Below are 68,222 nucleotides of genomic sequence, written 5' to 3'. Positions count from 1 at the left end.
CTTTCCTCTGCTCTCTTTGTTTCCCTCATATCCCTGTGATTCCTCTCCCATTTGTCTTTTCCCCACACGCATCTACCTCTCTAAGTCCTGACTCTGCCCTGACCACTCACCCATTTTTGTCTCTCAGAAAGCAGCTGTGGTTAAGAGAGTGGCCATCAGAGCCAAAAACTGCCTGGGTTCAAATCCAGACTCTGCAATTCACTCTCTGGGGCATGTGGGACAAGTCACTTAACCTCTCTGGGCTTCTACCACTTCATCTTTAGAGTGTAGATGGAAAGGATAGGAGCCCTCACCGCAGGAAACTGTGAGGACAAATGAAATGATGCGTGAAGGGCTGGGTCCTGGCTCAGAGTCACAGGCAGTGACATTCTGTGAGTAGGGGCAGTTGAGAACTGAATAGCTGGTCTCACCTCATAGCTCTGGCTCTTGCACTGGCGCCGGGGCAGTCCCTGCCCACACAGACCCATGAGGGTGCCCATGGCCTTGGCTTCTGAAGTTCAGGGATCTGTCTGACCTGACCATGTGGCTGCCCACCCCCTTCCCTTCCTGCTCCCCAGCCTGGAGGCCCATTGTTCTGTGCATCTGGTCCAGCCTGAGTCCCTATCTAGGGGAATCCCCGGCCTCCTGCTCCCCTGCCTAGGAGGTTTTTATACTTTTCCTTTTCCTACGCCTTCCTCACCTTATCCCTTCCTTCCCCTGATTCTTCGCTCCCCACTGCTGTCTATGAGTCCCATGAACAGTTCTTGCTCCCCACCCCCCAACACTCCTAGAGATATGGATGTTTTTAGGTATGCCCTCCTCTCACTCACCTGCTCACGGAAGTGAGGCCCAGGATCACTTGGGTGGCATTTGAGGTGGCTTGTGGCTTCTCATTTCCCTCCTTACTTCCTGGACCAGTGCCCGTCTGGTCTTATACTCTGCCTCAGGCTGATTCTAGAGGTTTGTAAAACACTGGAAGTGATGGGAATTTAAGGCCAGCTTCCTTTAGGTGTGTGTTTGTAGCTGAGTCCTTGGGACATAGGGGACCCTCATCAGGGGTTGGCCTATAGGCCCGTGGCCTTAGAGCTATCTGTGCCCCTCCCTGCCCCATCTTTTCTTTCCCACACCCTATCCTTTTTTTAAAATTTTTAAAAAATTATTTATTTATTTATTTATTCATGAGAGAGAGAGAGGTAGAGACACAGGCAGAGGGAGAAGCAGGCTCCATGCAGGGAGCCGACATGGGACTTGATCCCTGGTCTCCAGGATCTGGACCTGGACTGAGGGTGGCGCTAAACCGCTGAGCCACCAGGGCTGCACCCCCCCGCCCCCCATCCTTCACTCCATGTTCCACTCCATGTCACTTGTTGAACCAGAGCAAGGGCCTGAAACCATGGAGCCTTCTCCTACAGCATGACACTAGAGACAGAACACCCAAAAGCCTGAAGACATTGCACAAGTCACTTAACCTCTCTGGGCCTCAGTTTCCTTCTCTGTAGAATGGCTGTCACCTATCTCATGAGATTATGGTAAGGATTCAATGAGATGATACCTATAAGGGCCCAGCACAGGGCCTGGTACAGAGAAAGCACCCACTCCATATTACTGCAGCTTGTATTGTTTTCTAGTTTTTATGCTTCTGATGCAAATGGTGAGGATGACCTTGCATTTGTCCCTTCACTGTTTACTCTGCTTCCTTGGCCAAGAAAACTCATTTTCCAGGGCTTCCTCAGCTCAGGCTTTGGCCAAGTGCTGCCTGTGCTTCAAGGGGAGCCAGCACAGGCCCCAGGCTCCTGCTGCTCAGAGATGTGCCTTGTACTCACTGCCCTTGGATGACAGCCTGCAAGGCAACCACACTCTCTGGCCCTCACTCGTCCTATCGTGCAAGGCAAATGGCAAGACAAAGTGACCAAGTGCCCTGTAGTGTAAGGAAGGGGCGGGGAAGAGGAAAGAAGGGAACCCAGTGGCTCTGTGTTCCGGCTTCGCTCAGGGGAGGCTCCTCATGGAGGGCATTGGGCCAAATCCTGAAGCCAGAGGAAGGTGGGTAAGCAAGGGAAAGGCAAACCGGGCAGAGGAAGCAGAGTGGACAAAGGCCAGAGGTGATTGAGCTGGCTTCTTATAGTACCTCAAGAGGGTCTGTGTGGAGAGTGGGAAGAGGTATGTTAGAAGGGGCCGCCAGACCCTAGACAGCCTGGGGTCCCCTGATAAGGATTTGGAACTTCTCCAGAAGGCCATGGGGAGCTTTTGAATGCCCCCAAGAAGGAAGATGAGGACAGCAGCTATATGCCAGGCCTTGTCCTGAGTGCTTTACCTGCACCCTCCTGTGCCACTCTCATGCCCGGGGCCATTGGGATAAAGAAGCTGAGCACAGAGGGTTAGATAACTTGCCCAAAATCATGCAGACTGGACCTCCAGAAAGCCCCTTGGGCTGCACCCTGGAGAATGGATTGGAAGAAAACAAGAGGGAGAGGGGGAGGGCAATTGGGAGTAATGCAGGGGAGCTTTGGTGCTGGAAACTCTGGTGCTGAGAATGTTTCCATAATGCCATCTGGTGGCCAAAGGCAGAGAAGAGAGAAAGGCACAGAGGCAGAGGGGTGCGCGCCTGGAGTTCACACAAATGAACAGCTCTAGACCTATACTCCACAGAAGGAGCTTACATACGGTGACAATCACTTCTCTTCACAAGAAACCTAATGAGACCCACTGCCCACTGAATGAATTATAAAATTCATGATTTTACCAGTGTTAACATTTATATTCTTGAAAGGACACTCTTGTATTTATGCTCTGTGTGTATGTGTTGCCTTAAATGTCCCATGGATGCAAAACATGGACTTACAGATCACAGGAAAGTTTTTGAATTTAGATTTCTCAGATGGTATTTATGGTTGTGGCTTGTTTTATTTGCCTTGAGGGCAGAATCCAAAGCCAGCAGACAAGATACCAGACTTTTTTTAAGGTCTGGGAATGAGGTCCTGGTTTACTATTTTTCTCTCTCCTTTCTGGCTGCAGGGGTCAGCTACATGTAAAAGGGTGAAAGGAGCTGTCACTGGAGTTTTTCTGGAAAGTCTTCATCACTCTGAGTTTTGAAAATAGGTTTGAAGTTGCACAGGTCCTTTGAAATAGGTTTGAAAAAGCTAAGGATGCCTCCCTCAAGTCTGAAATATTTTTTTAAAGAGGACAGGATCGGGGCAGGTATTTGGAAGTCTTTCTTGCTCACTGTCAACCTTGAGGTCATTCACATGTGGGCCCTTGGCTATGAGGAGGTGTTGGGGAATGAAGTAGGAGGGGTGGAGTCAAGATTTTTTCAAAATGCCTGGTGTCCTGAGGAATCTTGAGAGATTAGACCAGCAAGGTAGGACAGTGACCCTTTGGAGGACCCCCGGGTCAGCTGGATAAAGGCTAGGATCATGCCCCATGCTATCAACATGCTGCTCAGCTGGGTGCCCACCCTCTGGGCTCTTTGTGAATCTGCCCAGCAAATGCCACAGTCACCATCACCAATGCTGCTTGGTGAAGCTCGAAGCTGAAAGCTTGGAAGCTTAGTCCTCCTGGGGATTATTCCTGTTGGGAGGATGACAGGACCACCCAAGGTCAGCCTCTTTCTTTTAGCAAGACTTTGGTGAGATTAGAGCCAGTCTGCCAGGAATCTTGACTGGGAGACTCAGGTAGGTGTTCTGAGTCAACTGCTCCTGATGTGGCACTTGGTGGTCTTTGTTGGGACAGATGACAGATGTCCACTCCCACACAGTGGCACCTCTCTCTGGACCCAGTGCAGAAATAAAAAATGTACTTTGCAGGCAAAAATTTGCCAAGAGATAGAACCTTTAAGAAATGAAAAGGCTTTGTGTCTGGGTTGTCTTGCTTAAGAGTGGTAGCTCTCAAAGGGGGCCAGATACCAGAATTACTTTTCCAAATACCAGGGACAGGGCAAGACAATTCCTACACCGCCCCGGCCCCAAAGAGAATTTTATAACTACCAGCTCCACTCTCCTTCCCTCCCTTCGAAAAGGCTTCACCTTTCATTTGGGACAAAGTTGGAGACGGTGATTCGAAGTTTTTTCTGGAAAGAGAGACTTAAGTGATCTACATAATACAAGGCAAAGAGGAGAGCAGGGATTGATGAAGGCTGAAGAAATTATGGAGGGGGTTCACAAGAGAAAGAAGGGGCTGTGAAGGAAGTAACGTGAACATGAGGACTTACCAGGGAATCCTTGTGAGCCATGGATCTCCTTCATGATTTTCAAGAAAAATGCAAGAAAAGACTCAGAATTTATTTTGTGCTTTAGTAAGCATAACTGAACTACATAAATTCTGACTTAATAAGGGCTACATGTGTTTTGTCTCTCTTCCCAACCTCAGAGGGAAAGTGGGCTACTTCCAGTATGTAGATTTTAATTCTGATATACAGAACACTCTGAGGTGCATCTCCACCCCAATCTCACTGAGAACGACTGATATAGAACTTCTTAGAATGACTAGCAACTTTGTAAGGGTCAAACCTGTACAGCCATCAGGCCTTTCTTGCTGAGCATCCTCCTGGTCGCCACCTCTCCCTCATGCCTGTGTCAGTGCTCAGCAGAAGCTCTGTGCATAGCTGGTTGCCCCCTCATATTTTGCAGACTCTTCTGTTCGCTTCTCTGAAAGTTTTGGTTTTCCTTCCTTCTGATTCCCAGTTACAGGTGTGTCCCCAGATACTGTCTTCAACCCTCTTTCCTCCATGGGCTTATTAGCTCAGAAATAGGTTGTCAGATTTAGCAAATAAAAATATAAGGTGCCAGTTAAATTTGAATTTTAGGTAAATGACAGTTTTTTTTAAAGATTTTTAAAATTTATTTGACAGAGAAGAGAAAAAAATGCACAAGCAGGGGGAGCTTCAGGCAAAGGAAGAGAAGCAGAACCTCCCACATAGCAGGGAGCCTGATGCGGAGCTCAATCCCAGGACCCTGGGATCATGACCTGAGCCAAAGGCAGATGCTTAACCAACTGAGCCATCCAGGAGCCCCACAATGACAGGTTTTTTTAGTGTATTTTTACCTGGCAATCCTACTCAGAAGTAATATATACTCTCAACACAGTTTCTCTTCTGTTTTTCTGTTTTCTTTCCTCCTCTCCCTCCTCCACTTCCTCTTCTTTCGCTCCTTCTTCTCCTTCTCCTCCTTTTCCTTCTTTTTGATTTACACAGTGAATTTGAAAATCTATCAGTGAACACAAAAATCAAACATATTGACTGGGAGCATCATCTGTGCATGAATATTCAGAAGCTGACTGTGTTGATTGGCCTTGTTATGTATTCAGCATTTCTGGGTGACTCCAAGATTGAACGGTTCTCACACTGACAGAACCACCCCGGGGGAAGCCTGGATCACACTCATTCATTAACTTATTCGGTCAGCCAGTCACTCATTTATCTGGTGGAATTCAGCATGTTCTTCTCTATTTACAAGGTCAGTTTATTTGGCAAGGGAAGTAACTGACATTGATCCACATTTTCCTTTCCTCTAAACCATTGGTTTGGTTTTCTTTTTCACATAGAATCTAATCAGCCTAATTCTTGCCTTGCTTCAGAAAGGTTCTTGCAGGAAGGAAAATGAGTCTTCCCATCGTTACATAAATTCTCATGGGGCTTCCCTTTATAAGTTTATGACAGCCAGGAGTTGAGCCTGGAGCTCTGAGAGAAACAGCCACACACTGATTTATGATGGCAGCTGCTGCTAAATCTCACCCCTCTTTCCTTCTTACAGAACCATGTTACCTTGGGGTTACAAAACTCTTTTCACTGTTATTCAGGGGAATAATAATAAAATGCCAGGTTGCAAATATAAACATGATCATTCTGTGCCTATTATTGTAAATCAAATTTTACCTTGCATCAGAAGCACAGAAAACATTTTATACTGTCAGCCACCTCAAGCCTCTTTAGGAGTCTGTTTTTATGTAACCCTGGGATGACCTGAGGTGGTGGTTGAGCTGCCCTGACCAGAGAAGCCGGTCACACAGGTGATCTGACTGCTTCTCCTTACATACCCAACTGACCATTTTCCCTGAGCAAAGCACTAATTTGATCTAAGCATAGCATTGAGCTTAATGATATGGGCTCAGGGCTGCAGTTGCCTGGGTTCAAAGATTGGTTCCATGACATATCATCTGTGTGACAGTGAGAAGTCACTTAACTTCTCTGTTATCAGTTTCCTTAGTTTTAAAATAGGGATGATCATGACGGTAACTATGTTTTAAGGTTCTGTAAGGTTTAGCTTAGTCAATATACAGCATTTAGAGTAAGGCCTGGGATGTGGCTAGCACTTTAACGTTTATTTATAATTCTGCTTTTAGTGTAGTAGCTCCTAATTTGTTTTAGACACTAAAGCCCCCATTTGAAAGAAAAACCAATTTTTCAGATTCCCATGTGATGATTATAGACCTTTTAAAGATTTGCATGGTGAGCAAATACATAATGACAAGATGCTAGTGGGAATTCAGTGATTCTTCTATATTAGAGTGGGGCTCACCACTGTCCAGAACTACCTCAGAGTTGGGGCAGGGCTTTTCCTTCCACATTGCCACCCATCTGTGTGTCAAGGCTTGTTTCAGAGGTGCTCATGAATGGTGGCCATTGAAAAGGCGACTATTAACATCATGCAGGTGGGATGAGTTCAGCAAAGTCTCTGGACACCCACCGGATGCCCCAGTAATGCATGGGAACAAGGACTGTCACTGAGAGAAGCCTGCTGGTCCCTCCAGTAACCAGCATGTTCTGACTCATTCCTGCTTCTCTACTCAATGGTCTATCCACACGTGAGTCCTGACCTCTGTTCTAGGTCACACATCCCATTCTCTTCTGGCCTGAGGCTCCATCACCTACTGTGCTTGGGGATAGGCAAAGGAGGTAAGTTTTTTTCCCTCTACCATTATGTCATAAAATCTAATCCCGACTTCCTTAGGGTGTTCCCCTTTAATTCTGAAGGCAGGAACTATTTTATTCTCTCTGTATTTCTACTACAACAAACCTAATTCTCTTACAGAAGAGTGTAATCACTGATGAGGAACTGGTCCTAATCCTGCATGTCACCATTGTATGACACTGGTCAAATCACTTCACCCCTTGGTGCACCAATTTCCTCATCTGTAAAACTGGGAGACAAAATTGCCTCAGTTATGAGGTCCTGGGTATTTAAATGAGATCATGCATGGAGCAACTCGGTGGTTCAATCAGTTGAAGGTCCGACTCTTGATTTCAGCTCAGGCCATGATCTCATGGGTCATGAGATCCAGCCCCAAGTCAGGCTCTGCTCTCAGTGAGGAGTCTGCTTGAGGATTCTCTCCCTCTGCCCCTCTCCCCACTAGCATGCACCCTCTCTATCAAATAAATATATAAACATTTTTAAAACCCACTAAAATAAATAAATGACATAATGTATGTAAAGTACTTAGCACAATGGAAGGCTGGGCCCATGGGGTAAGCTCAACTTAAAAAACTAGACAGGCACATGAAACTGAAGACACAAAAGTCTATTGTTTTTCTTGAGTCTGAAACCAGAATTTTTTTTTAAAGATTTTATTTATTTATTCATGAGAGACAGAGAGAGAGAGAGAGAGAGAGAGAGGCAGAGACACAGGCAGAGGGAGAAGCAGGCTCCATGCAGGGAGCCTGATGTGGGACTCGATCCCGGGACAGCAGGATCACATCCTGAGCTAAAGGCGACGCTCAACCACTGAGCTATCCAGGCATCACTATGTTTAGAGGAACTGTCAAACTATGTTCCAAAGCAGCTACACCATTCCATGCAGGAAGCCTGATGTGAGACTCGATCCCAGGACTATGGGATCACGCCCTGAACCAAAGGCAGACGCTCAACCACTGAGCCACCCAAGCATCCCAACCTGTCTTTTTATTATAGCCATTCTAGTGCGTGTGGTTTCTCATGGTGGTTTTGATTTGCATTTCCCCAATGACTAATGATGTTGAGCATCTTTTCATATGCTTCTGAACCATTTGTATGTCTTCTTTGAAGAAATGTCTATTCAGATCCTTTGCCTATGCTACAAACATGGTTAAAACTTAAAAACGTTTTTTTTAAATGATAATTGACCATTTTATTTTTTCTTAATTTTTATGTATTTATGATAGTCACAGAGAGAGAGAGAGAGGCAGAGACACAGGCAGAGGGAGAAGCAGGCTCCATGCACCGGGAGCCCGACGTGGGATTCGATCCAGAGTCTCCAGGATCGCGACCTGGGTCAAAGGCAAGCGCTAAACCACTGCGCCACCCAGGGATCCCCTTAAAAACGTTTAAAACTGGATTGTCTCTTTTATTGTTGAGTTACAGAAATTCTTTTTATATCCTGAATATTAGATAAATGATTTGCAAATACTCCTATTCTGTAGGTTGTCTTCTCACTTTCTTGATAGTGTACTTTGAAGCATAAACATTTTTTATTGTGTTGAGTCCAATTTATCTATTTCTTTCTTTTGTTGCTTGTGCTTTTGGTTTCGTAACTAAAAAACTATTGCCTGACCCAAGTTCATGAAGACTTATTCTCACATTTTCTTTTAAGAGTTTTACAGTTTTAGCTCTTACATCTCGATCTATGATCAATTTTGAGTTACTTTATGCATATGGTGTGAGGTAGAGGGCATGTAATTTTAATTCCCTCTCAGCCTCTCAATAATCACCTACCATTTGGTAAATTCCCCGAACATCACACGGGGCAGCCCCGGTGGCGCAGCGGTTTAGCGCCGCCTGCAGTCCAGGGCGTGATCCTGGAGACTCCGGATCCAGTCCCACGTCGGGCTCTCTGCCTCTGCCCCTCTCTCTCTTCTCTCTCTCTCTCTCTCTCTCTCTCTCTCTCTCTCTCTGAATGAATAAATAAATAAATAAAAAATCTTAAAAAAATAAAATAAATTCCCGAACATCTCTACATTTCAATGTCCTCATTAATAAAATGGGAATGGGGATCCCTGGGTGGCGCAGCGGTTTGGCGCCTGCCTTTGGCCCAGGGCGCGATCCTGGAGACCCGGGATCGAATCCCACGTCGGGCTCCCGGTGCATGGAGCCTGCTTCTCCCTCTGCCTGTGTCTCTGCCTGTCTCTCTCATTCTGTGTGACTATCATAAATAAATAAAAATTTAAAAAAATAATAATAATAAAATGGGAATAATCATAAAGTTATGGCGAAGATAAAGAGAAAATGTATGTAAAGCACTTAGCAAAGTGCTTGAAGCGTCCTAACTGCAATAAGTGCGGTAATGACAGTGGGTGAATGCTCTCCTAGAGGAGGTACCACAAAAATGGGCAGCATTTCTGAGGAAGAAATTAGGATGGGGGAGGCCTGCTTAGTCGGCCCGGAGGAGCAGGTCTGTCGTGGATAGACCATGGCCTCCCTTCACCTCTAAGGGTTGGCAAAACTTCTAATTCCCGAGCGCATCCCGGAACTACTGTAAAGAAGGAGCCCCGGGGGCACAGAAGCTGCGCTTGTATCAACTTGCTCTGGCGCGTAGTTTCCAGAGCCGCGTGTGGGGCGCGGTGACGGGACCGCGCCGGCAGCGCCGCCTTTGGCCTGCAGGGGGCGACCGAGGGACCGGGTCGGCCACGGCGCCTGCGCGAAGCCCACTCCTCGCGGGGCCGCCCCAGCCGGATCCGCCCGGCTCAGCTGACAGCTCCCTACACGGAAGAGGCGGTGCCGAGCACTGGTTGAGCCGGGCGTCTCCAGGCCGGCCCGGCGGTGGCGGCGAGGGGACCAGGGCTAGGGCAGAGGGCGGAACTTTCTGGCTCGGCACGGCGGAGTGGCCGGAAGGTACGGTGTGGACCGCGCTCCGGGCGCGCGAGGCGGAGAAGAGCGGCCTGGCCGGGACTGCTCGGCGGGCCCGAGCCTCCCCCCCCCCCCCGGTTCCGGACAGGGCGTCCCCGGCCGGGCCCGGCCGAGATCCAGGGCAAGGTCCAGGCCCTGCTCGCTGGGGACGCCCGGGGCCGGCTCCCGGCCCCCTCGTTCGTACGGCGCTCTCGGCGCGCGGGCGCTGGGGCAGGTGGCGAGGCTGGGGCTCGCCCGCCGCCCCGCCTGCAGGTGAGTGGCGCCCACGACGACTCAGCACGCCGGGTCGTGCGCGGGGGCACAGCCGCGGCGGCGTGCTGACTCGGGAGCCGGGGCCGACCCCAGCTCTGCAGTTTGCACCGTGTGGCCTGGGAGGAGGAGGAGGAGGAGGATTTCCCGAGGCCGGAGGGAAACCCGGCGGCCGAGGGCTTGCGTCCCCCGGGTAGCCGCCTCCCGTGGGCCAAAGCCAGTATGAAACCCGATGTCTGCCTCTCGTCTCGTGGCGCCGGGGTTTGTTCTTGCTCCTGGGTTACAGGTGAAGAGACAGAGCGGTCTGAACCCAGATTTAGTTATATATTAGCGGTGTGACCTTGGGCCGGAAAGAGACTTAAACTGCCCTTTTTTCTCATCTGTGTAATGGAAACATTAAGAGGGACTTGCTGCATGGGGCTGTGGGAATTAAAGGGCTTAGCACAGTGCCTGAGTGTTACTTTTCTTCGTGTAACTGTGACTCCTGCTTCTAGTGGGTTGTGGCAGAGCAGTCCCTGAGCCTTACACTTCTGGTCCCCAACTCAGCACACTGCATCTCACGCCAATTCAGTTACGGTGTTTTGTTTTGTTTTTTAATCCAGTGTCAAACACTAGGCACTGGTAGATGCTGAGACCAACACACAGATGCAGAAGACTCGATCCTTGCCCTTACGGAGCTAATTAATGGAGTCTGATAGTGCAGGTTCTTCATAAACCGCTCAACTGCAAAGTGGGATGTGCTAATGCCCTAGGAAAGTTACAGTAACAACAACAACAACAAAAAGTTTGCTGGATTTTTGAAGACATCATCTCTAATTGAAAATTTCTACATAGAATAGGGGTTTGGGACATGAGCCTTAGAGGCTGAGTGGATAAAAATGAAAATGAAATGTAGGTCTGCCATGTGAATTAAGGGACTGGGACCTGATGGCAGGCAGCCTTAGAAGCTGGGGTGTGGTGGGGTAGGTATGAGGAGCTATTTAAGGGAAACACTGCTTGGATTAGAGCTTCTCAGTCCTAGGCACACTTAGGAATCAACTGGAGAGCTTGGAGAACTACTGATGGCTTGATTTAACTGCTCTAGGATATGGCCTAGGTATTGAGAGTTTGAAAAGCAGCTCCCCAGGTGATTCTAATGTGCAGACAAAATGGAGAACACTGACTAAAACCAGAATCATTATAAATTCATCTTTCACCCTGTTTATAAATGTTTAAACAGGAAGAAACAAAATTATATAGTCACCGGGCACTAGGTCTGGTAAAATTGTTTAAGATTAAGTAAAATAGTATAGAAGGACCTAATACAATATACAGTAGGTGCTCAATAAATGTGCATCGATTCCAAATTTCATTCTTAGTTTATTTGGGAGTCACACACATCTGAGAATCTGGTTTTAAAATTACTGTTTTGTATGACATTTTTGCATGTGACTTCATAGTGTTCTTAGGTTTCCCCATAACCCATCTATGGACCACCTTCCTTTTCCCCCTTATTCCTCGTTGAGAAGTCTGGCTCTAAAACTTTCAGAATACAACTAAAACTTGTTTTAAATATCTTTCTGTCATGGTTAAATTGACCTAACGTTGAATGTCCTTAGCAGGATTAATTTATTAGCAGGTAATTCATTAGTAAGAAATGAAGAAATAGAAGAAGCTGAAGAGGAAAGAAGAAACAGAAGCAGACCCAGGAAGATGTTTAGGTGTTTGTTACGGGACTTGATGTGCTCACTTCCCATATGACCTTGGTATTCCACCTCGGCTCCTCCCAGGGCTGAAGGCAGTCAGATAAGGCTTGTCATTGCTGATGACTTGCAAATACCCCTTTAACCACGTGGCTCAATTAGGCTTTCCTAAAGAAATACACAGCTGTAGATTGGCATTGACTATGTGTCAGGATGTATTTGACTTGAGTGGTAATAACAGAAATTCAGAATTTAAATTTGGAGATTGAGGGATCCCTGGGTGGCTCAGTGGTTTAGCGCCTGCCTTCTGCCCAGGGAGTGATCCTGGAGTCCCACATGGGCTCCCTGCGTGGGGCCTGCTTCTCCCTCTGCCTGTGTCTATGCCCCCCCCCCTCTCTCTGTCTCTCATGAATAAATAAATTTTTAAAAAATCTTTAAAAAAAATAAATAAATTTGGAGACTGTCCTAACACCATGTTTTTTTGTTTGTTTTTTGTTTGTTTTTTTTTAATTTTTCTGCAGATGGCAGGATTTCTATAGTATCTCTAGTATGAGTTCCAGATCTTGGCCTTGTATCCAACAGTATCAACAGTCTCAACACCACCTTCTGGAGAATAAATGGGATTTGCATGAATTCCAAATTTTGAACTGAAAAACAGACTGCAGTGTTAATATCCTTTTCTTCTGGTTGTTAATAACAGGTACTAACCTCAACGGAAATATGTCACTGTGTTCTATTTGGGATAGGGATGAAGCTTAAGCAAAACCATGATCATCTGTTGGCAAAAAAAAAAAAAAAAAAATTGAAAACAATCATTTTATATAAACTTGTTCAAATTTTATAGTGTCACCTTTAATAATGTCTTAACTTTTCAGTTGTATACATTTCAATTTAAAAAAATTTTTGAAGACATATTTGCAAATCCACTTAATAGTCCAGTATTTTTATTGACAGATCAGTAATTTTTTGTTTTAATGAATTTTTATAGATTCTCATTACATATTTTTCTGCATACACATTATCTGAAATTGTGGTGCATCTTTCAGTTGCTGCACTTAAAAAGCATCAATTTTACATTTTAATGGTAGTGTATTTTCATTCCTACTTTTGCCTAAAATAATGGTAAGTCTTAGAATTGTTTTGATGGACTCTGGTAGTATTTTTAAAAAATTAACGTTTCTTTGCTGCATCCTTAGTTATCTAACCCTCTCCTGTAGTATCTGCTCCTGAAATGTTCTCTAGAACAGGGTGCTCTCAACTGGGAGCAGTACCCCTTCTGCACCCCTGGTTGGGGAAGCACATTTGGCTATGTTGAGGGGGAGGCATGCTGTTGACATCTAGTGGGTTGAAGCCAGGGATTCTAGTACACATCCTGTAATGCACAGGACAGCCTCCCACCACAAAGAATTATTTGTTCCCGAGTGTCAAGAGTATTGAGGTTGAGAAAACTTGCCCTAGAGGTTTCTGTACATTTAAAAAACTCATTGATTTTTAGGAAGATATCACATATATTTTAGTCTTCTGTGAGCAAGGCACTTAGCTAGATTTGGTGGGCAAATCAAAATAATTTGTGATTTGTCCTTTTTTTTTTTTTTTAAGATTTATTCATTTATTAGAGAGTGCGCACAAGCAGGAGAGGGAGAGAGAAACTCAAGCCAACTCTACGTGGAGCATGGAGCCTGATGTGAGGCTTGATTCCACAACTCTGAGATCACTACCTGAGCTGAAATCAAGGGAGTCTGACGCTTAACTGACTATGCCACCCAGGGACCCCAATGATTTGTCCTTTTTTTTTTTTTTTTTAATTTAAAGATCTTATTTACTTATTCATAGACACAGAGAGAGAGAGGCAGAGACACAGGCAGAGGGAGAAGCAGGCTCCACACAGGGAGCCCAATGTGGGACTCGATCCCAGGTCTCCAGGATCACACCCCAGGCTGCAGGCGGCGCCAAACCGCTGCACCACCGGGGCTGCCCTGATTTGTCCTTTTTAAAAAAAATTTTTAAGGGCGCCTGAGTGGCTCAGTCAGTTGAAGCATATGCCTTCGGCTCAGGTCAATGATCCCGGGTCCTGGGATCCAACCTCATATTGGGCTCCCTGCTAGGTGGGGAGTGTGCTTCTTCCTCTGCCCTTTCCCTCTGCTCATGCTTTCTCTGGCTCTCTCCCTCTCTCTCTCAAATAAAAATATAAAATCTTAAAGTTTTTTTAAATCATGCTTTTTTTTTCTATAATTTTTTTTAAAGGTTTTATTTATTTATTCATGAGACACACAAAGAGAGAGGCAGAGACACAGGCAGAGGGAGAAGTAGGCTCCATGCAGGGAGCCTGACGTGGGACTCAATTCCGGGTCTCCAGGATCAGGCCCTGGGCTGCAGGCAGCGCTAAACCGCTGAGCCACCTGGGCTGCCCTAAATCATGCTTTTTTTTTTTTTTTTTTCTAAATCAGTGATATTTAACTGATGAAGGCAGCAGTTAGAAGCACCACAACTGTCATTTTTGAAAAAGTTACTGCTATTGCAACGCTACTGGAATATTAGATATGTCTATCATATCTAGTTTAGCAGAAAAGTGGAAATACAGAAATAGTGATTCTTTGCAGTTGTTTGTAAGGAACTTTACCTTTTTTTTTTTTTTTTTTTTTTTGGTGCCATTAGGCTTGTCCAAACTCTGTGCCTTTTCTGTTCTTAACTAATTTCAATGATTATCTTCAACTCTTCAGAAAATTAAATGTCGTCAGAAGATCGAGAAGCTCAGGAGGATGAATTGCTGGCCCTGGCGAGTATTTATGATGGAGATGAATTTAGAAAAGCAGAGTCTGTCCAAGGTGGAGAAACCAGGATCTATTTGGATTTGCCACAAAATTTCAAGATATTTGTGAGCGGTTAGTTAATAATATTCTCTTAAACAGATTTTTATAAATGTTATTCTCAATTTCTTAGTGTACCTCACACTTACTATCTTTTGTTTGTAGGCATTAGTGATGGTAGTACTACAGACTTAAGGCATGTTCCTGTTTTAATTGAAAATTGGACTGAGAGTAAATAGTTCTCAATTTGATTCGCCTTTTGACCACCAAATTGGGATATTATCCTGCATATTTCATGCATTCTAATTTTCTAACTAGCAGTTTATCAGCTATGAGTCATTGGCTGTTAAATAGGGATAATAAAAGAGAAAATGACATAATGTATGTAAAAATGCTTGGAAAGTTTTAAAGTCCCGTGGTGGTTGTTAATATTGTTTGGTTTCCAGAATCATTTCAACTACCATAAACCTGTGACATATGCTGTTATTCTGTGACCTTTTGCTTCAGAAAAAAAAAAAAAAACCAAACTACTTTTGATACAAATGTTCACAGAAGACTTTGATGCACACTTTCTCAAAATGTTTCTACCATAAAGGCATTGAGTAAAGAAAGTAAGTGTGATTTTTAAAATGAAACTTTGATTACGAGAATGTTGTGTGTTTTATCTTGCCCTCAAGCCTGAGATCATTGTGTTGGCACAAATTCTCCCAAGTATGATTCATGGGTAGTTGGCACATGCTGCTCTAAGTAGGTCATGGCTCTTTAATAGAAATAAACATCCTTTTCTCTAGATTGTGTCTGTAATCATCTACTGTAAAACAACAAAAGAAAACATTGTTTATTACTTGCTTATTAGCTAGTGTTAGGAATTGTACTCAAAAGTATACATGAGAATAAGTTATGTGTCTTCAGAAATATCACGGTGCTTAATAGATTTTTCAAGGACTTACAATTTTTTTTTTTTTTTTAAAGGTGGTGGCTATGAAGTTAAAGTAAGGAAATAGAAACTGCTTTGGGGGAGGGTTCTTCTCCCCTCAACTAAAGCATTAGTCCTTCTTGAGCACTGTTCAACAGTAATGGACACTCAAGTGTTGACCAGCTGATTCTTTCTAATCTTTGTTTTTGGTTCAGGCAATTCAAATGAGTGTCTCCAGAATGGTGGCTTTGAATACACCATTTGCTTTCTGCCTCCACTTGTGCTGAACTTTGAACTGCCACCAGATTATCCATCCTCCTCCCCACCTTCATTCACACTTAGTGGCAAATGGCTGTCACCAACTCAGGTTAGACCCGAAACTTAATTTCTCCTATCCGTTTTTAGAAACTTAAAAAAACATCTTTAATTGAAGACTATCTTGATGATCTTGAATTCATTGCATGAAGAACAAATGGCTTTGGTTTTGTAATTTTTTTTCCCCGTGCCTTCATGAATCCTAATGGTAATGAATTGAAAGTGTTTGGTGTTGTAGAAAGGAATGACATTAATTAGGATGACTAATCATTATGAATTGCAGTAGGAATAATTTTTAATCAGGTATATATATATATTTTTTTTTTCCTTATCTTGCTATTTTTCCACTTAATCTGCTTTGTAATAGAGATTATAAGGTCCTCCTAATATTCCTTAGATATTGGTATTACTTTTTTCCCTTAGTTTCTTACCATTCCTTAAATGAAGATTTAACTATAATTAGGAGGACTAAAATTGAGCTGATGTAGTTAGAATAAACACATTTCCTAAGTCAACATAATAAGCACTTTTATTTTTAGAGATCTGTGTATTAATAACAAATGTTGACTGGTCCCCCACAGATGTAAATGCACACAAATAGAAATGCATAGGATTCCTATATTTCCTATTTCACAAACTCTGTATTATGAAGCCTTCATTTCCTCTGGCTTACATATCCTTTTATAGTAACAGCCTCGGCTCTTGATTGAGACGTAAATATGACTTGAAGCTAATATAAAGTACTCTGGGATAGATAATGGATCAATAGCAGCTACTTCTCTAGAAGTCGTGATGAAGATTGATAGGCTGATGTATATTAAGACAAAAGCTGTCAGAGTTACTTGACCTCAAGGAACAGCTTGTCAGTTTTTCCCTTTTGATCATGGAGTTTTCATTCCACCCCACTGACCAGTCTAATCTTTCAGATGAGAGTGCTTTTGTAAAATTGAGCTTATGATTTAAAAACAAAATTAAATTTGAAGTTAGGATGATACATGTCTAATAAAAAAGGAATATTACCTAGCATTCTGATATCTGTGCCAGAGGCAATACATGTAATATAGTGAATTATTTGCCCAAGCATATCAAGACTGTTTGACATTTAGATCACTGAGAGTTGACTGAATTATTTAGATACTGATAATCTCATTTCTTCAGAGAGCTCTTGATACTTTATATCTGTACATGTGTGTACATGGATACACACAAGCACAAACAAGGACAGATTCACTGTGTGTGTGGTTGCAGTTTCAGATTCCAGCCAAGTAGCATGTACTTACTGCTGGCTTGTGGGAGTGTGGGAAAGGATAGTTGTTCATTATTTTATGTGTTACAGCTGAAATTACAGTAGGATTCTCTATCAGATGCATTCTTGTAATTGATGTTTTAATTGGCCTCCTATTCCTTCTTGGTTCAATTCTTGTTTGCTGGACCCTGATTCCTTGGCATTGTGAATCTCACTTCTTTGTTGGACTTGGTGGCTCAAATAGCACTCAGAGCTCTCCTTTTAGTATTTATTACATTTTACACATTTCAGCAAGTTTCTCAGAAGTATGATGATCTTATAAGCATATTCATGTCAGTGTGAAAAAGTATTTTGCATGGTATTTAATGTAGTAAGTTTTTAAGATCAGGAAGTGTTTAAGTTTGTCCCTGTGTAGGGTGTGGTAAATGGCACTACACAGAGCAAGGAACAGAAAATGTGGTCTTACCACTTGTTATGTAAATTTACAAAATTTGTCTGCATCTGGAAGGCTTATTTTTTCTGTTTAGCTAAAAAGAAAAGCTGCTTATAATTCCTGAGCTCTACTTACCAATATTTTACATTTCTAATGGAAAATCCTCTTATATTTGCCTTTCAAATTGAACAAACCACCTTTAAAGAGAAAAGTCAGAGTAGTCTAAACTTTGGTTGCTTAGCTTAGGAAGTGTAAGCTTTCCCTATGGCAGCAAAACCCTGTTGAGAGCTTATAATCAAATCCAGGTTCCATATCATTCTGTCCCTCTCCATTAACCAGGATCTGGCGTAAGCCCAGATTGCTTAGTTAACACTAGCTTGTAAATCTGACTAACAAGGATTCTGAGGTTGGATTCTGTTAGAATCTTTCACATGAGTTGGCTTTTTGTTAGGACTGAAAAAGTTAGAATTAAAAAGTTGGGTGATATTATTAAGCTGCTCTAATCATTATGCAGCATACCTATAGGACTAGGACTCCAAAGGATAGAAGTAGTTCATTTTAGGGTTGTCTGGGTGGCTCAGTGAGAAGGATCTGCCTTTGGCTCGGGTCGTGATCCTAGGGTCCTGGGATTGAGTCCCAAATCAAGCTCGCTCTCCACAGGGAGCCTGCTGCTCCCTCTGCCTCTCTCTCTCTCTCTCTCTCTCTCTTTGTCTCTGTCTCTCTCTTTCTCTCTTTGGTGCATTTTAGAGTCACATCTCTTTCTCCTACATGAGATATGTATCAATACTTAAACAACCAAGAATTGAAAAAAAATCCTCCATTTCAGCTGCTCATGTGTAGACCTATACTCTTAGAGCGTCCTGCCATTTCTCTTGTTTTCAGGATACTTTTTTTAGCTTCTGACTGTGTGTTCTGCTGTGACTCAGTGTTGGTGAATAGTGTAAGAAGTGCCCCAGTAAGAATATTGGTGCTTTTTACAGCACACTGTATCACAGCAGTAAAAAATAAATAAATAAATAAATGAATGAATTGTAAGGGCTTCACTTAGAAGTTAAAAAGATTGCAAGAGATTGCAAGAGAAATGAAGAGTTGACAGTATGATCATCTTTCCATGCTCACTAGCACCCTCCTGTGCTCTCTCCTAGCTGTCTGCTCTCTGCAAGCACTTAGACAACCTATGGGAAGAACACCGTGGCAACGTGGTCCTGTTTGCTTGGATGCAATTTCTTAAGGAAGAGACTTTAGCATACCTGAATATTGTCTCTCCTTTTGAGCTCAAGATGGGTTCTCAGAAAAAGGTGCAGAGAAGGACGGCTCAACCCTCTCCCAACACAGAGCTAGATTTTGGAGGAGCTGCTGGATCGGATGCAGATCAAGAGGAGGTTGTGGATGAGAGAGCTGTACAGGATGTGGAATCGTTGTCAAGTCTGATTCAAGAAATCTTGGACTTTGATCAAGCTCAGCAGATAAAATGCTTTAACAGTAAATTGTTCATGTGCAATATCTGTTTTTGTGAGAAGCTGGGCAGTGAATGCATGTACTTCTTGGAGTGCAGACATGTGTACTGTAAAGCCTGTCTAAAGGACTACTTTGAAATCCAGATCAGAGATGGCCAAGTTCAGTGCCTCAACTGCCCAGAACCCAAGTGCCCTTCAGTGGCCACCCCTGGTCAGGTAATCCTCTACTCTGCTGATAGCTGCCTCCTGATTCTCTTTCATAAAGGGAGGCATCTTCTCAGCAATTTCCTTGATGGGGCTCATCAGGGTAGGGTGAGGCCTTGAAGCCTGCCCACCCGCAGGTAGTTTCAATATGTCCATCAAGAATGCCTTGGTCTTCCTCAATGGTTGAAGCAAATGTAAATACTTCCTTTGCCGGCCTGGGCATGAGCAGTTCTTGGCAGGGATGAGTGTCAGAAAAATTACTGTAAAGTGTTCTGTTGAGTTACTTGCTTATCTGCTGGATTCCATCAACCCTGGAGAATCAGTAACTGCCTTTATGTGAGGTTGGGATCTGAATGGTTAACAGAATCAGGGACAGCGTATTTAGTTTGACTTTTCCAGTCAACTTTATTAAGCCCATTAAATGTACCCATTTAAAGTGGACAGTTTGCTTAGCTTTGACACATATGTAGGCCCATGTAGCCACCATCTCAATCAAGGTATAGTCTCAGCCACATTTGGTTTGTTTTTGAAGTGAGACAGTTTTAGTTCATGTGCATCTAGTTAGCACCAACATTTTAAGGATCTCCTCAGAATCAGAACTGGCTGGGAAATCATCACATTTATGTGCTTTATATTCCCTCCAGGTCAAAGAGCTAGTGGATACAGAGTTATTTGCCCGTTATGACCGCCTTCTCCTCCAGTCCACCTTGGACCTGATGGCAGATGTGGTGTACTGTCCGCGACCGTGCTGCCAGTTGCCTGTAATGCAGGAGCCTGGCTGCACCATGGGCATCTGCTCCAGTTGCAATTTTGCTTTCTGTACCTTGTGCAGATTGACTTACCATGGGGTCTCTCCATGTAAGGTAACTGCAGGTAAGTTGTAACTATGTGAACTCGATCCTCCTAGCCTCTACACACCACCACTCCTCCCACCCTCTGCCCCAAGAGAAAACTTTAACATTTTAATCCTCCAGTTTGAAAGTGTTCATTCAGCAGATTTTTTTTTAAATTTTTTCTCCTGTTTTCTTTTCTTTTTTTTAAAGGTTTTATTTATGTATTCATGAGAGACAGAGAGAGAGAGAGAGGCAGAGACACAGGCAGAGGGAGAAGCAGGCTCCATGCAGGGAGCCCGATGTGGGACTCGATCCCGGGGCTCCAGGATCATGCCCTGGGCTGAAGGCAGGCACCAAACCGCTGAGCCACCCAGGGATCCCCTCAGCAGATATTTTTGTTTCAGTTATTGTCCTAGGCTCTGGAGATACCCTCATGGAATTTATATTTTAATGGCAGAGACAGGCAAACAAAATAAAAAGAATATTAGATGGTTGTAAGTGCTGTGGAGGAAAAAAATAATAAACCAGGGACAGGATATGAAATGTTCTGAGGGGGAAGTGGTTTGGGATTTTACTTAGGGGAAAAAAGGGAAGACTTCAGTGGCAAAGTGGTTTGAATAAAAGGCTTGAAGGAACCAAGGAAACAAGCCATGCAGATAGCCAGGGGGAACATGCCAGAAAAGGAATGGCAAGCTAATTTCTGTCTATGAACATGGAATAATGTAGCTTCTAGTTAACAAATCAGACTGTCTTAGCTGCTACTCTTTTTTCATGGCACCTATGTCTGATCAGTCATCAAGTTCTTTATCATTGAGCCCAGGGAAGCCGCAGACTGTTCATCAACACTTAGCGCTTCAGAAAGCCACCATTTATTGAAGCGGGTACAGGAGGTGCAACTATTTGCTAATTCTGATCTAATAAATAAGGGCTGAGAAATCAGGCCTCAGACCTCAGTTTAACTAGATTTGATGGGTTAGTTTTTTTCAGGCTAGCAGGGGTAATGATAATAGCTATTTCATAGGGTTATTTGAAGGATCAAATAAACTATCATAGTGCTACTTGAAGCTCGTATTTTTACACTAGTCTGTGATAAAAGAAATTGAGAGTGAGAGCTAGAAAGTTACAGTGATTTCACAAAATAATTTTATGTCAGATCTAATAAAAATGTAAGCTTTGTTTCTTGTTTTTAAAATAATTTTTCTAATAATTCATTTGATTATATTTTGCAAAAGTTTTGGTCCCTGACAGACAGGAGGAATAGGTGGCGGCAGGTGTGTGTGTGTGTGTGTGTGTGCGCGCGCGCGCAGAAAACTGGTTCTTCACCATAGACAGTTTGAGAACTGGGCTGATCCATTTAAAATGCAAAATGTTAACCATTAATGCCATTATTACTATAGTTACTACAGCAGAGTGTTATTATCTCCCAAGAAAGTAACCCTAAGAGGAGAATGACTGGATTCTTTTTTTTTTTTTTTAATTTTTTTAAATTATTTATTTATGATAGTCACACACACACACACAGAGAGAGGAAGAGACACAGGCAGAGGGAGAAGCAGGCTCCATGCACCAGGAACCCGATGTGGGATTCGATCCTGGGTCTCCAGGATCGTGCCCTAGGCCAAAGGCAGGCGCCAAACCGCTGCGCCACCCAGGGATCCCAATGACTGGATTCTTCCAGTTGCCTAGAGCAGAGTCTTGTAGTGGATATGGGCAGATGGGATGGAGGATTCACCAGAGTATAATATAAGCCTTTGCTTTAGACTTCTATAACCTTATCATTGAGGGGCTGAAGTACATTTTAGGTGTTTCATAGCATTTGTGGAAGAAGTTAGAGAGGCTTGGGGACTTTAACAAAATTAAGAATTCCTTTCTTGGGATGCCTGGGTGGCTCAGTGGTTGAGCATCTGCCTTTGGCTCAGGTCGTGATCCCAGGATCCAGGATTAAGTCCCACATCGGACTCCCTGTGAGGAGCCTGCTTCTCCCTTTGCCTGTTTCTCTGCCTCTCTCTCATGAGTAAATACTCATGTCCCTCATGAGTAAATAAATAAAATCTTAAAAAAAAAAAGAATGTCTTTCTGTATCTATCTGTATCTGTAGATCTAACCATAATTGATATTATTCTATAAAACACATGAAATACAATTATTTTGAGAACATTAGAACAGTAATCTTTGAAATTCTCAAGAAATCTGGGAACACAAAAATGCTTTGATTTTTTTTTTTTTTTTTAGAAGGATAAAAATGACAAGATAAAAAGGTACGTGTCTGCTACATCTAAGTAGAGGTGATGGAGCCATGGAGTGCACAGAGAAAAAAATCTTCCCCCCAAAGATCAACTACATAAAAAGGGAGTCAGACTAGTAAATTAATAAAATAATTAGAACACCTGGAGAGAGCTCTTCAATTAATCTTGTTGAAAAATTAAGGTGATAGAATGTGAACAAAAGTTTTTGCTATAAGTAAAGCCCTTGAGAATGGCTGCCTGTTACAGCTGAGTTAAGTGATAGAACAGTGCAGTGAAATTGAAAAATATCAGCGGAAAGGTTGAAAGGAGGAACTTTACAGTACCTGTGGGTGGTAAATTTCAGTCACTGACTTTTTTTAATCTACAGAATTGAATAGTCTTTGCTCTTAAGCCAAAGATGCTTTGTTTATTTGGTAGGCCTTGTTACTGTCAAGTGTGAATGATGCTGACTTTGTGGAAAATCAGTGTGTGTTTCAACCTGTGACTTCTAGCTAAGTCAGTCTTTAACTGTATGCTACTAGTTGCTCAAACATGTCAACATTAATAAGTCAGACTCAACAAAAAAAGATGACCTCTTATTCTAATGCCTTGAGCAAGTCCCACTTCTCTAGCTAGAGCATTCTTTTATATTCTTTGTCATTTGTACATGTAATATTTTTACCTACTTAGTTCTAACCTAAATATGCCTTTTTCTGGATTCTGTAATGAGTATTTTAATTGAGTTGTAGCCAGCTCATAAGTTTTTAATAACTAAATATTGTCATTAATTGGTTCTTTCACATGTGGTTGTTCCCTTGGACATTTAATTTGTTTGCCATTGTTATGTGCATCTCCATGCATATAACTTTACTTTAGATTATTTCCTTGTGATTAAACTTCCAGTAATAGCATTATTGAATAATCAAAGGTTATGACCATTTTTTAATGGTTTTTAGTCAGCTTTGGAAAGTTGTATAAAAGTTAATTTTCCATTTCACTTTCCAGAGAAATTAATGGACTTACGAAATGAGTACCTGCAAGCAGATGAGGCCAATAAAAGATTTTTGGAACAGAGGTATGGTAAGAGGGTGATTCAGAAGGCACTGGAAGAGATGGAAAGTAAGGAATGGCTAGAAAAGAACTCAAAGAGCTGCCCATGTTGTGGGACTCCCATAGAGGTAAAGGTTTGGGCTAGATTTGGCAGACAGACTTACAAACTTGTTACGATTGCCTTAAGCCTATTAATTTTATGACTAAGAAAACACATTTATTAAACCTTCTTACTTATAAAATGCAAATTCACTACCAAATATTGTTATTGATCCTAAATGTATGTAGACTTACCTTTTTAAATGCTTTCATAGAGTGAAAATTGTCCTCACATTGTATTCACATCAAATTTGAATATGTTATGGGGAGCCCTAGTGGAGCTACAATGAACTCTTAACTCATCTACATGATAAAAAAAAAAAATCAAGCTTGACTTCTTAGAACTATTTATCCTGGAAATTAACACACCTGCTTATTAAGAAGTATACACTTAGGAAATGAAGACGTTTTCCTGTTAGTCTGAGCCAAAATAGACACTTAATTAAATCTGTTGCTTCTTGACAAAATCGTAATATGTTTTAAAATCAGAATATAACTTGGCATTTGATGCTCCTGTTTTAATCCCTTGTATCCTAACTGAACCAAGTGGTGATTCCCCAGTTACTTTGTTAAGGAAACTGACATTGTGTTTAACCACTTTAGACATGTCTTGGCACGTTACAGTGGAGGACTTGGTACCAAATGTTTACTTAGATTTATGTAAAAAGTTTAAAGTCACACATATTAAACCCAAACATTTTTTTAACCCAAACATTTTTAATATTAATTTACAAGTTCAGCTAATATTATACATACTTGGTTTGAATCTACTATTCATCGAAAAGCTTTTGTGAAGTATCTAGTTGTAGGTACACCTGCTAAATATTTTCTGTATTTTACTTGTAAAGCAACAGAGTAAGCATGTAATAGTCCCTGCATGAGGAAAAAGGAGAAGACTGGGAGACCATTGTACTCAATCTTTTTAGCATGTGCTTTTCTCTTTTGTTTTTATAGCCTTGATATTTTTCTCTATCTTTCCCACCAGAAATTAGATGGATGTAACAAGATGACATGTACTGGCTGTATGCAGTATTTCTGCTGGATTTGCATGGGTTCTCTCTCTAGAGCAAACCCTTACAAACATTTCACTGATCCTGCTTCCCCGTGTTTTAATCGGTATGTATACACAGTCCATTCCCCTTGTCTCAACAGCAGTTTTTGGTACTTCATTTGTGGACCACTTTGCTTAGAGAATTCTCTTACATATTTTTTTTCATGTATGTGGACTTTCTGTTTTCTTGAAAATGAGTTATGATGAAAAATATGCTGTCTGGAAATTTTATTTTTTATCCGCCTCAACTTTTTATAGTGAAACTGTTCAAACATACAGAAGAGGTGAAAGTTGAAAGAGTATAATTAGTAGGATACCATCTATGAAGATGAACAAGTGATAATAAAATTCTTCTATATAACAAGAATATTTAAAGAAATTTAATGATGATGGCATATTTTAATGTAATAAACATATTTAGGGATGCCTGGGTGGCTCAGTGGTTGAGCGTCTGTCTGCCTTTGGCTCAGTTGGGTGATCCCGGAGTCCCAGGATCGAGTCCTACATCAGGGTCCCCTTGGAGAGTCTGCTTTTCCCTCCACCTATGTCTCTGCCTCTCTCTCTGTGTTCTCATGAATAAATAAACCATATTGAAAACTTCCCACTTATCCCTGAAAGTATCTTTTAAAGCTGTTTTACTGAACCAGGATATAATCAGGTTCAAACATTTTACTTGGTTCTGTCTCTTCAGTCTCTTACTATAGAAGAGTTTTGCCCACCTTTTTTCCTCTATGTTAAGGAAAAACATGTTTCCTCTATGTTGACACTTTAGAGAGTCCAGGCCACTTGTCCTGTGGAGAACAGCTTGCTTTCTAGAGTTTTATTTCTCCCTGTTGTCTTTTTGTTAGTTTCTCTGTCCTTAGTTTCTCTGTCCTATTTCCTATAAATTGGGAGTTAGATCTAGACTGAGTTTGAATAGATTTAGAGTCACATTTTTGACAAGAATACATGAGGGTTGATGTGTACTTCTTATTGATGACATTAGGTCCATAATGTCAGGCTGTCCCAGGTTAGTATGCTGCTCAGTTCTATTTGCTACATTGTAAATGTAAGTTTTCTTTTTCTGTTATTAGTAAGTAATCTCTGGGGTGGTTTCTTGGCACAGTGTGAATATCCTGTTTTTCAACAGCTCTGATTTCAACATCAGCTGATGATTTTTGTTAAAAGACATCTGTATAGTATCTACAATCATTGATGTTACTAAGTTATAAGAGAAATTGAAGAAATAGGATCTTTCCATGAACCATTATAAATCTAGTGTTGAAATTGCATAAATTTCATTTTATTTTTTTAAATTGCGTAAATTTTAGGTAACATGGGGAAGGAAAATAAATTGGCAGCTATAAAACATACTGTTGGAGAGTGCAAGGACAATGAAACAGAGTATAGTGACTCACATGTAATAGAGTTATGGTGGTTTGAAAGAATTCCCCTTTCTAGATTGCCTGACTCCCCAATCCTGGCTTAATTCCATCTACTGTATGTGTATACATTGAGTATCAATTTTTTGATACCCATTTTCCATTATTGTTAATTCTTGGCCCTAGAGAATTTGTTTGGATCTGAAAAGGGCTATTCTTGGAAACTTTAAGACAGCTTATTCAGGGGCGCTTGGATGGCTCAGATGGTTAAGCATCTACCTTCAGCTCAGGTCACGATCTCTGGGTTCTAGCATCAAGCCCCATGTTGGGCTCCCTGCTCAGTGGAGAGCCTGCTTCTCTCTCTTCCTCTGCCTGGTGGTCCCCCTGCTTGTGCGCTTGCTCTCTGTCTCGCTCTCTCTCAAATAAAATAAACTAAAAAAAAAAAAAAAAAAAAAGCTTGTTCAAAGGGAGCCATATTTCAGCCCTCCTTGGTGTAGTGATTAAAGGAAAGGAAAAGATGGGGATCCCTGGGTGGCTCGGTGGCTTGGCACCTGCCTTTAGCCCGGAGCGTGATCCTGGGGTCCTGGGATCGGGTCCCGCGTTGGGCTCCCTGTGTGGGGCCTGCTTCTCCCTCTGCCTGTGTCTCTGCCTCTCTCTCTCTGTGTGCATCTGTCATGAATAAATAAATAAAATCTTAAAAAATAAATAATAAATAAATAAATAAATAAATAAATAAATAAATAAATAAATAAAGGAAAGGAAAAGATACACGTTATCAGAAGAATGCAGAAAGTAATTTTGAGAAAAGGAAAGAGATGATACTAAGTTTTTCCCAAGTGCCTATAAATGTACCTTATTTTATGCTTCTAGGTTGTTCCATGCTGTGGATGTTAATGGAGATATTTGGGAAGATGAGATTGAAGACTAGTTAACTCCTACTGCTCAAGATAAGGAAGTGGAATGGTTTGCCCTAATCTTTTGTCGAGTACAGAAAATAACTGCAGGATATTTAGGGTACCGTTAATTCACTCTTCCTTTGTAGAAGATGTGGAAGAACAAGGTTTATATTTTCGTGTGGTACTACTGATTAAGGCACATTCAAATGGTTTTCATTGTAACATAGAGAAAATTATAAGCCAAAGGTTCAGAAAATGAAAACTAGAGAATATTAAATACTACAGTGTGCCCAAAGCTCTGAATAGTTTAAATATTTATTTTCTTCCCCAAGCTTTAGGTAAGGAGAGGAGTCAAGAGTTAAAGACCTTTTTACCTGAAAACATCCCTCTAAGACATGTGGGAGTCCCCTCAGTATTACTCCTTAAAACTGGGGTAGAAAGAAGCCTTATTAAAATTGTACTGAGAGCCTGATCTCATTAACTCCATGTTACATTCCTTTCAACCTAACTCTGCCAAGTTAGTATTCTTTGGAGGAAGCCCTTTATTCTGTAACTGATTGGATGGCCTAATGTCATTTTGATCTACTGCTTTTCAGAATAGAAATTTATAGATAATTTGAAAAATATTTTTAATGCCACAAACACTGTGGGTCACCTGGTATTTATTAGTGGTGTGCAGTCCACTGGTTTTGAGCCAAGTCTAGAATTTCATGACACTGGCCCATAAGAATTGGAGTCCCATTCAACTCTTTGGGGCTGTAGAGCCTAGATGCAAGATGACTTGTCTTTGCTACCTTTTTGTTCTACATTCTCTCCCTTTCCTCTTACCCTACCTTCCATCAGTGAGGACAATTTTAATATTAACTCCAGCAGCTCATATTTTTATTTCTGCTGAAGTAAGAGAAAGCCTAATATATTCCCAAGCTGAACAAGCTGTACTTTCTTTAATTACCTCCATTTTGAACTCCACACCATTGTAGTTCCAGCCTTCATTTTCTGAATTCTTTTTAAAGGTCTTTTCTAATGAGCTATGGAAATTTGGCTTCGTACCCCTTTTTGTAACAGCACTGTTTTGGGGGATAATTTTGGCTTAATTCCTAGATCCCTGTTTCTGGGTTTTGATGGCTTTTTGAAAAATTGTCTTTCCTTATGGTTTGGTGAATGGCTTGGTAGCAAAATAAGATTTTTTGAAAAAGAGGACAAGAGGGATACAGCTGCAGCTGTGAACAGTTCTTTTTACCCAAATTGTCATTGAAAATTGGGGAATCACTTTTCACCATTTTATGCGTGTGTATCCAGAGTCAGCAGGGACTATTTCTGGATTGTCAATGAGGCTGCTTAATCTTAAAAATAAAAATAATTTAAAAATTGTCTTATACTTAGAGCAGAGTTTCTGCTACTCTGTCGCCAAGGCATCTGATCACATTTTTAAAAACAATATGGCATGTAACACGTATTCTTAAAGTGAGCAGAAAAAAGTCATGGAATAGCATTTCTTCTCTTAACCAGACTCATGACTGAACCTAGCTTTTAGTGCCTCTATTTTGTTTGGACCATATGGCTCATGAGCTTTCATTTTGCACATTTTATATAAGAACTAAAGAATAAGTTGAATAAGAAATGGAAATTAAAATAGTTATACACTATACACCTAAGAAGAGTGGCTCTGTGATTGAATAGGAATTCAGTTGAAAATTTTTTTTTAGTAGCAGCCACTCAGAAGTTCCCCAGTTCATGGACTAGTTGGTATTTGCTAGAGGTTATTTTATTATTTTAGGCTTTTGCACATTATGTTGATGACATAGTGGAAATAAGAAAGCTTCATAATGAAGGTTTGCGAAAGAAATGGGATATTTCTCTTTCTTGATGATTTTTAAAAACACAAGTGGTTAGTCTCAGACTTGTTTGTTCATCTGAATGTTTCATCCTTTTTCCTTAATTTCATCCTCTTTCCTGCAATTTTAACAAAGACAATAGGGCTTGGAAGTCTTAATTTTGAGACATGAGTTATGCAGTAATTTTAAGATGGCATAGTTTTGGCTAGAGCACTTTTGTCTCTGAGTAAAATGAAAAATTGGCATAACTCCCTGAATGCCCTATGAAATGCCTGGGTTTGTGGAAGGTTGGTATATCAAGAAACTATATAATAGAACAAAGAGTTTTATACCTAGTTTAATTTCGTGAAGGCTCCCCCCCTTTCTTTTTTTTTTTACAATTGGGCCAGGATTTATCCTACATTGACATGAACCTCATGTGTTCTCTTGATGAAAGCAAGAGAGCCAAGGATTCCTGTGTTATAGCAGTTTGTAACTGCCAGTTCATCATGCTGAAAATTGTAGTTTGAAAAGGCTACGTCTTTTGATTTAAATAAAAGGTTTGAGTCTAGAACAGATAGTTGAAAATAAGTTACTAAATAACTTTTAAAGTCAAACTAGAACTTTTGTGACTTTTAAAGCTTGCGATTGAATTGACTTAAGAGCTCACTTTTGTCCACTGAATTGTGCATCTTGTTTATTTTTTTAAGTAAACAGTTTTAGAAGTTTCAGATTTACAGGAAAATTGCAGAGATAGTACAGTGTTCCCATATGTTCCATGTTTCCCCTATTACTTGACATCTTACATTAGAATAGTAAATTTGTCACAATAATGAACAAGTATTGATACATACATTATCAGCAAGAAAAGTCCACACTTAATTCATATTTTCTTTGTTTTTTTCCTGTTGACCTTGAGCTATTCCTGGGTCCTTTCCAGAATACCGCACATTACATTTAGTTATCATGTCTTCTTAGGCTCCTTTTGGCTGGCCCAGTTGTACCATCCATTTTTATTGTTAGTATTATTTAAACATCATTTAGATCTTGATGTACCTGGATTGGTCAGGAGCTGAAAACCTTTTATGGAAGACTGATGACCTAATCCTATCAGGCTCAGCAAATTATTGAATGTATGGTGTTTTGTTTGTTTTGTTTTTTTATTTATGTTTGTAGTTTTAAATCAGTTATTGCTCAGGACACTTCACTGGCTTTGTATGGAGTTTTTAGTCCATATACTCTTACAGTTATTTTCCTACTCAGCTTCATGAGGAAATCCTCAAACTGGATGATTTTTGTTGTTGTTTTTTAAAAGATTTAATTTTAAGCAATCCTACACCTAATGTGGGGCTTAATCTCATTACCCCAAGATCAAGAGCCACACACACTCCTGACTGAGCCAGCCAGGCACCCCTGCAAGGTCATTTTTTAGTAGTAGAGGGTTCTAGTTTACATTAGAAGTCTCTTAATATACTTAATTTTTATATATTTATTTAGGTTAAGAAAAAAGTAGAGTTAATTAGATGGGATAATCATAACACCATTCATGTGGCTGCCTGCTTTGAAAGGAAATTTTGGAAATCCCAAGTATTAACTTTGTCATAAGCGTGACCAGCAGGTGGCAGCAGTTCCCATGTTATAAAAATGCAGTAAGATGGTATTTTATTTTGTTACAGAAACAGGTTTATTTTGGGGATTTTAATTTTCCTTCTTGTGTTTCATCATAGTCTGCTATAAGCACTGGTAGGTAGAATGGCATCTAATGATATTAGCAAGGCAGGAACAGAAGTATTGTCAAAAACTGTAAGGCCACTTAAAACTATAGTTGACGTTCAATTGTTACATGGGAAGTGTCGCTCCTGATAGTAACACTTGTCTCCATCCACTGAAGTAAACAAATTAAGTTATATCTGATGCATGCCCCTAAGTATGACAGATGAGTCATTATACTGTGATATCTTCAGATACTGGGTAAAAATAGCCAAATCTGCTCTCTGAACTTTGGCTCAATAAAAAAATCGGCCAGCAAAACGAACTGAGGCTTTGTGGTCAGAGAGCTGGCTTTGAGGATGTTCTGACCAATGTTAATGATAATTACCAACTTTTAGCATTCACAGTCTAGTCTTTGCATAATTACTCAGATCTCCTAAAGATTTACCACTCAAAGGTACTTTGGAGAGGATTGTGCACATTGAAAACACAGTGAGATTCTGATGCCAAAGTTATAAATACAAAATCAGTATAGTTACTGAATTTCCTTGCTTGGATCTTTTTTTTCCTTTCCCTTCATTGAATCAAACAAACTAAACTAATATCGATGTAATGTCAATGCATAGAAATTCAAAAGATGGTGTCTTACTGTCATTCCTGTTTTTTTTTTTCTTTTTGTCATTCCTGTTCTATTTCTTGCAGTCTGCTGTATTTCCTGGTATTCATTCACTTATTTAACATATTTCTTGCATACCTCATGATGGGCCTTACTGTTTTTCTGGGTCCTGAGAATGTAGCAGTTAATAAAACAGACATCTTTTTCCTTATGCAACTTAAATTCTGGTGGAAGGAGACAGACATTGAGGAAACAAGATGGGTTATCAGAAGTCAAGTGCTATGGAGAGAAGTTAGGGGAGGCAGAGTGTGATGATGGAATTTTAAAGAGTGTAGAAGACTTCATCAAGATAGCAGTAGTACAAAGGCTGAGCAGTATGGGAGTGTACCATGTGAACACCTGGGAGAAGAGAGTCCAGATAGAGCAGCAAGGGCCAGCGTCCTTGGAGTGAGAGCATGTTAGAGGGCTCCAAGAAGAGCATGGGAGCCAGTGAGAGCTAAAGTGGACTGAGGAAGGGAGAGTAGTGAGAGGTTGGACAGTGAAGGCAGACTGCTTGACCTTTGGATTCTACTCTGAGATAGAAGCCTTTGAAGGGCATTGAGCAGAAGTGTGATAGGGTCTTAGATTTTAGGAGAGCATGTGAGCAAAGGTAGAAACAGACCAGTTAGGAGACTACTCTAGTAACTCAGGTGACAAGTGGAGTGCCAGCACTCTGTGCCAGCACTTGGAATCCTGATGAGTGGTCAGATTTTGTACTTAACCTTGAAGATAAAACTTCAAGGATTTACTAATAGATTGCATGTATAATATGAGAAAGTGAGGCATCAGAGTTGATTTCTAGCTCTTTTTGTCTCAGTAATTGAGACAGGAAAAGCTATAGATGGCAGAGATTTGCTGGTGAAGATCAGAAATGTATTTGTGGATAGAGGAGTTTGAGGTGCCTGGCAGTGATCTCAGTGGAGATGTTGGGTAGGCAGTTGGGTGTTGTAGTCTGGAATTCAATGGCGTCTTGGCCTGAAGATGGAAACATGGGAGTCAATGTATAGATGGAATGTGATGCCATGAGACTGGATGAAATTACTAAGAGAGTGAGTTATATGGGAAGAAGAGGTCCAAAGACTGAGTCTTGGAGCCCTCCAAATGCCAAGAGTTCAGGGTGATGTGAAGGACCCAACAGAAGAGACAGCAAGTGACCAGTAAGGTCAGAAAAATCAGTGTGTGATGTCCTGGAAGGCACGTCAAGTTTGAAGGAAGGAGTGGTCAGCTGTCAGGTAGTGCAAATAGGTCAAGAGATAGGAGCTCAAAGCATTGACTTAGTGATCATTGTGGCCATTGGTGACTTTGACAAGTGTCAAAGTGACAAGGGAGGTGAAAATCTAGAATATATTTGAGAAAGAATGGGGTATCCTCACAATAAGAAAAAATGCTGAACAAAATCAGGTTTTCTTCAATCCATCAAAGAAAAGAGGTCACAGGGCGAGCCACCACAAAAACTAGAGAAAAAAATGCAGAAAATACAGATCTGTTCACCTAAAGGAGAAGCTGCTAGAGCCAATTATCAGGATTGAAGTGAATTACTGGGGGCTGAGTGTGGACTTGCTTGAGAGTTTAAAACTCCTAGGAGTTACTCTATGTGGTCTCCCACACTGGTGGGATTTATCTCCAGGAGCTTCCCCACATTCTCAATGTAAAGATGGCAGAAAAATCCCCTTCTGCAAGGTGGAGGGGGAAAGTAGCCATTTTGAAATACACCCCGAATTTTCTGTTTCCATGGCAGAAGGCTGCCCTCAAGCAGAACTGCTTTGCTAGAGTCTTCTCTAAGAAGGGCACTTGGATGGCTTAAGCCCCCCTTAGCCTTCCTGTCTCATATAAGAAAAAAAAAAAAAGGGCTAAGGCACTTCTGAAGCTCTTGGCCCAGGGACTCTAGCTCACTAAAAAAGACAAAACAGATATAAGATATAGAATAATTCTCCCTAATACCCTACCATCAGTAGAGCTCTAGTATTATAACATGGATTACAGCTTTTAAGAAAACTGCAAGACACAGACTCTATTTCAAGGAGTTTCTAGGGAAACCCAAACACAGAAAGGGAAGACAAAAACAAGGACACAGCAGACATTGCTAGTCATGTAAACATAAGACTTCACGCCCAAGGCCCATTGACTTCAGTTCCTGTTACCCAATATATATCATGTCCAGCTTCCATTCTTGTATAAAAAGTATACAAGGATGCTAAGTAGCAAGAAACAAAGTCCAATGAAACAAAGCAAGCATCAGAACTAGACTCAGATACAGCAGAGATTGTACTGTTATATCAGACTGGGAATTCACAGTAACAAGGATTAGAGGTACCTGGGTGGCTCAGTCGGTTGGGCTCAGGTCATGATCCCAGGGTCCTGGGTTAGAGCTCCGCATTGGGCTCCCTGCTCAGTGGCAAGTTTGTTTCTATCTCTGCCCCTCCCCTCTGCTCATGCTCTTTCTCTGGTGCTCTCTCTCAAATAATCTTTTTTAAAAAATAAAATAATGATTAATATGCTGAAATCTCTGATGGAAAAAGTGGACAACATACAAGAACAGTTGAGTAATTATGCAAAAGATGGAAACTCGAAGAATCAAAAAGAAATACTAAAAACAACAGAAACAAATGCCTTTGAGGGGCCCATCAGTAGTCTCAAAACCCCTAAGGAAAGACTTGGTAAGCTTGGAAATATATATGTCAAGAGAAATGTTTCACACTGAAATTTGAAGAGAAAAAAGGAATAATTTTTTTTAAAGGTATAGAATATCCAACAATCCTTAGATAGTTACAAAGGTGTAACATATGCATAATGGGAATACCAGAAGAGAGGCAGGAGGAGACAAGAGAGCCCAAAAGGGGTAACTTCCAAAAGTTTTGCAGTAAAGGGAATCAGAGACTGAGGCTAATACAGGAGGAGAAATGGGGTAAAGAGTTTTGTTTATAGGGGTGCCTGGGTGGCTCCATCTGTTAAGCATCCTGATTCTTGATTTCAGCTTGGGTCACAATCTCAGGGTTGCAAGATGGGGTGAGCCTGTGTCAGGCTCTGCACTGGGCATGGAGCCTGCCTAAGATTCTCTCTTTCTCTCCTGACCCTCCTCAACCCCACCCCACCCCACCCTCGTGCAGACTCACTCTCTTAAAAAAAAAAAAAATGTTTTTAAAGACTGTTTTATATGCCGATAGGAGTGATCCAGGAAAGCAGGACATTTTGATGCTGCAGGGGAGTGGCGGTCTTGCTGGAACAATCCCTCAAGGAGGCAAGAGAAATGAGATCTAGTATACAAGTGGAGGAACTAGACAAGGAGCAAATAATAGGAAGAAAGCAAAGTAGGAAAGCAAGGCTCTCTGGTGGATATGTGTGATGGTTGTGGAAGTTCTTTCCTGCTTGCTCTGATTTTCAAGGTCATAGATGAGAGAAAAGCTGGCGGCAGAAGCAGTGGAGGTTTGAGGCTTTGTGAATTAGTCTTAGGACACTGAACAAACGAGGAATACAATGTGGTTGCCATCTGGTGTTAAGGCCTCCCTTAAAGCTCAAAATACTATGTTCTATTTATCATTATTATATAACTCAGTAGTCTGTCAAAATATAATTTGTTAGAAATGTATACTTGCTTCACTAGCATCTCATCACAGTAAGGATTTGGGTTCCCAGGAATGAGGCATCAAATTAAGTTAGATCTCCTTAGTATGTCAACTGGGTAATCTCTTATCAGATAATATGCTGTTACTTCCCCAGGTTCTTGTGTATGTTCACTAGTATTGTGGGGAACTATTCAGGATTATAGTTGAACAAATATAACAGCTGCCTTCTGGATATCAAAGCACTGAGAGGGATGGGATAGAGCAATATTTAAGTCGGCCTTCATAGAGCTACATTTAGTGGGAAACAAAATACACAGTAGGTAGTGAAAGAGCTGGGTCAGAGAGTAGGGACTGTGGATTGCTACTTCATACTGAAGGGTCAGGGGAGATCGCTGATAAATCACACTGAAGCAGAGACCCAAAGGAAGGAAGGGAGTAAGACTTTGATATATCTGGGGGAAATAGTGGGCTAAGATCTTATATCTCAAAGTACTTTCTAAACGGATTAAATAGAAGAGGCCACACCCCATTTATGTCAACATGCTGCTGCTTTTTATGAAATGCAATAAAACGTTAAACACATTCACTCCTCTCTTCCTGAAATACGGTACCATTTATACTCATCAGTATCGTTTCGTTTTCCTCTTTGAGTATCAGATTTGGGGTTTCACAGATTCAACTTGTTCCATTCAGCTGTATTTAAAATTTTCTTACTGATCAAATTGTCGCAACCTGAGCAGCAGAAGCCCCATTAAACTGGCTGTTTTGACCTTTCATTACTACCCCAAGCCTTTTTTAAAGCACCCTTATTTTTTGGCAGCAAGATATTCCAGGCTCACTGTGATCCCCACCCCAAAATGTAATTACCTCTTTTCCAAGGAGCCAAGAGTACCATCAGAGACCCAGTCTGGCTCAGGAATATATACATCCCACTTGCTCTGCATAAGAACCGGTTATAGCGGGATGACATTGCTACTGTTGGACCATCAGAGAAAACAGGCCTGGGAAAGAGATCTTTTTAAGATCCCAAGTTCACACAGCCATGTCCAGCTTAGCTGTTGTGACTAAATTTTTTCATTCTAATTTTTTTCTAGAACATTTTAAAATGTATTTATTTAAAATGTAGTCCCTCCTTCACCAGATAAACAAAATGCAGTATATCCGTACCACAGAATAGTTTTGCAATAAAAAGGGAATACTGATATGCATTAAATGGATTAACCTCAAAAACATTCTGCTTAGTGAAAGAAGCCACACCCACAAAATGCCATGCCATAGGATTCCACTGATGCAAAATATCCAGAAAAGGTAAATTGTAGAGACAAAGCAGATCTCTGGTCACCTGGGCGCAGTAGGAGTAAGGAGCTCTTGGGGATAGAAATGGATGTGATAGGAAATTGCAAGCTCCAAAGACAATACAAATCAGTTTATATTTAAAATAGGTGACTTTTGTGGGCATGTAAATTATATCTCAATACAACTGGTAAAAAATTAAACCCTTTTGCCAACTTCTACTTGTCCCTCAACTGGTTATATTGATCCAAGATGTTCAATTATATTTACTTTTCTAACAAAAAAAAAAAAAAAAAAACCAAAAAAACCCCACAACTAAACGTATTTTCCATATCCTGCAGTTCTCTCCTTATTCTTTTTAGAAGCTGTACCTTGTTTGGATCCCAGGTACAGCCAGAAGAACATCACAATCTATTACTCATCCGTTCAAGCTCACCATTTTATACAGGTGCTTCATTTTTATAAACGATTTTATTCTCCCCCTGGTGACTGAAGACGAGGTCAACAGTTACCATGATTGTGCCTCCCTTAAGATTTTATTTATTCATGAGAGACACAGAGGGAGAGGCAGGCTCCCCAAAGGGAGCCTGAGGCAGGACTTGATCCCAGGACCCAGGGATCACGCCCTGAGCCAAAGGCAGGTGCTCGCCCACTGAGCCACCCAGGTGCCCCTGAGTGTGCCTCCCTATAGAGCTGTTGTGAGGAGGGAGTGTGAAGCTTTGCTCACCCACTCTTCCCAAAATATGTAAACAGCAACCCAGACCACTGTCTGCCCTCTGGGGGCTGCAAGTCCACAAAGACAGATTTTATTTGAAAATACTGGATTTAATAGAAAATATCACCTTGTAAACAAGTCCACTGATCCATTAGCTTAAGACAGAATAACAGCACAATCACGTATAAAAGCTAAAGACAAAACACTGGTACCCAATACAGTACTTGAAGAGAGGCCTGAGCTAGTCTCTGAAAGATCTTTCCCAGAAAGAAAGGAAGTAGGAGCTTCAAACAGGCACAGAAACAGGAAGGGGAAGGCAACATCCGCTTCACAAAGGCTTATGAGAATCTAAAGGCAGGGCAATAAATTCATTTTGTGAACAAGAGGTGAAGGATAAAGGGACAAAGGAGTCTGTTATTTCCTGATGCTCTGGGAACATCAGACCACACCACAGGAACCTGAGTGGGTTGGAAGGGCAGGGTATTTTAAGTGGAGAAAGGCTACTATTAGGCAACTTTAGAAGCATTTGGTATGTTGTCCGGGCACTCAGCACTCAGAGAAACAGGATAACATGTTGTTCCTGTTGTGACTAAACTTAGGCCTGAGCTGCTTGCCCCGGCCCCCTTTGCTGAACACGACACTATGGCAGGATCTGTTGCCCCAGTGAGACCTCGGAACAACTACATGGGTGCCAGAGGGTCCCAGAGGGAAGGGAGTTTGATGTGGCTAGGCACCTTGAGGCTCTGAGTGTATCAGCAAAAGCCTTCTCTTCAGCCCTAGCCACCCATATCCTCCCCCAGGGAGGTGGGAGTCCTCTTGAGTTTACAGAAAGGCCAACTGTGAGAGCAGGGGGAAAAAAAAACAACTAGCTAGGGAAAGAAAGGAATCATTTTCTTGCCATGGCACTTATAACTGAACAGAAGGTTGAGACTTTGTTCCTTAACCTAGAACACTGAATTCTCAAAGGAGAGGCAGGCCCACTCAAGAGGGGCTTTCAAAGCCTCTCCAAACAGGTTCTGGCCAATATACACAGGCCCCCGTACTCCCACAATGGAGAATCAGTGTATGTAATGATAGAAATTTCTGACAGGAGTGTGTCATCTGTGAGAACTGTGCCAGAGGCAGAACAAAAGCTAAAAATCCTGATCTGTGTAGGGCAGACCTCAAAATTCCAGAGTACATTTTTCAGAGACGCTTTTTCTGATTAAAGTAAGTTAGAAAACATGTCCTCCTCCCTGTAGCTAAACTCTCATGACTAGGTTCCATGCTGCATAGCCAAGAAAAATATCCATTGATCTGGAGTAACCATACTGGATTAAAGAAACACCATTCTGTCCTCCTAAAGGCAATTTCCAGAATTTGCTCTGCCTGTCCTAAAGAGGTACTCGATGCTAGGATGGGTACAGGCTAATCACCGTATGGTTTCTCAGAAGGCTGGTTTTTCTCTGTTTCTTTCTCTTTGATACTGTACAAGGGGTCCACCAACTTGTTATGAACAAGCATTAAACCTGTGAAAAATTAAAAACAAAGGTACTTAAATGCAGGTAGAAGCAGTGTACCACGATTATGAACAACAATATCCAGCAGCTCTCAAAGTTTGTCCTAGTACTGAAAACCATCTTTTCTCTGTGACTCCAAATGATATAGATACTAAGAGTAAGAAAAGAATTTGTTATTCCCAGTGAATGCTAGAATCCACAACCCTTTTATAAATTCAATCTTTAAAGGTGTTGGCTATCAAAAGGTTAATCTCTTCACCAAAGAATAAATTCGTAATTTGTCTGCTTAGTAAATGAGGGTTTTCCCCTAAGTTTGCCTAAAGCAGTGTGTCCTTTTTAAAGTAGAAATGATCCTCGTGACAGTTTGGCGCCTTACCTAGAAGGGAGAGGCCTGTATGAGACCTGGAGAGATTAAAAAAACCCAAAAACCTGAGGTTCAATATCCCTGCCAAGAGAACACCACACAGCTGCTGGACTACTTTCATTTCATTTTCTTTGTGCCTCCTCAGAACAAACGGGCCTCCAGAAATAGACCCTTGCAGTCATGGATGGAAAAGCAATGACCGTAAGGTTTGGTTTTTATTGAAATCAAGAGTTGTCTATGAAACCAGACAGAGCAAGAAAACTAGATCCACTCCTCACCTCCGGCATACCCTAAAACCTGGCCACCTACTTCCGGACCCACCCTTCCCCTCCCCTCACCTTTGAAATACTTGACAGTTTTCACTTTCAGCTCCAGGGTGGCATCCTCATCGCACACAAACACCGTGCGGGGATGCTGCTGGAAGGCAGACACAGTCCACATGTGGCTCACTCCTTCCTCGATGGCCTTGTACAGAGCAAAGGCCTTGTGAGCACCCGTGATGAGGATCATCACCTGGGGATCAGAAAACAAGCCTGTGATGCAGGAGGATGAGCAGTGGAACCTGGAGTCCAGAGGCCTGAATTCTGGTCCAGCTACCCCAACTGGCTATAAGCACTGTGTGTTTTTAAGATATGGTTTATAAGTTGTTAGCCTGCAGCACACTGTTCCCTGCTCTGTGTGCATCACCCATTACCTGAGGCTGGGAGCATCATCAGCCCCATAATCTATGATGAGGAAATGAACAATGAACTCCAGGGGACTAAGTAGTTTAACCCGGGTCATTCTGTTTTGTTTTGTTTTTTTTTTAACCCAGGTCATTCTGACCCAGAGTCCACGCTCTAGACCACCAGGTGATGATGCCTCCTGGTAACTTTGACAACAGCTGTGAACACATAGGCCAAAGGCCCATGCCTCTGACCCAACAGTTGGGACACTGGGTCCCCAGGAGTCCTAGGCTGAGTTTTCACAAGTGCAGTCTGAAGAAGAGGGGTCCCAGTCTGCACCATCTCCAAGGGGCCGTGAAGTGACAGGGTAATGGTTATATGTGCAGCCGCTGAGGTTCAATCCCACAAAAGCTGCCCCTTAATCTGGTCACTTTCAATTCCAGGTGTTAGACTGACTAGCGGGACCTGGAATGATGCTTTATGTTCAAATAAAACAAAGACACCCGACTCCCTCAACAGTTAAAATGTCAAGAACATAAGTGCTGGAAAGTGACTGTAAAGGTACCTTGCTCTCTAGATTTCCTCTCATTGCGATGCACTTGTACCACAGGGTTGTGAACAAGATTTACTGTTTCTTAAGAGAAACCAGAGGCATGGAGAGAATGGGACTCTTTTTGTTCAGGATCCCAGAACTCCTGATTTCCAGACCCAGGTCCTTCCCCAAAGCACGATACCCTCACATGACAGGGAGGGCCCTCACACCCTAGTGTTAATAAGCCGTGAGGCCTGAAACAGCAGGGTAACCCTCCACAGTACTGAGTCAAAAGTTACGCAAGACAAAGCTGGTAACATCACTCATTTCACAAAGTTCTCTTGAAATAGCTTTTTTTTTTTTTTCTTCACTGATTTAGACCTTTGTTCACAGATTTGGGCAAAGAAACTTGAAGCTAAAATGTCAGTGACTGCTGCCCACTGACTATACCCCTGAAAGGAAGAGAAAATGCATTTAAAATTCTAGTGAAAGATAGTAAAGAAACTAGAACCACAAAAAATTAAAATGATACCAAACTTTCTAGGGAAAAACACACTAAACTAGGTTAAGACACTTAAATCACACTTCTCCACATTTAGGAGTCCCCGAGCACAAGGCCATAACCACACGTATCCCGGGTGGCAGGGGGACCTTGGTTCAAACGGTGACCTCCGCTCACTGCAGGGAGTCCCTCTCGGTACCTGGGCAAATAGGCCCATTCCTATTCAGACATTAGTGGTGCTCAGCATCTCTTGGCCTTAAACTCCAAAGGGGCACATAAGCAGAGGCCAGGGAGCCCACAGCCTCTCGTGCGGAAAGGGCTCCACTGAGAATAGAATAATAGTTACCTCCAAAGAGGAAGGAGGAACAGTCATAGGATGAGCTGGGAGTTTAGCCTTATTTATAATGCCTTCACTTCTAGTAACCGTGTACTCAGATGGTACTGGATAGTTAACAACCAGACAAGTCCAACCCCCTAAGGAAGGCCTGTGGACCCCAGTGCCCTTACCTCTCTAGCATCCATTAGAGTGCCCACACCCACCGTCAGGGCCATGGTGGGCACCTTGGTGAGGTCACCATCGAAGAACCTAGCATTGGCCAGGATGGTGTCCATGGCCAGAGTCTTCACACGGGTCCTGGACACCAGACTGGAGCCCGGCTCATTGAAGGCAATGTGTCCATCAGGCCCGATGCCTGCCCAAGAGAAACAGCCAGGACAGCCCTGTCAGCCCCAGAGATCCAAGATTTTAAGAATGGACAATCTACCCTTCCCCACCTGGGATGTGTGAAAATCTTTGAAATCACAATTCTGTTCTCATTCACCCCCGGGGAAGATACACTTCAAGCATAGGTCCTCTCCTCTCCCCACATCCTGCCCATTTTGTTTGAGGCACACACACATTTCTGTTTGTCTGGTCACCTTGCTACCACCCTCGAAAGCTAAGTAAGCAGTACTCCAAATAGCTTCTGCTTCACCAGATCATTGAAGGGTAGCTTCTTTAACTTCTTTCTCCTGCCAGTAGTCAAGGGTCCTGGTGCTGGGATTAGTCCCAGCAAATAAAAAGCAGAGACTGAACAAGGGTTGCAAAGTTTATAAAATCTTAGAACATGAGAGCTCTCAGCCTTTTCCTCCTACCCTGAAGTAAAGAAGAGTTAGGTCTAGAGCAGTAAAAGGCACTCCAACTTACTACCCCTGTAGATGACTTCAGAGGTGGCAAAAAGATGGAAACGTAAGGGGACAGCCCAGGGTAGGAAGAAAACACAGACTGACAGGGGAAACCCTAGGTTCCTGCTTTCTTTCCACTGCTCTGGCTGACCTTGGGCAAGTCACAAAACTTCTCTGGTTCAAATGGCTATCTATAAGGTGCAGGGGCTGAGTGGAATCTTCTGGAACTATATGAATCTTTGATTTTTACTGTGTAGGTTAAGTCCCATGGACTGATCCATATAAAAACTTAAGGAACAAAAACTTAGAGTCCAAATCCAAATATCTCACTTTACCAACAAGGCACTAAGGTTCAGAAAAAGGAGATGTCCAAAATCACACGGTCACTGAGTGGCCCAGTCAAGGCAGGGAGTGAGGGCTCCTACTCTGTCTTCCCTGCCTACTCAGGGTGATAAATGATTCCCACTGTTACTACTGCACTGTGAGGAAGCTGTTGGGAGACAGGCCTAGGACTTACCTTCCCCTCCACGTGTTTGCACCACCCTGGGCCTGCCCTGGACACATAGCGCAAAGTGTCACACTCACCTCCGACAAACAGCTCGATGCCCCCCGCGGCTCTGATCTTCTCTTCAAAGGCGTCACACTCAGCCTGCAGGTCAGTTGCATTCCCATCCAGAATGTGGGTGTTTTCTGGGCGGATGTCAATGTGCTTGAAGAAATGGTTCCACATGAAGGAATGGTAACTCTCCGGGTGGTCTCGAGGAAGGCCTGTGGGGCCGTGGCTACACTCAGTCATGCCAGGTGGAGCCAGAGCCCTCCTCCCAAGGAGGATGCCGAGAGGCCCTCAGACCTCCACAACAGTTGCAGGGGAATGCCGATAAGGGGGCCTTGGGCACCCATCCTCTGACCCCGAGCCACTGGCCATCGGCTGAGATGGTACCCCTGTGCCCACCCACCACCACAGGTGGCGGCAGGACTGGGCCAGAGTAACTGCACATCAAGAGCCTGAGGAATCCCCTCATCTGGATCTCCTTCACACAGGGAGTAATTGTAGACGGGAGGCCAGGGCTACTCTCTGCTTCCTGAGAAGGCCTAGCAACCTGGGCATAGGCCTTGGGCCATCTGGGAAAGGAAGCATGCATACCCCCTGCCCTGTGCCTCCCACCCCACCATTCACCCCCATATACCCCTTTCAACCTGAACCCCAACCTGAACACCAGCTGGTTGGAGAGAATTATCTCAGGGCTTCCCCAAAATGATTTCTAGCCAAGAAGAAAAAGTTTCAAGTGGATGTTTAAACATGAAGAGTGTTTAATGCCAGCCTTAAAAAGGAATGAAATTCTAACACATACTGCAACATGGACAAATGCTGGGAGGTTTTGTTGAGTGAAATACGCCAGTTGCAAAAAAGGCAAGTACTCTACGATGCCACTTAAACGAGGTATCCCGAGTAGTGAAATTCTTTTTTTTTTTTTAAGGGACTTAGTTTTTTTTTTTTTTTAAAGATTTTATTTATTTATTCATAGAGACAGAGAGAGAGGCAGAGGGAGAAGCAGGCTCCATACAGAGAGCCCGACGTGGGACTCGATCCAGGGTCTCCAGGATCACGCCCTGGGCTGCAGGCGGAGCTAAACCACTGCGCCACCCAGGCTGCCCTCGAGTAGTGAAATTCACAGAAGCAGTAAAATGCTAGTTGCTAGGGCTTGGGAAGCAGCACACGGGTAGTTGGTGTGGAATAGTAGAGAGTTTCAGTTTTCCAAGATGCAAAGAGTTCTGGAGATTGGTTGCACAACACCGTGAATATACTTAACGCTGCTGAACTCCACATGAAACAATTGCTGGATGGTAAATTTTACGTGTATCTTACCACAACTGAAAACAAAAATGTTTAAAGTGAAGCCTTACGAAATGATGGGAGAGGGGGGCAGGGAGACAGAAGACCAAGGTATAGCTTCCCAGCATCGGAAGGGCCACCAGTCTCTGCTCCTCTCCCAGTGTGCCCAGCAGGGAGGGGAGCTAGAGGATGACACGGAAAGACCAGACACAGACACTGGGGAACACACCCAGCCACGATCCCCCTGGTTACAGAAAGAAGTGGCGTGGAGCTAGGGAGGAGGAGGAGATGCTCTCATATTTAAAATGCTCGCTGTGTACAAAAGGCTCCCCTACCTGGTAGATCCCTTAATGCTTACAACCCGAGGTCAGCTGTCATGGCACCATTTTGTAGGTGAGTACACCAAGGCCTGGGAGAGACGGGCGTCGCTAATTGAGCTTATCACCAAACATCACTGGTCTCGGAGACATCCCCATTCTACTCCTGGGCTGAGCCCGGAGGGGGAGGAGCAGGACCCTCCTGGAATCCGGTGAGACCTTGAAAGAGACAGACTCACCCACGTACTCATCCATGTTGAAAGTCTTCACATATTTGAAGGACAGGTCTCCATTCTTACAGTACTCAATGAGCTTCTTGTAGCAACCAATTGGGGTGCTCCCTGTAAGAGAGGCCACAGCCATGAACACCCTTCAGCTCCTAGTTCCTGAGGAATGAGTCAGGATTCTTCAGCAGGGAGACCCTATGAGATCGGAGACGGCAGGTCAGCTCCGAAGTCCTGCCCCCCGTGCCCCAGTGCCAACTGCCATCCCGTAAGTGCTTCTGAATGCTGAATGCCCCCCTCCCCGCCAGACTGCCAGCTCCAGGGCAGGCCTGTGCCTGTCCGCTCCGCTGCTGAATCCCGGTGCTCAGCACACTGCTGAGGGGAATGACTGGATTAGGAACCTGGGTAAATATCACACTTACATATTCCCTGAGCAACTAGTATGTGGGAGGCAGTGGGCCACAAGATGGGAACATGGAGGAGGGAGAGCCACAGCAGCCACGGTGAAAGAGCTCCCGGTCTAGGACTGCAACGTGAAGCAGTAATGTCCGCCGTGACCAGGCTAAGTCTGCGGGTTCAGGGAAGACTTCCCCAAGGGGCAGCAGACTCGTGAGTTGAGTCTCATTAAAAAGTCTCTATGTCATAAAACATAAAAAAGGCAGGAAGACCTCTGTAGATTAAAAAACTAAATATGCATGAAGTTTGGATACTGGATTATTGGGGGGAAAAACATAAAAGATAAATGTGGACAATTAAGAAAAAATGTTACTATTGTCTGTATATCAGTGATACTATAGAATGATTTTTAATAGGTATGATAGCAGCGCTATAGTTATGCAACAGGATGTACCCTTATTCTGAGGAGATACATGCCCAAAGAGCAGAGGTCAAGTGTCAGAAGGTTTGGAACTTACCTTCAAGTAGCTCGTTGTGTGTGTGTGTGTGTGTGTGTGTGTGTGTGTGTGTAGACAGAGAATATGAGGCAGAAGAGATGAAGTAGCTTCAAGTAGCTCGTTCAAAAGTGTGTGTGTGTGTGTGTGTGTGTGTGTGTGTAAACAGAGAATATGAGGCAGAAGAGATGAAGGGTAAATGTGGCAAATGTTAATAGCTGGTAAGGCTGGGATGCCTGGGTGGCTCAGTGGTTGAGCATCTGCCTTCAGCCCAGGGCGTGATCCTGGGGTCCGAGGATCAAGTCCCGCATCGGGCTCCCTGCATGGAGCCTGCTTCTCCCTCTGCCTGTGTCTCTCTGCCTCTCTCTCTCTCTCTGTGTCTCTCATAATAAATAAATAATTGGTAAGGCTAGGAAAATGGTACTGTCCTTTCAGCTTTTGTAAATATTTGAAATATTTTTAAAATAAGATGGAGGGGCACCTGGGTGGCTTAGTTAAATGTCTGCCTTTGGCTTAGGTCATGATCTTGGGGTCCTGTGATCGAGTTCCACATCAGGCTCCCTGTAAGAAGCCTGCTTCTCCCTCTGCCTCTCTCTCTCATGAATAAATATTTTTTAAAAAATAAGAAAATGGAAAGAAGCCCCACCCAAATCAGATTGCTCTTTTTAGCATCTACTAATGGCTTCTCATTTCAAAAAGTGACAACCAATCCTCACAAAGTCTCTACATACCTTGCCCCCTGGTTACCACCAGCAGCTCCAGGTAGGTCCACCTCAGCCAGCATGCTCTTCCTTCAGGGACCTATGTGATTCTCACTTCTGGCCTTTACTCAAATGTCGCTTTCTCAGAAGGACCTTCCCTGCCACCATAGCCAACGCTGTAACCGCCACCCCTGCCTAGACACTCCTTATCTCCCTTCCCTGTTTCATTCTTCTCCTTCACTCATCACCATCTAATATACTCTGTATTTTGTCAATTAACTTGCTTATTCTGTCCCACTCAGGAAGGCAAGACTCTATGTCTTTGTCATTGTATCCGCAGCACCTAGAAGAGCTCAGCATACAGTGGGCATTCAACAAATACCTGCTGAATGGAAGTTCCCTCCCTGTCCCCATCATCAGTCTGTCCCTAAGACAAGACCTCAGGCATGCCTGAGCCACACACTTCCCCGGCCTCCCGCTGAGCTTCATCATGTCCACTTTCCAAATTTCTCTGTTTCCCATCAATTCTGTGCTCCCCAATATCTAGCCAGTACATTCCTTTTCTGCTTAAGTTAGCCAGAGTTGGTTTCTTTGGTTTCCACCCAGAGCCCCGACAGAAGCCATGCTCCAAGGAACCAAAATGGAAATACTGTGCTGGTTCAAGTAGGACAGTCGGGAAGGGGCCAGATCTCAGAGGACCCTGAATGCCACACTGAGAAGCTGGGATCTGATTGTGCAGGTGATAGGGAGTTAGGGAGGGATCTCAGCAGAAGCAGAGACTCTGACCTAGAGAAGCACCACAGTTAGAAAACAGGATGTTAGTGCAGCCCCTCCAGGACCTGAGACATTAGTGGTTTCACAGAGACGTGCAGATACTGCTCCCACAAACCTCTCTGGTGCAGAGGCCCACAAACTTCATCCCACAGGCCAAACCTAGCCTGCTGCCAGTGTTTATACAGCTCATCAGTTTTTTACATTTTTAAAATATAAATATCAGAAGAATATTACTTTGTGACATGTGAGAATTATATAAATTCAAACTTCAGCATCCATCAAGTTTTATTGGTAGATGGCTATGCACATTCATTTACATGTTATCTGCAGCACTTTTGAGATACAAGGACAGTAAGCAGTTGCAACAGAAGCTATATGGGCAGGGAAGCGTAAAATATTAACTCTGTAACCATTTACAGAAAAGGTCTGAAAAAAAAAAAAAAAGAAAAAGTCTGAAGTCTCCTGCACTAGTGGATGCCACACTGGGACAAATCCACCCAAACTTGGAGAGAAAGAATCAGGACATTTGCCTTGAGGAGCTGGGGTCAAAAAAATATCCTCCCATAAAGGCACTATTCTGATTTTTCCATAAGAAACTGAAACTAGGGTCGCTTGGGTGGCTCAGTGGGTTAAGCGTCTGCCTTCGGCTCAAGTCATGATCCTGGAGTCCTGGGATCGGGTCCACACTGGGCTCCCTGATCAGCAGGGGAGCCAGCTTCTCTCTCTCTGTGTCTCTCCCTCAGCTCGTGCACTCTCTCTCTTTCAAATAAATGATAATTTTTTTAAAAAAAGTCTCTTGGCTCTGTGAGCTCACATACCTGGCCCCTTAAAAACCCTAATGCTTGCTCACTTTCGCGAAATCCTTGGCACCCTCTCCATCCCACAACGCACCAGTAGGAAGTCCCAGGGTGAAGTACTTGTCTGGCCCTGGGTTGAACTGGATGATGCGGTTCCTGATGTACTTGGCTGCCCACTCGCTGGCCTGAGAATAATGGTCCAGGATGATGAGCTTCATCTTGTCCTGGAGGCGGCAGGTGACAAAAGGAATCCGTGGTAAAGGACAGGGAGATAGGGATGCAGGCGGCTGGGGGAGGGGAGAAGTCCTTCTCACCCAGCAACACCCTCTCCCCAGGGTGTCTCTGAGAGAGGAGGAGGTAAAGACCCCACCGTCCAGGTCACACAGGCTGGGCCCAGTGCCGCCGCCACCCACCAGGAGGCGCTGCTGGAAGACAGACCGGGTTCTGACCTCAGTCCCTCCATTTACCAGCCAACCAACCGCAGGACCTTGGTCAAAGGGCTCAAGTTCTCCCAGCCTGTTTCTTCTTCCGCGAAAATGAGGACAACAGCACCTCCCTGACAGAGTCCACGATGGCGAATATCAGCCGAGGCTGCATGTGCACCACATAGTAGGGGGCTAGGATCCGGTCGCTCGACCCCGCCCCTGTCCCGCCCCTCCACCCCACGCGCTGGATATTCTGGATCCCGGCCTCCTCCTCGATAGAGGGGACCTGCGATCGGACCCGGCCGCCAGGGCAGGGGAGAGCCACGGGGTCTCCCGGGAGGGGTGCTGCCGCCCGCCGGCCTGGCTCTGCGGACCGTCAGTTCCCCCAGGGCACACGGGGGACGTAACCTTCCCGCACGGCGACCAGAGCGGGAGGCGGAGGTGGCCGTCTAGGCCAACCCAAGGACACGGGAGGTTTTCCCGACCCCGATGGCGACACCATCGCCCCTCCGGCCCCGCGCCGGCTCCGGCCTGGGGACCCGGGGCGGGGTCAGCGCCCGCGCCCGCGCCCGCCCCCGCCCGCGAGGAGGGCCCCCGCCGGCCCCGCTCCCCACTTACTCGAACGCCTCCCGCGGCAGCGGCAGCGGCTGCAGCAGCGCCGGCGGCCCCGCCCCGCGCGGCTCACGTGGCCCCGGGTCACGCGGAGCCCGCCCCGGGGGGCCGAGTGCGGGCAGACGCGCAGGGGCCCGGCCCGGAGCCGACTCCGCCCCGCCCGCCGCCCGTCACCCTCTCGGGAGCGCGCGGGCCTGGGAGCGGCCGCGGGGGTGGGGGCGGGGGCGGGGAGCTGCGGGGGGAAGAGCGGAATCGCTCCCTTACAGGTCCCGGGTTTGGGTCTGGCTCTGCCTTCGGTTTAACTTTTTTAGCTCTTTTTTTTCCTTTAACCTAGATATTACAACTTTTTTGCCGTAAATACAATTGGATTTTTCTTCCTTTTTTTTCCCTTCTGAGCTTAATCTTCACAGCAGTCTGTACTAGGGAAAAAAGGAGGTCGGTGGTCGCCCCAGCGCCCCACCCCCAGATAGCACTGCCAACAGTGTAGGCTACATTTCCAAATTGTTTTCCTTCGAATATACTTATTTTTTACAGAAATGGGAACACGCCACACGTGGCGTTCACATGGAGCAAGGTGGGGATTGGGCGCACCCCTCCCCTGGGGCCCAGCTGCAGCTCCAGAGCAGCTTGATGGAGGTGGTGTCTGTCTGGTGAGGCCCTACGTGATGTGGTGGAGCTGCCACCTCTACAATTCTGTGGACTTGTTCCTTCTGCAGTCAGAAACCTCATCTCAGCTTGAGCACTGTAGATTTTTCACAACCCCAGTCTCCAAACACATCAGATAATGGGGCCTGGTCTGCAGCAGCTGCATTCAGATGGTTCCAGGAAGAGTGACCTCATGTAACTTTAATTGGGCCTGTCACCCTCACCCCCCCACCCCCCTTACCCTTTCTGTAGGGAACCAGTTCCAGATCTCAATTAAGCCTGGCAGCTCTGAAATCAAAGAGCTTAGGGGACGAATCAGAAAGATCCCATCTGGGATCCCTGGGTGGCGCAGCGTTTTGGCACCTGCCTTTGGCCCAGGGCGCGATCCTGGAGACCCGGGATCGAATCCCACGTCGGGCTCCCGGTGCATGGAGCCTGCTTCTCCCTCTGCCTGTCTCTCTCTCTCTCTGTCTCTCTGTGACTATCATAAATAAATAAAAAAAATTTTTTTTTTTTTAAAGAAAGAAAGATCTCATTTAGTCAATCCCTGGTTCTGAAGCAAGTGACTCCAGCAAATGACTCAACTTCTCCAGCTCTGAATTTTCTCTTCTGGAACACGAGAATTGAATGGGAATAAGTAATAGTGACCTCATGTATTTGTTGTGAGTACTGGATGAAACAGTGGCATAGCTTGGCTCTCATGGCCAGCCATGATTACCTCTTCCCCAGCTTCCTTGCAGCCTTCTCTGCCCTGACATGCTCCCTGTCCTAACCTCCTGTCCCCTCATGTCGCTCCCACTGCACGCGTGGGTTTAAACTTACCCATACCCAACCTTCCATCTTCTTGTGTTAGAACTAAAATGGGATAATTAAAAGAATTGTGGATTCATCCTCACAGTGGAACACTCTGTAGCTCTCCCATGGATGGACTGGTACATTTTCATTGCTCTTGCTTTGAGGAAACACGTTGCCCCAAGCCTCAGAAAATCCTGTGCAGTCCCTGAGGTTCATGTGAGGTTTGTGAAGCTAGTCCTACCCCTTAGCCTAAGATCTAATCAATTAGAAATCTCCATGCCCCTGGCCATGATTGATTCAGGGCTAGGCAGACATGGAAGATGCATACCCAACAGCCACTCACAGGCTCCCTTCTTGGCTGCTTCCTGCTGTAGCCTCTGGAAAGTTAGCTACTCTCCCACCTTCTCAGTGAGGATGTGGCCAGGTAACCTAGTTCTGGCCAGTGAAGTAAAAACACTGCTCTGGGAAGATACTTGACTTTCTGAGAAAAGTGCCATGCTTGCGAAACAAACTGTCTCTGTTCCTTTCCTTTTCCTCCTGCTTTGAAGGCAGATGTGATGGGTGGAGCTGGGAAGGCCGTGTTATAACCATGAGGCAATAAGCATTAGGATAGAGTGAAGGCTAGAAAGAACTTAAGGACTTAATATTTGACCAGTGCTGGGGCTTCTGCTTCTGGACTTCTTCTAAGTAATAAATATCCTCATGGTTTAAACTTTAAGCCACTGTTAGTAGAGTTTTCTACAACTTGAAGTTGAAAACATGACTCATCATTACAGCAGATGATTCAGAGCTTCCTTGGAGTTTATGCTGGTATTTTGAGGAGATACGTTGTGGGGAGCTGTAAAATCCAGGAAAGCTTAGAGCTGCCAGTGAGAAAAGAGATACAGAGGTACAGAACCCTGATGACATCATTTGAGCCACTTCGATCTGGCCATGTCTGAAGCCAAATATACCCCGTTAAGTTCAGTAGTTGGATGAATGAATGAGTGAAAACATAAATATTTTTTTTTTACCCTGAGGCTAGTTAGAGAAAATCCTGGAAGGATGTTTTGTTATCTAATGCTGCATAATAGATTATTCCAAAACTCAATGCCTGACAATGAGTCCAATAAGAGCTACAGAGAATTGGGGTGTCAAGCGACGAAAAGACATGGAAGGAAACTCAAGTGTTTGTCACTGAAAGAAACTGATCTAAATAGCCTATGTCTGCCATAATATTCCAAATATATAACATTCTGGAAAAGGGAAAACTGGAGAAACAGTAGAAAGATCAGTAGTTACCAGCAGTTAGGGAGGAGGGAGGGATGAATAAGAAGAGCACAGAGAATTTTTAGGGCAGTGAAACTGTTCTGTATGATGCTGTAATGGTGGGTATGTGTCACTCTACGTGGGTCTAAACCCATGGAATATACAAGAATGAACCCTGATGAAAATGGTGGGCTTTGGCTGATTCCGATGTGTAAGTGCGGGTTCATTATACAAAAAACAGATATTTATTATATTTACATAATAAATGTGCTCCCTCTGGTGGGAGATGGTGATCATGTGGGAGGCGGTGCATGTGTGAGCACAGGAGACATACAGGCAGTCTCTGGATCTTCCTCTCGATTTTGCTGTGCACCTAAAACTGTTCTAAAAAAATATTTTAAAAAACATTTATTGGGGTGCCTGGGTGTCTCAGTGAGCTAAGTGTCTGCCTTCAGCTCAGGTCATGATCCCGAGGTCCTGGGATCAAGCCCCTGCATTGGGCTCTCTGCTCAGTGGGGAGCCTGCTTCTCCCTCTCCCTCTGCTGCTCCCCTTGCTTGTGCTCTCCATCAAATATATAAATAAAAATTTCTTAAAAAATGAAAATAAAACATTTTTATCATCTCATGATTTTTGTATGCTAGATATTCAGACAGGATACAGTGGGGATGATGTCTGGAGCCTCAAATGTAAGACTCGAAAGCTGGAGCCGGAATCATGAGGGTCGTTCACACATGTCTGGTGGTTGATGCTGGCTGTCATCTGGAACACTCACGTTGGGACTTCTCGTTGTGGCCTGGGCTTCCTCACAACGTAGTGGCTGAGTTCCAAGGGCAAGCACATACAACAGATGTGGGTGCCGTATCATGGAATGGACTGCAGAGCCACACTGTCTGGATTTGAATCCCAGCTCCACTACTTACTAATTGGGTAACTTATGGTAAGTCACTTAATTTCTCTGTGCCCTAATTGCTTCATCTATAAAATAGGAAAAATATCTTCCTTATCGTATTTGCTATTATAACTAAGAATGATTACCTCAGGGAGGAATAAATGATTTAATAGATGTAAGGCACTTAGAATGCCTGGCACAGAGTTAGCCACCGCTAAGGGATCATTTTGAGATGGGTCTCGAAAGAGAATTAGGATTTTATCATTGAAGAAGAGGAGGATGGCTTTATAGGCAGGGGTGATCCAAAACATGGAGGCACAGAAACTGGGCCTGAGGTGTTCACCAATTTAAAAAATAAAAACACAGAAGACCCAGTTACATTTGAATTATTCCTAATTGCCTACATGTATATATTTGAGATTTTTAAATATTGCATTTCTTTAAGATTTACTTATTTATTTGAGGGGGGGGGCAGTGGGGAGGAGCAGAGGAAGATAGAGAAAATCTTAAGCAGACTCCAGGCTGAGTGTGAAGCCTGACTCAGGCTTGATTCCATTACCCCGCAGATCATAACCTAAACCAAAATCAAGAGTTGGACGCTTAACTCATTGAGCAAACCAGGTGTCCCAAGACACACATATTCTAAAAACAGACTTGTTTATCTGAAGTAAATTATAAATATCTAAATTACATACCTATTTATTCCATTATATTTCCCTGGCAATTTCGCTCTCCTTAAGAGTTCCTTGTTTTGGGGCACCTGAGTGGCTCTGTCCAGTTAAGCATCTGCCTTCAACTCAAGTCATGATCCCAGAGTCCTGGAATCGAGCCTCGCCTCGAGCTCTCTGCTTGGTGGAGAGCCTGCTTCTCCCTCTCCCTCTGCCTGCTGCTCTCCCTACTTGTGCACTCTCTCTCTGTCAAAAAAATAAAGTCTTAAAAAAAATAGTTCCTTGTTTTGCAGAATTTGCTTATCCTTGTTTTGCAGAATTTGCTTATAAAATTCCCTGAAGTTACAGTCTATGTTCCATTTACATTTTAATGTGATTTCTGCAATGGTCATATTCAACTAATTCTGTTCTTGGCCAACGAGAAATTGTGCTCAGAATTAGCATTATGAACCAGCATATGGAACATGTACTTGCAAAGAGTTAACAACACTAAGAATTGCTCTTCAGATGTGATTGGTTGAAGCACATAATACCATCTTTCGTAGAATAACCTGCTTTTCCACTCTTCAGGATTACATTGCATCTCTTAATCAATAACTTTGTAAAGTGCCCAGTAACAGAAAGGAGCATTGTCATCAATTTCTATTCCTTTTTTCTTCAGTACTACACATGTTGATTTGACTTGTTCCCATGCTGAAACGGTGTTTAGTAACACCTATGCCAAAAATCTTATTTTTCAACGAGTGAAATCCATTTTGTTTTTTTTTGTTTTTTTGTTTTTTTTAAGATTTTATTTATTTATTCATGAGAGACACACAGTGAGAGAGAGAGGCAGAGACACAGGCAGAGGGAGAAGCAGGCTCCATGCAGGGAGCCTGACGTGGGACTCAATCCCGGGTCTCCAGGATCAGGCCCCGGGCCGAAGGTGGCGCTAAACCACTGAGCCACCCGGGCTGCCCGAGTGAAATCCATTTTGAAAGATAGTCATAGCAGGTGCTGAAATAATTATCCACTTTGGGCTGAAGTTTATTTTCCAGCTCATACATAATATCCCTTTTAAGAATAGCTCTGGGGACACCTGGGTAGCTCAGCGGTTGAGCATCTGCCTTTGATTTAGGGCGTAATTCCTGGATCCCAGGATCGAGTCCCGCATCGGGCTCCCCGTGAGAAGCCTGCTTCTCCCTCTATCCGTGTCTCTGCCTCTCTCTGTGTCTCTCCCATGAATAGATAAATAAAATCTTTTTTTAAAAAAAGAATAGCTTTTAGGGGTGCCTGGGTGGCTCAGCCAGTTGAGACTCTGACTCTTGATTTCGACTGGGGTTATGATCTTGGGGTCATGGGATTGAGCCCCATGTTGGGCTCTACACTCAGCGTGGAGTCTGCTTGTCCTTCTCCCTCTGCTCCTCCCCCTGCTCTCTCTCTCTCTCGGATAAATAGTTTTTAAATGTGAGAGAAATGAAGAATACTGAATGCCAATAAAATCACAAAAATCCTAAATTGATCACTTAGAACAGTATCAATGCTGAAATAGGAGAGCAATTTCACAACAGTTACTTCAATCCTAATGAAACAGACATCGAGTACTGTTGAGTAGCATTATGCAGAGCATGATTAGAATGACCAACCATAGAATTATTTATGCTGTGCTTTGACCTTGAATAAGTATTGTTTATACCCTTATACAAACATTCACCAAAAGTTCTTTGTATTATCTCCAACAAAAGTAGTAAAAACATTTTTTTAAAGATTTATTCATGAGAGACATACAGAGAGAGGCAGAGACATAGGCAGAGGGAGAAGCAGGCTCTCTGTGGGGAGCCTGATGCAAGACTTGATCCCAGGGCTTCTGTATCTCATGACCTGTGCCAAAGGTAGATGCTCAACCACTGAGCCACCCAGGTGTCCCAGTAGTAAAAACATTTTTTTTTTTAGTAAAAACATTTTTAACAACTTTTAAAATATATACAATAAAACTGCATATATTGGGATCCCTGGGTGGCGCAGCGGTTTAGCGCCTGCCTTTGGCCCAGGGCGCGATCCTAGAGACCCGGGATCGAATCCCACGTCGGGCTCCCGGTGCAGGGAGCCTGCTTCTCCCTCTGCCTATGTCTCTGCCTCTCTCTCTCTCTCTCTCTCTCTCTCTCTCTCTCTGTGTGTGTGTGTGACTATCATAAATTAAAAAAAAAATTTAAAAAAACCTGCATATATTTAATGTATGCAATTTGATGATTTTGGACGTATGCATACACCTGTGAACTGTCACCACAGGCAAGATAATACACATATCCATCCCCTCCAAAAGTGTTTTTGTGCATCTTTGGTGTGTGTGAGATTAACTCTCTTAGTGAGTTCACTCTCTACCTAAATTGCTGCTGTGTCTGAGGTCTTATCTGGAAGAGAGTTTACTCACAATAGCCTTATTAGCACTTTTTTTTTTTCAAGAAAAATATTGCACAAAGGAAAAGCTGTTTCTGCATTGAGATTACTTACATTGTGGCTGTGTCATAATGTGAGACATTTAGATCTTTGATCACCTCTGTAATGCTAAATGGAGCTTTTACATTTTTATTATAGCAATGGAGTTCATCCTACTATTTGAAATGTCCTTGTAATTTTGCTTTTGTTTTGTTTTGTTTGTTTTGCTTGCAATTTTGGAACCAGAAAACACTTTCAGGTTATTTGAGCTGAAAGAGTGATCATATCATATACTGTGTGGAAGGCAACCTCATTTCTGCTGCAATCATTTTATCATTTTAGCCTGAATTTCTCTTAATTTAAAAAAAAAATCTGTTTATCACTTTCCTTAACACTAGTTGAGGAAATCATACGTCTCTGATGCATAGCTGTTAAATGCTGATTTATATTGGCTTACTACAATTTTTTTTAAATGTTAAACGAACAATTGCATACTGCAGAAAGCTTCAAAAGGAATTTTTCCTCATTTAATAGAGGACTACTGCTCAGAAAGTTCAGTACAAAAATTTCTGCTTGCTTTTGGTTTGGGGGTGTGGGTTCAGATTCACAGAAATAAAAAACAGATAATAGAAACTACTGCAAGAGTCCAAGAGACTGAATTCGAAGATCTCATAACTGCATCAGTGCAACTGCACTCACAAGTCTGACCTCACAAACAAACCATCAACGGGAGTCCAAACGGTAAAAGGGCTGCAAATTTGCAAGGTAACATTCAGTTGAACTTGATATCTGATACAAAAAAGATGAACTTCATGTCTGCCTGAAAGTGAGAAGTGTGCTTAAGTCTTACTTGGCTAGAGCTGGTTTTAGGTAAGGTCTGGGGAGACGCGACGCCAGGCGCTGGTGGGCTTTCAGGAGAGCAGGTCCGCAGGGGCGGGAAGGACTCTCAGCTGGGTTCCAGCCGCGCAGAGCAAAGCTGCCCTTGGCTCGCTGACTTTCCAGCCCCGCTCCGGAGTGAGGGGCTTGCTGATTGGCTGCTGTCTGCACAGGGGCTTCCTGATTGGCTGGCTTTCGAAGGCTGGGGCTGTGCGAGACTTGCTCTCTTTCCGAAGCTTGTTACGTTATCGCTGATTGGCTGATGGTCAGAACAAAAATCTGAAGTTACCTCTTATTGATAGTGCTTGCTGTTCACGATCTGGGACTTCAGCCAAGGAACAGTATTTTCCTTTCCTGAATATGAAAATAAGTACCTTTAATTTGCAGTTTTCCCTTTTATAAACTTCCCCTCAGTTAAACCTGCAGGTGACCGTATGGGATTGTCCAGATCTTTCTTCGAAGAGATTTGCTTTTCAGTTAGTGTAGCCTTTAATTGATTTAAGTACCAATGATGGTGGAAGAAAAATAGCTCTAACTTTTTTTGTGGGTTTGGTTTTTTTTTGTTTTTTTTGGGTGTTTTTTTTTTTTTTTTTTTTTTTTTTTTTTTGTAACTTAACTATATAAAAAAAAAAAAAAGCTGAGTATCGGACATTCATGGCATCCTGTTGGTCAGTAGAGAGCTCAGGACAAAATACAGGACATGTCCTGTATATACAAGCAACTCTGGGGAAAGTGGAGGGAAAAGAAGAATCCCCGTCCCCAACAGAAGGAAATCTAATTCTCATTTCCTTCTAGAAGGGCATTCATTATAGCCCCACTTGTTAAAGGAAAATATTGGAAACAACCTAAGTGTCCATCATTGGGGAACTGGTTGGATGAAGTTTTGCAGCTCTATAAAGTAGAACACAATGCAGCAGTTAAAAGGGAGAAATTTTGTGAACTGCTATAAAGACTACTCGATAATTTAGTATAAAAAAAAAACACAAGATGCAGGGGTGCCTGGGTGGTTCAGTCTGTTAGGCGTCTGCCTTTGGCTCAGGTCATGATCCCAGGGTCCTGGGATTGAGGCCCATGTCCGGCTCCCTGCATAGTGGGGAATCTGCTTCTCCCTCTCCCGTGCTTGTGTGCTCGCTCTCTCTCTCTCAAATAAATAAAGTCTTTAAAAAACAACAACAGGATGCAGAATTCCAGGTATGCTATCTTCAACACTAAAGGATTCATGGGGATCACGGAGTAGGAATAAATATATGTTCCTATATGCATAGACTGTCTCTAGAACAACATTTAAGAACAGTCATGATGATCTTGGGGGAGGAGAGCAGAAAAGCTTCGAAGCTGAAGGGAAAGGAGCAAGAGAGTCTTCCTTTTCACGTCATATCCTTTTGATACTGTTTGATTTTTTTTTATCCTTTGTGAGTGCATTACCTCTACTAAATAAATTATTTTTAAAACAGTGATTTAAAAAATCAAAGGTGTGACCGGGGCATGGACAAGAGGTACAGGTTTGATATGTTTGGGGGTGTGGACAGGATGTCTTCTGAGCCTGGTGACCCTTCTGCACCAGCATGGACCTCTGAGGCTGGCTGACCAGCTGTGTGGGATGTTTCCATCGTCTCCAAGTCTCTTCCACATCACAGAACACAGGAAGCAGCCTGGGGCTGGGAGGGAGCGGTGTCATCTGACATAGCATGTGACCCAAGAAACACAGCACACAATAAATGCGCTAAATTGCATGGGCAGCCAAAGGAGACAGGAGCCACTCTCATTATTCTGTATAGAGTTCACTTCCTGGGAGCTCTCTGTTGCTGATGGAGATGAAAACCAAGCAGGGTACTCCAGGGCGGCCTTGGGATTTCAGAGCTGGAGGTCTTCTCATGGGAGAGTCAGCTGAAAATAACAGCTTCTTTCCTGGCAAAAACAGATCTCTGCAGCACAGAATGTATTACGGAGAGAGTGTGTGTGATAAGAACTTTTGAAAACAGAGGGAATCCAGTAGACAGTAAAACACTCTGTCACACATAATCACCATCACCATAGGAGATGATATTTACTGAGCATTTATTGTGCTATGTGGACTGGGCAAGGTGCTTTACATGGATTTACAGTTTCAGTCCTTAGAACAGTCCTATGAAGTAGGCATATTATTCCAATTTTACTGATGAGAAAATTAGCATACAGAAGTTTAGAATTTCACCCAAGTGGGTGACCTGGGGCTTGAACACAAGCTGTCTGTATTCTTAGCCATTCAGTCACACTGCCTCCAAAAGAAGGTTTCTCCAATGCAGCCGAAAAACCAATTAAAAGCATCAAGCAGAGGTGCCTGGGTGGCACAGCTGGTTAAGTGGCCTTACTCTTCGTTTTGGCTCAGGTTCTGATCTCGGGGCCCTGGAATCGCATTTAGCAGGGAGTCTGCTTCAGGATTCTTTTTCTCTGCCCAACCCACCCCCCACTGCTCACCTCTCTTTCTCTAAAATAGATAAATAAATCTTAAAAAAAAAAAGCATCAACATTCATTGAGCACTTACTGTGTGCCTGGGGCTGGGAGAGGTGCCATGGGAAGCATTTGGTGTTTGAGTGCTAACATGACTCTAGGAATGTGATTTTCTTTAATTGAGGTGAAGTTCACCTCAACGTAAAGCTAATCATCTTTAGGTGAACAATTCAGTGGCATTTAATACACTCGCAATGTTGTATAACCATCACCTCTATTTAGTTCCAAAACATTTTCATCACCCCTAAAAGAATCCCCTTCCCCATTAGGCAGTTCCTCTCCATTTTCCCCTCTTCTCAGCCCTGTAACCACCAAATCTGTGTTCTGTCTTGTGCATTTACCTATTCTGGATATTTGATGTAAATTGAATCATATAATACATGACCTTCTGTGTCTGGCTTCTTTCACTTAGTATAATGTTTTCAGGGTTTACCCATACTGCAAAAGGTATCTTTACTCCATTCCTTTTTGTGGCTAAATTATATTCCATGTACCTGGATACCACACTTTGTCCATCCACTCACTGATGGGCATTTGGACTATTGCAAATGCTACAGGACAGAGAACCAGTTCCAAACTGAGATTTCGGCTGTCCACTGCTTGAAAACCAAGAGACAGTGATGGAAGGAAAGGAAAGGTTGATTTTATTCAGGAGACTGGAACTGGGGAAGATGATAGACTAATGTCTCACAGACCATCTTCCCTGTCCAGGGGAAGCTGGTTGGTTTGAAAGTGTAAGGCAATGGGGATCCCTGGGTGGCTCAGCGGTTTAGCATCTGCCTTTGGCCCAGGGTGTGATCCTGGAGTCCTGGGATCGAGTCTTGCATCCGGCTCCCTGCATGGAGCCTGCTTCTCCCTCTGCCTGTGTGTGTGTGTGTGTGTGTGTGTGTGTGTGTGTCTCGTGAATAAATAAATAAAATCTTAAAAAAAAAAAAGTGGAAGGCAATGGAAAAGGCAGGGGGACTGCGTGCAGGAGAAGGAGGTGCCCAGGTGGTTCTTTGTATGTCGACATGACCCTAAACAGACTTGCTGGCATCAATGGCAGCTTTTTTTTTTTTTAAGATTTTATTTATTTATTCATGAGAGACACACAGAGAGAGAGAGAGAGAGAGAGGCAGAGACACAGGCAGAGGGAGAAGCAGGCTCCATGCAGGGAGCCCGACATGGGATTGGATCCCAGGTCTCCAGGATCACACCCCGGGCCGAAGGCGGCGCTAAACCACTGAGCCACCCAAGCTGCCCAGGCAGCTTTTTTTAAATGTGATTAACTGCAAATCACAAGGAAATAAGTTAGCACTGCTACCCATCAAGGGACTTAGGTTAGCAAGCAGGGAATGCATATGCTTGAAACAAGTGGACCCTTAGGACCAGTCCGAGTCCTGCTGCCCAAGCAGTGCTGTTGTGAACATGTGTGCACGTGTACTTGCATACCTTCTTTCAGATCTTTGGGGTCTATACCAAGGGGTAGAATTGCCAGGTCACGTGGTAATTCTAAGTTTAACTCTTTAGGGAACCCCTAAATTGCAATGTGCTATTTCGACATTGGAATTTTCTCTTGGTGACTCTTTCTCCTGAGAAAAGGCGAGAGCTCCTTTCCAGGGTGAACAAGAGAAACACAGTGTAGTGTAGTGAAGACGCGGGCTGGTGTGGCTTTGAATCTCTGCTCTACCACTTGTTGATAGCATGTGTGTGGGCTAGTTATAAACCTCTCTGAGGCGGGTTCCTTATATGTGGAAATGAAGATGATCCCATCATCCATCCATCCATTCATTCAGTGAATCTGTTGAGGGCTTATTTGTAGGCCAGTTGCTAGTTGCTGGGGATAGAGTGAGCTTTCATCTAGTTTACAGGAGGATTGGGGGAGTGGGGAGGACTTAAGAGTGAATTATTTTGCAAAAGGAAGAATCTTTTTTTAAAGATTTTATTTTTATTTTTAAGATTTTATTTATTTATTCACAAGAGACACACACACAGAGAGAGACACAGGCAGAGGGAGAATGATTTTATTTTTATTTTTTTAACCAATTTATTTATTCATTCATGAGAGATACACACAGAGAGAGGCAGAGACACAGGCAGAGGGAGAAGCAGGTTCCATGCAGGGAGTCCGATGCGGGACTCGATCCCGGGACCCTGGGATCACAACCTGGGCCGAAGGCAGACGCTCAACCACTGAGCCACCCAGGTGCCCCGATTTTATTTTTAAATAATCTCTACACCCAACATGAAGCTTGAACTTGCAACCCCGAGATCAAGAGTCATGTGCCCTACTGACTGAGCCAGCTGGGAGCCCCAAAAGGAAAAATCTTTTGTCATGAGAATAATCACTTTCCTTTTTAAAAAAGACTATTTAAATTCAAGTTAGTTAACATAGAGTGTGTTATTAGTTTCAGTAGTAGAATTTAGTGATTCATCAGTTGCATATAACACCCAGTGCTCCTTACATCACCTGCCCTCCTTAATGCCCATCTCCCAGTTACCCCAACCCCCGACCCCTCTCCCCTCCAGCCACCCTGTTTGTTCCCTATAATAATCACACCCTTTAATCACAAGTTGTCAGAGTGGGACTGCAGCCTATTCGTCTCTGTCGCCAGCAGCAAACAAAAGGCCTGCAGGAAGAGGTATGTCGTTTAGAGTTCTAGGATGGCAAGCAGTAGAAACTGAGTGGCTTGCTTGAACAGATAATCCTGGGGGGGGGGGAGGTTAGGCTAGCTCCCAGAATCGAAAGAATAACTAAACAGTCAATATTCCGGGAGGCCAGGCCGGGACAAGTGTGTCAGTTCCAACAGCTGGTGGCTCTGCCTTCCCTGCCCCTGCTCTGACCTCATCTTTCCCCTGAGGGCGCCCCAGCTCGAGGCAATGTGGCCATGGGCTTTGCATGGCTCTAGAGGGTTTCGTCATGTTCCAGTCATCAGAGGTTCCAATTCTCATTATGACAGTTTTCTAACGAATACCAGTCTTGAAGAAAAGCGCATCTGTAATGAAGTCACTGTTGGGGTTGAAAGAGCCACATGTGGCCTGGACTGACAGTGAAAGGCAGTTTGTGGTGCAAAACGAAGCCAGGAGGGCAGAGAAGATAAAGCCAGTGGGAAAGCCAGCAGGAAACAGGTTCTGCAGAAGTCATGCAGAAGCTGTGAAATGTCAGAAGGACCTCTCTTTGGGTGACCAGTGCTTTCTGATCTGTGACAAAAGGTTAAAGCAAAGGCCTGCTTTGCTATTCTCATCTCTTACGGGGGACAAGGAACAGCCAACTGCTCAGCCGCCCTCACGTCATGACAGCCTTTGCTCCCCAGTGAACTCTCTTTTCTCAATCTCAACTCCAAAGGAGCAACAAGTGCAGTGCGGTGGAAGGCCCACCTCACTGCATCAAGTCCACAAACCCGATTCCATCAGACTGTGGGCTTGGTCTGGTGGCCTTTGGATAATGAGGCTTCACAGGTCTGTCAGGGGCTGGGACGGAGGACTGTGTGGGCACCCCTCCCAGGGCTGTGGCACGGAGGGCTGAGGTTTCCACAGAAGAAGGTGGAATGCTGTTATCAGCAAAGGGTGCAAGTATTGGGCAGCCAGACCCAAGAGCTGGCTCTTGGAGTAGATGCTCAATTAATGCTAATTATTATCAAGATCATGTTCTTAGCAAGTATCTTATACAATTGTAGATCATAGTGATACTTGATGATTGAACATTTGCTGTGTGCCAGGCATTGCTCATCTATTTAATTCTTGAAGCAACCTCACACCTATTTTATGAGGTCCTCTGCCTTTCTAGGCCATACTACCTGTGCATGAAGTCATCTATCAGGAAGCTCAGAGGCAGGTTGCTTCCAGCTCTGGCTGCCACCTCACGGACTACTCCGGCCTAAGCAGTGGCCCCTGGATCTCTCTAGATCTTTGTTGGGGGCGTGTGAAGGCAGAAACAGCTGCTGGCCGGACATGCCCTACTTTAGGTCAGAGGACTCACTCTCCTCAGGCAGCAACAGTGGTAACAACGACCATTCAAAACACTCAAAAGCGGCTTTACCACACATCAGAGACTGTGCTAAGAGTTTCACATGTATCATCTCATTTAATCAGCAGAGCAGCCTGGGGAGCAACATGCTTCCTTATTTAACAGACGAGGAAGCTGAGGTCAGGAGATGTTTTTTGCTGAGGTCACATAGTTGATGAATGATAGAACCAAGATTTGAACCTAAGTCTGTCCAGAGCTCATGTGCTAAAATCACAAGGCTATGTTGCTTGAATGACCTGTGACCATCTGGAAACACAGCCTCTGTTTATATTTTTATAACCATTTGTGTATTTACTTATTCGTATATAAATAAATAAATACATATATAAATACATTTTTAAAAGTTTTTATTTATTTATTCATGAGAGACACAGAGAAAGGCAGAGACACAGGCAGAGGGAGAAGCAGGCTCCATGCAGGGAGCCCGACATGGGACTCGATCCCAGGTTTCCAGGATCACGCCCTGGGCCGAAGGTGATGCTAAACCGCTGAGCCACCCAGGCTGCCATCTAAATATATTTTTTAATTAATGAATAAAGTACCTAGCACAAGGCCTGGCACATGAGACTCATGAGTCATTATGACAGTTACAATGGATGTGTCCTTGACAAGTACATAAAATCCTATTCTCACTGTAACTTTATTTTTATTTTTTTTAAAGATTTTATTTGAGAGAGAGCATGAGCTGGGGGTGGGGGCAAAGGGAGAGGGAGAAATGGGCTCTCTGCTGAGCACGGAGCCTGACATGGGGCTCGATCCCAGGACCCCAAGATCATGACCTGAGCTAAAGGCAGATGCATCACTGCTGAGCCACCCAGGTGCTCCTCTCAATGAAACTTTAGGTTATGATTCTCATTTTATCTTCACTGCTCAGTGATGATCAATCTGCCATGGCTCTTAGATGCTCTTCATCTCTCCCGCAGATGCCATCTGTCAAGTTTTTCTCTCATACTCTTTATGTGGCAAACACTTCAGGGCAAGAGCCTGAAAAATAGAAGCATCTCTTAGCAAATCCTTTTGGGAAGGAAAGAATCCTGTTGTCACAGGGTAAATAAGTAATCACCTCCTAATTTTTGTTTGTAATCTCAGGAATCTGGGACTTGGGGAGAGAAAGGCGGAGCGGAGACCACAACGGCTGTCCCGCAGACTGGGGAAAGCCCAGGGTTGCCTCTGCGCCTGAGAGTAGCCAAAAGGGCTCAAAGTATGGCTCTACCATTGGCACTGCCGTCATCATGGGCAACTGGGCCAAAGTGCAGGCTCCTGAGCCCCATCTCAGGCACACTGAGGCCGTGTCTCTGGAGATGGTGCCCATGAACCAGCATTCGGCATGGCTCCGGGTGAAGAGCTATAGTCTTACTCTTTTATCAAGGAGAAACTGCCTGGGGCAAGGTTGGGGTTGCTGTCGGAGGAGCGTATCTCCGTAACGCACTGTGGATGGCTCCCATTTCAGGGATCTCCTGTTTGGCTCTCACATGTCTTCCCTGCACAACTTTTCATCACAGCCTCACTTGCCTTTTTAACATCAACTTCCTTATTACCTTAGTGCTGTAAGTCTCCGCCTCTGGAGGATGCAGTAGGGAAGCCATCACCTTCCCTGCTTCTTCCCCCAGACACAGTTCTGCTCCCCGTCTGCTTGCAGAGCACCTACTGTGCTTCCAGGCGCCCCACCCTTTTTCTTACTTTCTTTCATCTTTGCTGCTGCTCTTTCATCACAGGGGAGGCAGAGAGGTTGCTCCTAGAATGTGAAAGACCGATTTGCCTTATGAAATTCAAGGATGAATCAGTTTTCCTGAGACCCTGAGGCACTGATATTTTGTACCTAATTTAGTACCCACTGGATTGACAGAATTGATGCCTGCTTGTTTATGCCCTTGGCTGACCTTCCCTCCCTTCTTCCTGCTTTTGTTTATTTTTTTTCTCTAGTTGCGGTTGCAGGTTTCATTTATCAGTCTGGCTTGCTTTGAGATACCAGGAGAGGAGGCAGGGCACGAGTCTGGGCCTAGCTGGGGGACTGAAAGGAGGCTCTAGGAGCACTGTGCGAAGAAAGGAATAAGTGGATATAAAACACCTTGCTACACAACTCAACAAGAAAAAACTAAACAATCCCAACTGAAAAATGGCAGAGGATTTGGATACACCTTTCTCCAAGGAAGATACACAAGTGGCTGATTAAACAAACGAAAAGATAGTCAACATCACTAACCACAAGGGAAATGCAAATTGAAACCCACAATGAGATACCACTTGGCTCTCATCAGGATGGCTATTATCAAAAAACTCCAGGAGATAGCAAGTGTTGGTGAAGAGGTGGAGAAATTGGAATTCTTGTGCACTGCTGGTGGGAATGTAAAAAAATAAAAATAAAAATAAAAATAAAAATGGAATTACCACATGAACCAGCAATCCCACTTCTGAGTATATATATACCCAAAAGAATTGAAAGCAAGGACTTGAGAAGATACTTGTACACCGTATTCATAGCACGATTTGTTACAACGGTCAGAAGGTGGAAACTACCTAGGTGTCCGTTGACAGGTGAGTGGAAAAACACAGTGTGGTGTCTACATACCATGGAATATTATTCAGCCTTTAAAAGGAAGGAAATTCTGGCACATGCTACAACCTTGATGAATCTTGAGGGCATTTTGCTAAGTGAAATAAGCTGGTAACGGAAGGATAAATATTGTATGATTTCACTTATACTAGCACTTGGGGTAGTCACGTTCCCAGAGATGGAAAGTAGGGTGGTGTTTGTCAGGGGCTGGAGGCAATGGGGAATGGAGGCTCATTTTTAATGGGTAAGGAGTTTGGGCAGATGGGAAAAATTCTAGAGATGGATGGTGGTGACAGCCACACACCAGTGTCAATGTACATAGTGCTACTGAACCGTATACTTAAAAATGGTTAATGGTCCATCTTATGTTTTGTATATCTTCTACAGTAAAAAAAAAGAGGGTGGCAAAAAAGGTACCTACCTCGGGCATTGTAAATAACACCCAGTGTTTACTGAGGCTGTGCTGGTGCCACTCTAAAACCTTGACTTGGGGGATCCCTGGGTGGCGCAGCGGTTTGGCGCCTGCCTTTGGCCCAGGGCCCGATCCTGGAGACCCGGGATCGAGTCCCACGTCGGGCTCCCGGTGCATGGAGCCTGCTTCTCCCTCTGCCTGTGTCTCTGCCTCTCTCTCTCTCTCTCTGTGACTATCATAAGTAAATAAAAATTAAAAAAAAAACATTTAAAACCTTGACTTGTGTGTTTCATTTAATACTCCCACAAAACCTTTAAGGCAAATCTTTTTTTTTTTTTTTTGGAGGGGGGGGTCATTTTATAGATGTAGACACTATAAAGGCCCAAGCGGCTAATGGCCAATCATCCAGCAAAAGGCAGACACAGGTTTAAAACCCAAATCTGATCCAAGTAAAGCCTCTGGTGTAACTTCTTAGGGTAGAAACTTGGCTTTGGCATAGCTGTTTCCCGGTACCTGGAACAGCACCTGGCACATAGTAGTCTCTTAATGAAGTGTGCTGCCTGAATGAGTAACTCCAGAGCCTGTGCTCTGGGCTTGGCTGACTGAGAGAATGCGTGGTTAGTGCTCAGTCTGGTGCTCGGCACGTTGTAAACTGTAAGTGAATAGAAACAATTTTCATGACCATTACTGGCCCTTCATGTGGCGGAGAGCTCTGAGGAGGGATATAAAATTCATCTCCCAACGTCCTCTGCAGACCAGACTGGGGCTTGGAGGGTGGCTGCTTCCTTCCTCAGCCCACTCCTTGCTTCCCTTCCTTCTTGCTTTCCTTCTGCCTTTTTTAGGCTTTGTCTCTCTGCCCCTCCACTCCCAATTGGACTGAGCTTCCTTAAGAACAAAGTGGTGACATCTCTGTGTCCCCTCAATAGCTGCTACATGTAGGGCTTTAGGCCTGAAGGGCACTGGAGAAATAGAACAGGAACCCCATGCACCTTCTGAATGGGGGGTGGGGAGGCCTCTCTTCAGTACATGCTGAGAGGACACCCCCCCCTCCCCGGGAACTCAAAGCCGGGCAAAGGTCCTACTTCTCACTTTACTTGGAAGACCCTGCCAGTTAGCTCCGGTATACAAAGCTAGCTGTTTCCAAATTGGGAAGCGTTCCAGTCAGAGCCAAGAAAAAAGATGAGAAAAGACTTCCAGAATATTAATAGGAAAAACATTCCTGACACGGTTGATGTACTAGCAGATTCAGAAAAGAGAGCCACGGCTCAAAGTTAGGGTGCTGCTCTTGTCTTTGTTTAGCAATTCAGTATTCACGGATGTGCACTTCCCCTGACTTTCCTCTCTGTCAGGCCCTGGGCGGTTGCTCAGTCCTGCAGGCCGCATTATTTCATTTCACAGGGCCGGACAAACAGGAAGTGCAATGTGAAGAGATTTGCTGACCTGGGAAATAAAATGCCTGGCTCTGGGGTTTTCACTGGCTGAGGAATTGGAGCCTTTTCCTTTGCCTCAGGAGAGCAAAAAATAATTTCTATCGTGTTTACAACATAAGCTCCTCAGGAGAAACCTGCCCTGGTTGTTTTCTCTGAGGCCTGGGTTTTTCTAGAAAATCACCTTTAAAAATTTATTTATTTATTTATTTATTTATTTATTTATTTATTCATGAGAGACACAGGGAGAGGCAGAGGAAGAAGCAGGCACCTTACAGGGAGCCCGAGGCAAGACTCGATCCCAGGACCCCTAGATCCCAGGATCCCGGGATGGTGACCTGAGCCAAAGGCAGATGCTCAATCACTGAGCCACCAGTGAAGTCATGGATTTAATGTTATTCTATAATGTATAATGTTCCATTATACACACAGGAACTTGTACACACACAATTTGTTTTTTTAGATTTTATTTTTAAGTAATCTCTATACCCAATGTGGAGCTTGAACCCACAACTCTGAAATCAAGAGTAGTGGCTCCATAGACTGAGCCAGCCAGATCACCCTACACACACGATTTTAAATAAATACATTAGTGAAAAAAAAAGTCCAGAAGTCATCAGGCATATGTACTGTACCTCAGGAACAGGGCCTGCGTTACGGTTCCCTGAGGAAAGCTATGGAGGTGGGTTCTATCAGGCTCAGGTGGAACCGGTATCAGCTGTGGACACACGGACGTTTCTGGCCAGTGGGTTCTTCAACTCCAGAAGTAAACCCAATTAGAAGGCACGGTGTCCAGATCCCTATTACACTGGGGCATTCCCTAAGTTTCTGTTCTTCCTTCTGTAGGGCTGCTGGTGGCACCGTGCTCCAGCACACCCTGGGGTGGGCCTCTGCTGCAGACAAGTCAGCTGACATGCCAGATTGCCCTTAGAACTCTGAACGGTGTCCTCAGGCCCTGAGAGGGCTGGTCAGCAGAGCGAGGCAGCCATAGGCTGCTTTCCTTTGCTAGATGTGTCTCTGAACAGCCCCCCTCTTTTTATAAAGGTTCATTTAAAAATGTATTTATTTATTTGATCGAAATAGAACTTTTATCTCACATGTGCAGTTTGATGAACTTTTCTATGAGTACTTACCCACGAAGCTACCACTCAAATCAAGGTACAGTCCTGTGCCGTTTGATATGGCAGTTATCAGCCTACTGAGCAATTGACGGGTGGCCAGGTGAGGGGCACCTAGGCTGGCTTAGACGCTACAGTGTGTGACTCTTGATCTGGGGGTTGTAGCTTGAGCCCCGTGTCGGGTGTAGAGATTACATAATCAAATTAAAAGAAAAAGAAAAAAAGGATGGCTAATTGGAATTGAGATGCACTGTAAGTGTAAAATACACTTTCAACAATGTAATACAGAAAAAGGGACTGTATATCATTGATAATTTTTAAATAGTAATTAAATGTCCAAATGACAGCATTTTGGATATTAAATAAAATATATCATTAAAATTAAATTTCACTGATTTCATTTTAGCTTTTTAAATATGGCTACTAGACTATGTTAAATTACATAGATAACTTGCATTATATATTTTTTGGACAATGCTGCTATGGAACATTCCCTGCACCCTGGAAGGCTCCCTCGTGTTCCTTTCCCATCAGTACCATCCCTACAGGTTACCCCTACCCTGATCCCTCTCATCATAGCTTCATTTGGCCTGTTCTTGGCCTTCATGTAAGTGGAATAATATAGTGTATACTTTTCAGTATCAGGCTTTTCTCACTCAACATTAGATCCGTGAAATTCTACCATTTGTAGTGGTTTGTTATTTTTCACTGTTCTGTAGTATTGTGGCATATGAATAGGCAACACTTTATTTTACTCATTCTATTGCTGATGAACACTGGTATTTTCCCAGAGTTGGGTTATTGTTAATAAAGTTATTGTTAATCTGTAATGATTTTGTGTGTGTACTTGTTGTATATAAACACACACTTCTATTGGTATATGCCTAGAAATGGAACAGCTGGGGCATGGGGTGGATGCGTGCTTTGCTTTAGTAATATTGTGTGACATTTTTCCAAAGTGGTTGTTAGAATTTGCACTCCCCTCAGCTGTGGGCAAGAGTCTCGGTTGCTCCAT

The 68,222-nt window shown here is 43.6% G+C and overlaps 2 protein-coding genes across 8 annotated transcripts; one reads left to right on the top strand and one right to left on the bottom strand.

Annotated features, from left to right (window-relative positions):
- The first annotated feature begins 9,635 nt into the window (after positions 1 to 9,635).
- Positions 9,636 to 27,983, top strand: RNF14 (ring finger protein 14). Of its 4 annotated transcripts, none has more exons than XM_055331244.1 (9): positions 9,636 to 9,773; positions 12,241 to 12,419; positions 14,440 to 14,601; positions 15,658 to 15,809; positions 18,582 to 19,109; positions 19,742 to 19,970; positions 23,161 to 23,333; positions 24,290 to 24,420; positions 26,587 to 27,983. In XM_055331244.1, exons 3-9 carry the CDS (start codon positions 14,448 to 14,450, stop codon positions 26,642 to 26,644), a joined length of 1,425 nt encoding a protein of 474 aa, XP_055187219.1. In that variant the 5' UTR covers positions 9,636 to 9,773; positions 12,241 to 12,419; positions 14,440 to 14,447; the 3' UTR covers positions 26,645 to 27,983. The 4 variants fall into 4 exon arrangements, with proteins under 4 accessions (XP_055187219.1, XP_055187220.1, XP_055187221.1 ...); XM_055331245.1 differs by lacking the exon at positions 9,636 to 9,773 and adding an exon at positions 9,864 to 10,040; XM_055331246.1 differs by lacking the exon at positions 9,636 to 9,773 and adding an exon at positions 11,237 to 11,737.
- An 8,454-nt stretch (positions 27,984 to 36,437) lies between these two features.
- Positions 36,438 to 47,764, bottom strand: GNPDA1 (glucosamine-6-phosphate deaminase 1). Of its 4 annotated transcripts, none has more exons than XM_055331251.1 (8): positions 47,669 to 47,720; positions 47,075 to 47,216; positions 46,720 to 46,849; positions 43,479 to 43,580; positions 41,674 to 41,856; positions 40,432 to 40,616; positions 38,564 to 38,738; positions 36,438 to 37,870 (listed from the first exon to the last, which is right to left on the bottom strand). In XM_055331251.1, exons 3-8 carry the CDS (start codon positions 46,841 to 46,843, stop codon positions 37,770 to 37,772), a joined length of 870 nt encoding a protein of 289 aa, XP_055187226.1. In that variant the 5' UTR covers positions 46,844 to 46,849; positions 47,075 to 47,216; positions 47,669 to 47,720; the 3' UTR covers positions 36,438 to 37,769. The 4 variants fall into 4 exon arrangements, with proteins under 4 accessions (XP_055187226.1, XP_055187227.1, XP_055187224.1 ...); XM_055331252.1 differs by having other exon boundaries at positions 47,113 to 47,216; XM_055331249.1 differs by having other exon boundaries at positions 47,093 to 47,216; positions 47,669 to 47,719.
- Between the last annotated feature and the right edge of the window lie 20,458 nt (positions 47,765 to 68,222).

The sequence above is a fragment of the Nyctereutes procyonoides genome, unplaced genomic scaffold (assembly GCF_905146905.1).
Source record: "Nyctereutes procyonoides isolate TBG_1078 unplaced genomic scaffold, NYPRO_anot_genome, whole genome shotgun sequence".
In the NCBI taxonomy this organism is placed as follows: Eukaryota; Metazoa; Chordata; class Mammalia; order Carnivora; family Canidae; genus Nyctereutes; species Nyctereutes procyonoides.
This window is presented reverse-complemented; position numbering and strand designations above follow the sequence as displayed.

Coding starts and splice junctions, on each gene's coding strand:
- GNPDA1 (XM_055331248.1), bottom strand. CDS start 46,843: ATGAAGCTCATCATCCTGGACCATTATTCTCAGGCCAGCGAGTGGGCA. Junction 40,617..41,673: donor CATCGAGCTGTTTGTCGGAG/GTGAGTGTGACA, acceptor TCTCTTGGGCAG/GCATCGGGCCTGATGGACAC. Junction 38,739..40,431: donor CTCTAATGGATGCTAGAGAG/GTAAGGGCACTG, acceptor TCTGATCCCCAG/GTGATGATCCTCATCACGGG.
- RNF14 (XM_055331244.1), top strand. CDS start 14,448: ATGTCGTCAGAAGATCGAGAAGCTCAGGAGGATGAATTGCTGGCCCTG. Junction 19,110..19,741: donor CAGTGGCCACCCCTGGTCAG/GTAATCCTCTAC, acceptor TATTCCCTCCAG/GTCAAAGAGCTAGTGGATAC. Junction 19,971..23,160: donor TCCATGTAAGGTAACTGCAG/GTAAGTTGTAAC, acceptor TTCACTTTCCAG/AGAAATTAATGGACTTACGA.